Consider the following 72,089-nt stretch of genomic DNA (forward strand, 5'->3'; position numbering starts at 1 on the left):
ATATTTTAGTTGCTATTGATTACGTTACTAAGTGGGTAGAAGCTATTCCAACTAGTAGTGCTGATCATAACACTTCTATTAAGATGCTTAAAGAAGTTATTTTTCCAAGGTTTGGAGTCCCTAGATATTTAATGGATGATGGTGGTTCACATTTTATTCATGGTGCTTTCCATAAAATGCTTGCTAAATATGTTGTTAACCATAGAATTGCATCTCCATATCATCCTCAGTCTAGTGGTCAAGTAGAATTGAGCAATAGAGAGATTAAATGAATTTTGCAAAAGACTATTAATAGATCTAGAAAGAATTGGTCTAAGAAACTTGATGATGCATTATGGGCTTATATAACTGCTTATAAGAATCCTATGGGCGTGTCTCCGTATAAAATGGTTTATGGAAAAGCATGTCACTTACCTCTTGAACTAGAACAGAAGGCATATTGGGCTCTCAAAGAGCTCAACTATGATGTCAAACTTGCCGGTGAGAAGAGGTTATTTAACATTAGCTCACTTGATGAATGGAGAACCCAGGCCTATGAAAATGCCAAGTTGTTTAAAGAAAAAGTTAAAAGATGGCATGACAAAAGGATACAAAAGCGTGAGTTTAATGTAGATGATCATTCTTTGCTATACAACTCTCGTTTAAGATTTTTTGCAAGAAAACTTCTCTCTAAATGGGAAGGCCCTTACATTATCGAGGAGGACTATCGTTCTGGTGCCATAAAAATCAACAACGCTGAAGGCACAAATCCGAAGGTGGTAAACGGTCAAAGAATCAAACATTATATCTTAGGTACTCCCATTAATGTTGAGACCAATATAATTAATACTGTCGCACTGGAGGAGTACATAAGGGACACTTTCTAGAATGTTTCAGACTCCAAAAAGGAATAGGTATGTGGTACGATAAGTAAACCGACTCCAAAACGTTTCCAATGGCAATTTTTCTCCATTCTGGAATATTTCAAAAAATAGGAAAATTAAAAGTAGTCGAAAAGAGACACGAGGCCACCACAAGGGTGGAGGGCGTATCCCCCGTCCTTGTGGCCACCTCGTGTGCCCTCTGAACTCTGTTTTCTTGCACAATACTTATTTTGGTCGGTAAAAATTCATTATATAATCTCCTGAAGGTTTTGACCACCGTACCATGACAAAATCCTCTATTTTCGTTTTGAGTTGTTTCTGCAGCAGATTTGGAGCAAGATGTCGTCCCAAGATTCAGAGGGAGAGAGCTACATGGTTGATTATATCACAAACCCAAAAGCATACGGGGATGTGGTACATTATGGTTGGACCACGGAGGAAGAAAAAGAGTATGATCAAAAGGGGAAGGAGGAGACAAGCTTCGATGAAGAGGATGATCCACTACCCCAACCTGGCGATATGCATGTGGAGTTCAAGAAGTCAAGCCTCCCTAAGGTCCAATCTATCCCACCATGTTTTTCGCAGGATAGCAAGTCAGCATTATGCAAAAAGATAATGAAACTCGAGCTCGAGAATGAGGATCTGAGGGAGGAAAATTTTAGCCTTAGACACAAGCTAGAGAATAAGAATGCAACAACTCCATCATCACCACCTCCGAAGAAAGAGACATAAATACATGGGTATGGGCACTCCCCTTGGCAACTGCCAAGCTTGGGGGAGGTGCCCCGGTATCATATCACCATCACACCTCTAACTTTACCGTTTTTCTTAGCTCGATCCTTTTGGTTATATCTTGATCTAGTAGAATAAAGTTTTAGTGTGATCTAGTCTTGAGTTTTGTTTCAGTGTCTATCTATGTAATCGAGTTCGCGAGTTATATATAAGAAAGAGTAGTTTTGAGTTGAGGGCTTTGCTTTCTTGCTATGATCTTGAGGGAATAAAATAAAGAAAGAATAAAAAGAAATAAAAAGAATAAAATAAAGAGTATGATGAATAAAAATTGTTGAGAGTTGACAAACATAGTTTTGGTCATTGTTGCAATTAATAAGAAGTAATAAAGAAAGAGAGGTGCTACCTCTTGAGCACTTGCGTTAGTTTTCCCTTGAAGAGGAAAGGGTGGTGCAGCAAAGTAGCGTAAGTATTTCCCTCAGTTTTTGAGAACCAAGGTATCAATCAAGTAGGAGGCTATGCGCGAGTCCCTCACACCTACACAAAACAAATAAATCCTCGCAACCAACGCGATAAGGGGTTGTTAATCCCTCTATGGTCACTTACGAGAGTAAGATCTGATAGATATGATAAGATAATATTTTTGGTATTTTATGATAAAGATGCAAAGTAAAATAAAAGCAAAGGAAATAACTAAGTATTGGAAGATTAATATGATGAAGATAGACCCGGGGGCCATAGGTTTCACTAGTGGCTTCTCTCAAGAGCATAAGTATTTTACGGTGGGTGAACAAATTAATGTTGAGCAATTGACAGAATTGAGCATAGTTATGAGAATATCTAGGTATGATCACGTATATAGGCATCACGTCCGAGACAAGTAGACCGACTCCTGCCTGCATCTACTAATATTACTCCACACATCGACCGGTATCCAGCATGCATCTAGAGTACTAAGTTCACAAGAACAGAGTAACGCCTTAAGCAAGATGACATGATGTAGAGGGATAAACTCATGCAATATGATGAAAACCCCATCTTGTTATCCCCGATGGCAACAATACAATACGTGCCTTGCTGCCCCTACTGTCACTGGGAAAGGACACCGCAAGATTGAACCCAAAGCTAAGCACTTCTCCCATTGCAAGAAAGATCAATCTAGTAGACCAAACCAAACTGATAATTCAAAGAGACTTGCAAAGATAACCAATCATACATAAAAGAATTCAGAGAAGATTCAAATATTGTTCATAGATAAACTTGATCATAAACCCACAATTCATTGGCCTCAACAAACACACCGCAAAAGAAGATTACATCGAATATATCTCCACAAGAGAGGGGGAGAACTTTGTATTGAGATCCAAAAAGAGAGAAGAATCCATCTAGCTAATAACTATGGACCCGAAGGTCTGAGGTAAACTACTCACAGTTCATCGGAGAGGCTATGGTGTTGATGTAGAAGCCCTCCGTGATCGATGCTCCCTCTGGCGGAGCTCCGGGACAGGCCCCAAGATGGGATCTCATGGATACAGAAAGTTACGGCGGCGGAATTAGGGTTTTGGCTTCGTCTCTCATCGTTTGGGGGTACGTAGGTATATATAGGAGGAAGAAGTACATCGGTGGAGCAAAAGGGGGCCCACGATGGTGGAGGGCTCGCCTGGGGGGGGTGGTAGGCGCACCCCCCTACCTCACGGCCTCCCTGTTGGTTGCTTGACGTAGGGTCCAAGTTTCCTGGATCTTGTTCGGTCCAAAAATCACGTTCCCAAAGGTTTCATTCCGTTTGGACTCCGTTTGATATTCCTTTTCTTCGAAACCCTAAAATAGGCAAAAAACAACAATTCTGGGCTGGGCCTCCGGTTAATAGGTTAGTCCCAAAAATAATATAAAAGTGGATAATAAAGCCCAATAATGTCCAAAACAGAAGATAATATATCATGGAGCAATCAAAAATTATAGATACGTTGGAGACGCATCAAGCATCCCCAAGCTTAATTCCTGCTCGTCCACGACTAGGTAAATGATAAAAATAGAATTTTTGATGTGGAATGCTACTTGGCATATTTCAATGTAATTCTTCTTAATTGTGGTATGAATATTCAGATCCAAAAGATTCAAGACAAAAGTTCAATATTGACATAAAAACAATAATATTTCAAGCATACTAACTAAGCAATTATGTCTTGTCAAAATAACATGGCCAAAGAAAATTATGCCTACAAAATCATATAGTCTCGCTATGCTCTACCTTCATAACACAAAGTATTTAAATCATGCACAACCCCGATGACAAGCCAAGCAATTGTTTCATACGTTTGACATTCTCAAACTTTTTCAATCTTCACGCAATACATGAGCGTGAGCCATGGACATAGCACTTTAGGTGGAATAGAATGGTGGTTGTGGAGAAGATAGTCTCACATCAACTAGGCATATCAATGGGCTATGGAGATGCCCATCAATAGATATCAATGTGAGTGAGTAGGGATTGCCATGCAACAGATGCACTAGAGTTATAAGTATATGAAAGCTCAAAAAGAAACTAAGTGGGTGTGCATCCAACTTGCTTGCTCACGAAGACCTAGGGCATTTTGAGGAAGCCCATCATTGGAATATGCAAGCCAAGTTCTATAATGAAAAATTCCCACTAGTATATGAAAGTGATAACAAAGGAGACTCTCTATCATGAAGATCATGGTGCTACTTTGAAGCACACGTGTGGTAAAAGGATAGTAGCATTGTCCCTTCTCTCTTTTTCTCTCATATATTTTTTAATTTGGGCCTTTTCTATTTTTTTATGGCCTCTTCTTTTTTTGTCCAGAGTCTCAACCCAACTTGTGGGGGAATCATAGTCTCCATCATCCTTTCCTCACCGGGACAATGCTCTAATAATGATGATCATCACACTTTTATTTTCTTACAACTCAAGAATTACAACTCGATACTTAGAACCAGATATGACTCTATATGAGTGCCTCCGGCGGTGTATCGAGATATGCAATGACTCTGAGTGACATGTATGAAAGAATTATGAACGGTGGCTTTGCCACAAATACAATGTCAACTACATGATCATGCAAATCAATATGACAATGATGGAGCGTGTCATAGTAAATGGAACGGTGGAAAGTTGTGTGGCAATATATCTCGGAATGGCTATGAAAATGCCATGATAGGTAGGTATGGTGGCTGTTTTGAGTAAGGTATATGGTGGGTGTATGATACCGGTGAAAGGTGCACGGTATTAGAGAGGCTAGCAATGGTGGAAGGGTGAGAGTGCGTATAATCCATGAACTCAACATTAGTCATAAAGAACTCATATACTTATTCCAAAAATCTACAAGTTATCAAAGCAAAGTATTATGCACATGCTCCTAGGGGGATAGATTGTTAGGAAAAGACCATCGCTCGTCTCCGACTGCCACTCATAAGGAAGACAATCAATAAATAAATCATGCTCCGACTTCATCACATAACGGTTCACCATACGTGCATGCTACGGGAATCACAAAATTTAACACAAGTGTTTCTCAAATTCACAACCACTCAACTAGCATGACTCTAATATCACCATCTCCATATCTCAAAACAATTATCAAGTATCAAACTTCTCATAGTATTCAACACACTCATAAGAAAATTTTATTGTTAATCTTGTATACCTAGCATATTAGAATTATTTAAGAAAATTACCATGCTATTTAAGACTCTCAAAATAATCTAAGTGAATCATGAGAGATCAAAAGTTTCTATAAAAAAATCCACCACCGTGCTCTAAAAGATATAAGTGAAGCATTAGAGCAAAACTATATAACTCAAAAGATATAAGTGAAGCACATAGAGTATTCTAATAATTTCTGAATCATGTGTGTCTCTCTCAAAAAGGTGTGTACAGAAAGGATGATTGTGGTAAACTAAAAAGCAAAGACTCAAATCATACAAGACGCTCCAAGCAAAACACATATCATGTGGTAAATAAAAATATAGCTCCAAGTAAAGTTACCGATAGAAGTGGACGAAAGAGGGGATGCCTTCCGGGGCATCCCCAAGCTTTGGATTTTAGGTGTCCTTAGATTATCTTGGGGTTTCCATCGGCATCCCCAAGCTTAGGCTCTTTCCACTCCTTGTTCCATAATCCATCAAATCTTTACCCAAAACTTGAAAACTTCACAACACAAAACTTAAAGTAGAAAATCTCGTGAGCTCCGTTAGCGAAAGAAAACAAAGACCACTTCAAGGTACTGTAATGAACTTATTCTTTATTTATATTTGTGTTAAACCTACTGTATTCCAACTTCTCTATGGTTTATAAACTATTTTACTAGCCATGGATTCATCAAAATAAGCAAACAACATACGAAAAACAGAATATGTCAAAAACAGAACAGTCTGTAGTAATCTGTATCTAGCGCAAGATCTGGAACCCCAAAAATACTAAAATAAATTTATGGACGTGAGGAATTTATCTATTAATCATCTGCAAAAAGAATTAACTAAATTTCACTTTCCAAATAGAAATGGCAGCATTTCTCGTGAGCGCTAAAGTTTCTATTTTTTACAGCAGGATTAACAAGACTTTCCCCAAGTCTTCCCAACGGTTCTACTTGGCACAAACACTAATTAAACACAAAAAACACAACCAAAGCAGAGGCTATATAAATTATTTATTACTAAACAGGATCAAAAAAGCAATGAATAAAAATAAAATTGGGTTGCCTCCCAACAAGCGCTATCGTTTAACGCCCCTAGCTAGGCATAAAAAGCAAGGATAGATCTAGGTGTTGCCATCTTTGGTAGTCAATCCATAAGTGGCTCTCATAATAGATTCATAAGGTAATTTAATTTTCCTTCTAGGAAAGTGTTCCATGCCTTTCCTTAATGGAAATTGGAATCTAATATTTCTTTCCTTCATATCAATAATTGCACCAATCGTTCTAAGGAAAGGTCTACCAAGAATAATAGGACATGAAGGATTGCAATCTATGTCAAGAACAATAAAATCTATGAGCGCATAATTCCTATTTGCAACAATAAGAACATCATTAATTCTTCCCATAGGTTTCTAAATAGTGGAATCCGCAAGGCGCAAGTTTAAAGAGCAATCATCAAAATCACGGAAACCTAACAAATCACACAAAGTTTTTGGAATCATGGAAACACTAGCACCCAAATCACACAAAGCATAGCATTCATGATCTTTAATTTTAATTTTAATAGTAGGTTCCCACTCATAATAAAGTTTTCCTAGGATAGAAACTTCCAACTCGAGTTTTTCTTCAAAAGATTGCATCAAAGCATCAATGATATGTTTGGTAAAAGCTTTATTTTGACTATAAGCATGAGGAGAATTTAGCACGGATTGCAACAAGGAAATACAATCTATCAAAGATCAATTATCATAATTAAATTCCTTGAAATCCAAAATAGTAGGTTCATTAACATCAAGAGTTTTGATCTCTTCAATCCCACTTTTATCAAATTTAGCATCAAGATCTAAAAACTCTGAATTTTTGGAATGCCTTCTAGGTAAAGTTGGATCATATTAAGTCCCATCATTATCAAGATTAATATTGCAAAACAAAGATTTAATAGGGGACACATCAATAACTTTTAGATCTTCATCTTTATTATCATGGAAACTAGAAGAACACGCTCTTATAAAGGAATCTTTCTTTGCACGCATCCTAGCGGTTCTTTCTTTGCACTCATCAATGGAAATTATCATGGATTTGAGAGACTCATTGATATCATGCTTAGGAGGAATAGATCTAAGTTTCAAAGCATCAACATCAAGAGAAATTCTATCAACGTTCCTAGCCAACTCATCAATCTTAAGCAATTTTTCTTCAATCAAAGCATTGAAATTCTTTTGCAAAGTAATAAATTATTTAATATTAGATTCAAAATCAGAGGGCATCTTATTATAATTTCCATAAGAATTGTTGTAGGAATTACCATAATTATTAGAGAAATTGCTAGGATAAGGCCTAGGATTAAAGTTTCCTCTATACGCGTTGTGACCAAAATTGTTCCTACCAACAAAATTCACATCCATAGATTCATTATTATTCTCAATCAAAGTAGACAAAGGCATATCATAAGGATCATAAGAAACACTTTTATTAGCAAATAATTTTATAAGTTCATCCATCTTTCCACTCAAAACATTAATTTCTTCTATCACATGCACTTTCTTATTAGTAGATCTTTCAGTGTGCCATTGAGAATAATTAACTATAATATTATCTAGGAGTTTAGTAGCTTCTCCTAAAGTGATTTCCATAAAAGTGCCTCCCGCGGCCGAATCTAAAAGATTTCTAGAAGCAAAATTCAATCCGGCATAAAAATTTTGTATAACCATCCACAAATTTAAACCATGTGTTGGGCAATTACGTATCATTAATTTCATCCTCTCCCAGGCTTGTGCAACATGTTCATGATCAAGTTGCTTAAAATTCATAATATCGTTTCTAAGAGAGATGATCTTAGCGGGAGGAAAATACTTAGAGATAAAAGCATCTTTGCACTTATTCCAAGAGTCAATACTATTTTTAGGCAAAGACAAAAACCACGCTTTGGCACGATCCCTAAGAGTAAAAGGAAATAGCTTCAATTTAACAATATCATTGTCCACATCTTTCTTCTTTTGCATATCACACAAATCAACGAAGCTATTTAGATGGGTAGCAGTATCTTCACTAGGTTGGCCAGATAACGGATCTTTCATGACAAGATTCAGCAAGGCAGCATTAATTTCACAAGATTCAGCATCGGTAAGAGGAGCAATCGGAGTGCTAATAAGTCATTGTTGTTTGTATTGGTAAATTCACACAATTTAGTTTTATCTAGAGCCATCGTGACAAGCAAGCAATCCAACACTCAAGCAAAGGAGGAACGGGCAAATAGAGGGAAATAGAGAAAGAGAGGGAGGATAGAGAGAGAGAGAGAGAGGGCGAATAAAACGGCAAGGGTGAAGTGGGGGAGACGAAAACGATAGGCAAATGGAAAATAATGTAATGCGGGAGATAAGGGTTTGTGATGGGTACTTGGTATGTTGACTTTTGTGTAGACCTCCTCGGCAACGGTGCCAGAAATATTTCTTGCTACCTCTTGAGCACTTGCGTTGGTTTTCCCTTGAAGAGGAAAGGGTGGTACAGCAAAGTAGCGTAAGTATTTCCCTCAGTTTTTGAGAACCAAGGTATCAATCCAGTAGGAGGCTACGTGCGAGTCCCTCGCACCTACACAAAACAAATAAATCCTCACAACCAACGTGATAAGGGGTTGTCAATCCCTACACGGTCACTTACGAGAGTGAGATCTGATAGATATGATAAGATAAGATTTTTGGTACTTTTATGATAAAGATGCAAAGTAAAATAAAAGCAAAGTAAAAAAGCAAAGGAAATAACTAAGTATTGGAAGATTAATATGATGAAGACAGAACCGGGGGCCATAGGTTTAACTAGTGGCTTCTCTCAAGAGCATAAGTATTTTACGGTGGGTGAACAAATTACTGTTGAGAAATTGACAGAATTGAGCATAGTTATGAGAATATCTAGGTATGATCATGTATATAGGCATCACGTCCGAGACAAGTAGACCGACTCCTGCCTGCATCTACTAATATTACTCCACACATCGACCACTATCCAGCATGCATCTAGAGTATTAAGTTCACAAGAACAGAGTAACGCCTTAAGCAAGATGACATGATGTAGAGGGATAAACTCATGCAATATGATGAAAACCCCATCTTATTATCCTCGATGGCAACAATACAATACGTGCCTTGCTGCCCCTACTGTCACTGGGAAAGGACACCGCAAGATTGAACCCAAAGCTAAGCACTTCTCCCATTGCAAGAAAGATCAATCTAGTAGGCCAAACCAAACTGATAATTCGAAGAGACTTGCAAAGATAACCAATCATACATAAAAGAATTCAGAGAAGATTCAAGTATTGTTCATAGATAAACTTGATCATAAACCCACAATTCATCGGTCTCAACAAACACACTGCAAAAGAAGATTACATCGAATAGATATCCACAAGAGAGGGGGAGAACATTGTATTGAGATCCAAAAAGAGAGAAGAAGCCATCTAGCTAATAACTATGGACCCGAAGGTCTGAGGTAAACTACTCACACTTCATCGAAGAGGCTATGGTGTTGATGCAGAAGCCCTCCGTGATCGATGCCCCCTCCGACGGAGCTCCGGAACAGGCCCCAAGATGGGATCTCATGGATACAGAAAGTTACGGCGGTGGAATTAGGGTTTTGGCTCCGTCTCTGATCGTTTGGGGGTACGTAGGTATATATAGGAGGAAGAAGTACATCAGTGGAGCAATAGGGGGCCCACAAGGGTGGAGGGTGCGCTTGGGGGGGTAGGCACGTCCCCCTACCTCGTGGCCTCCCTGTTGGTTACTCGACGTAGGGTCCAAGTCTCCTGGATCTTGTTCATTCCAAAAATCATGTTCCCGAAGGTTTCATTCCGTCTGGACTCCGTTTGATATTCCTTTTCTTCAAAACCCTAAAATAGGCAAAAAAATAGCAATTCTGGGCTGGGCCTCCGGTTAATAGGTTAGTCCCAAAAATAATATAAAAGTGGATAATAAAGCCCAATTATGTCCAAAACAGAAGATAATATAGCATGGAGCAATCAAAAATTATAGATACGTTGGAGACGTATCAAGATGCTTCATATATAAATATACTGTCTTCGACATCTTTTGTAATTGTGACCACTCATTAAAATATGACATGCTAAAAAGTTGATGTTGGACAAGGAAGAAAACATAATGGGTTATGTTTTCTTATATCCGAATATAAGTTATATTGTCATGGATCATCCAACATGTTGAGATTGCCTTTCCCTCTCATGCTAGCCAAATTCTTTGCACCAAGTAGAGATACTACTTGTGCTTCCAAACATCCCTTAAACCAGTTTTGCCATGAGAGTCCACAATACCTACCTATGGATTGAGTAAGATCCTTCAAGTAAGTTTTCATCAGTGCAAGCAATAAAAATTGCTCTCTAAATAAGTATGATCTATTAGTGTGAAGAAAAGAAACTTTATACAAACTTGTGATATGGAAGAAATAAAAGTGACGGACTGCATAATAAAGGTCTTTATCACAGGCGGCAATATAAAGTGACGTTCTTTTGCATTAAGATTTTGTGCATCTAACCATAAAAGCGCATGACAACCTCTGCTTCCCTTTGTGAAGGGCCTATCTTGTACTTTTATCTTCTACCCTTATACACGAGTCATGGTGATCACCACCTTTCCTTTTTACACTTTTTCCTTTGGCAAGCACTATGTGTTGGGGAGATCTGGATATATATATATATCCACTCGGATGTAGGTTATCATAAAGTATTATTGTTGACATTACCCTTGAGGTAAAAGGTTGGGATGCAAAACTATAAGCCCCTATCTTTCTCTGTGTGTGATTGAAACTTTGTACCCATAAGTATCGCGTGAGTGTTAGAAATTGTGAAAGATTAAATGATGGTTGAGTATGTGGACTTGCAGAAAAGCTCTTATATTGACTCTTTCCGATGTTATGATAAATTGAAATTGCCTCAATGACTGAGATCACAGTTTGTTAGTTTTCAATAAAGTTTCCGATTCATACTTTATCTTGTGAACGAATTGTTACTTTAGCGTAAGAAATTATATGGCATTATATGTTGTTGTTCTAAAGATGACCGTGATGCCCTCATGTCCGTATTTTATTTTTATCGACACCTTTATCTCTAAACATGTGGACATATTTTTCGATATCGGCTTTCGCTTGAGGACAAGCAAGGTCGAAGCTTGGGGGAGTTGATACGCCCATTTTGCATCATGCTTTTATATAAATATTTGTTGCATTATGGGCTATTAGTACACATTATATCACAATACTTATGCCTTCTCTCTCTTATTTTATAAGGTTTACATGAAGAGGGAGAATGCCAGCAGTTGGGATTCTGGACTAGAAAAGGAGCAAATATTAGATACCTATTATGCACAACTCCAAAAGTCCTAAAACTTCATGGACAATATTTTTGGAATATATAAAAAATATTGGGCGAAGAAAGTACCAAAGGCGTCCACCAGCCAGCCACAAGGGTGGAGGGCGCACCCCCCATCCTTGTGGGCCCCCGGCAGGCCTCCGACGCCCATTTTCTGCTATATGGTCTGTTTTGACCTGGAAAAAATTAAAAGGAAGCTTTGGGGACGAAGCGCCGCCGTCTCGAGGTGGAACTTGGGCAAAACCAATCAACGGATCCGATGGAGCTGTTCTGCCGGGGAAACATCCCTCCCGGAGGGGGAAATCATCTTCATCGTCATCACCAACGATCCTCTCATCGAGAGGGGGTCAGTCTCCATCAACATCTTCACCAGCACCATCTCCTCTCAAAACCCTAGTTCATCTCTTGTATCCGATCTCTGTCTCAAAACCTCTGAGTGGTACCTATGGGGTGCTAGTAGTGTTGATTACTCCTTGTAGTTGATGCTAGTTGGTTTATCTGGTGGAAGATTGTATTTCCAGATCCTTAATGATAATTAATACTCCTCTGATCTTGATTATGAATATGCTTTGTGAGTAGTTACATTTGTTCCTGAGGACATGGGAGAAGTCTTGTTATAAGTAATCATGTGAATTTGGTATTCGTTCGATATTTTGATGAGATGTATGTTGTCTCTCCTCTAGTGGTGTTATGTGAACGTCGACTACATGACACTTCACCATTATTTGGGCCTAGGGGAAGGTATTGGGAAATAAAAAGTAGATGATGGGTTGCTACAGTGATAGAAGCTTAAACCCTACTTTATACGTTGCTTCATAAGGGGCTGATTTGGATCCATATGTTTCATGCTATGGTTAGGTTTGCCTTAATTATTCTTCTGTAGTTGCGGATGCTTGCGAGAGGGGTTAATCATAAGTGGGAGGCTTTTCCAAGGAAGGGCAACACCCAAGCACCGGTCCACCCACATATCAAATTATCAAAGTAACGAACGCGGATCATATGAGCATGATGAAAACTAACTTCACAACAATTCCCATGTGTCCTTGGGAGCGCTTTGCTTTATATAAGAGTTTGTCCAAGCTTGTCCTTTGCTACAAAAAGGATTGGGCCACCTTGCTGCACCTTGTTTACTTCCATTACTTGTTACCCGTTATGAATTATCTCAACATACAACTATCTATTACCGACAATTTCAGTGCTTGTAGAGAATACCTTGCTGAAAACCGCTTGTCATTTCCTTCTGATCCTCGTTGGGTGCGACACTCTTACTTATCGAAAGGACTATGATAGATCCCCTATACTTGTGGGTCATTAGGCTCCCGATGAATAGGACACATTCTGTTGCCTCCGATGAACACGACGCAGTTTCTCTGTTCCGACCTAGCCGGTTGGCTGCTGATGAATAGGACGCCATTGCTGCCCTCCACTGCCTCTCCATGTACACGAGCCCAGGCCGTACTTATGCGTGAGTAGGCGTTCGAGACCCCGCCCATATGTACGTACGTGACCGTATTTACTTTCTTGCACCCTGATTGTACGTGCGTGTACACGATATAGACGGGACTGCGTGACATGCTATGTCCGCGCCTCTACTACGACACGTGCCCTTTGCTTACTCGGCCATGGTTCATCGCTGCATCCCGCAGATAGACCAATCGACCAGTATATACATACATGTTCGCGACCAGACAAACAACCCTACGTACGGTTCGACCGGGTGGGTCCTAGTTGTCAGGGAGGTAAGGAGGTACTTCCTTGCGTGCGAAGATATAGCTGGTGGGTCCCAGCTGTCATGGGGAGAATCATATTTTTTCCCATAATATGGACGCACTTCCTTGCGAAGATGTAACCGATGGGTCCCAATAGTCAGGGGGGAAACATTTTTTCACAAAATACGGTGGCCCGTCCGGTGGGTCCCTGCTGTCAGGTGGAGGAATCATTATTTTGCGTGTAATAAGGAGGCACTTCCTTGTTGCGGCCGTGGACCCAGCTTTCAGCCTCTCCACATATAGTCCTCTTCCGATGGAAGTTGCTCCTTGACCAGATTGACCATGCTGCCCCGAGAGCACCAAGGCGATGGATGACAGCAAGGCCTAGGAAGGGGACGACGCAGAGCCGGGGAAGATGCGACAGTGGATGCCCATGCGGAGAGGAGTACGAGGGTTGACTGGTTTGGCTGCGGTGTGAGGCTGCCGTTGCCGCAGAATAACAGGGGTTGTGGGTGAGTATAGGGATGGACTGGCCAGAGGTTGGAGTAGGGTGGGGGGTGAGGCTTGCGCGGCAACAGAGCCAGCCACGGGAGGCAGGAGCAGGCGACACAACCGGTGCTGGTTTGGGCAGCTGGAGCAAGAAGACTAGAGGTTGAAGAAGCACTACGGCCATTGGATGGACATCGTACGGTCACTGGAGCTAGAATCATTCGTATTGACTAAGTTGACAAAGCCCTCCATCCGCGTCAACTTAGTAGGCCCACAAGTCAGCCTCCCACTATGGTGGGTCCCAGCTAGCTGGGGGAGTATTCATTTTTTTGTGCGTAACAAGGAGGCACTTCCTTGCGTGCGAATATATAGCTGGTGGGTCTGAGCTGTCAGTGGGAGGAATGTTTTTTTTCACGAAATAGAGAGGCCATTCCGGTGGGTCCCAGCTGTCAGGTGGAGGAATCATTATTTTGCGCTTAATAAGGAGGCACTTCCTTGCGTGGGGCCGTGGACCCAGCTGTCTGCCTCTCCGATGGTTGTCGTTCGTTGACCATGTTGACGGCGTCGCCGAGAGCACCAGGGCGGTGGACGACAACGAGGCCTGGGAAGGGAACGACACAGAGCCAGGGAAGACTCGGTAGTTGTTTCCCTCGCGGAGGGGATTACGAGGGTTTACTGCTTCAGCTACAGTGTGAGGCTGCCATCGCCGGAGAATAACAGGAGGTCTGAGTGAGTAGAGGGATGGCTAGGCCAGCGATGGGAGCATGGTTGTGCGGTGAGGCCTGAGTGGCAGCACAGCCGGCTGCGGGAGGAGGGAGCAGGCAGTCCCACCAGCGCTTGTTTGAGCGGCTGGAGTAGGAAGAACAGAAATTGAAGAAGCACGATAGCCGTTGGATGGACATCCAATAGTCACTACTCTCATGTGTTGACTAAGTTGACACGACGTTGCATGTGCATCAACCTTTTTTTAGGAAAGCGTAGGTGTCAACCTATAGTAGGCGCACAAGTCAGCCTCAAATGTGTGGAAAACAGCATACAACCCATCTGCCATTATTTCTAATAATTTACAGCCCATTTGCTAATTCTTAAGGATTTTTTGGAGCCCATATTCTTTTTGTTAGCATTACATCCCATATTGTGGCCACGGTTAAAAATTATGCGGAATTTTGCATATTTCGATGCGGTGCCAACTGTTTTTAATCCTGAAATTTCGAGTCACACTCAAACTAATTTGAAAAATAAATTTATCAATATAAAATTCAAATAATTTTCCATGCATAAAATTCAATGGAATTTAAAATCTTGAAATGGAAGAAAGGAAATTTGAAACTAATTCCCGGGTTGATGTGTTTTAAAAATGTACAACCCATTTCTCATTACTGATAGCCCATTTTCTGGGAGAGCCGAATGAAACTCTCCTCGTCTTGAAAGATTTGCAGCCCAGCAGGGCTAACAAAGCAAGTAGGCCTCAGTTGGGTATTTCTTTAAAAAAAAGTAGAACTGGGCTAGCCATTTTCACCAAGAAAAAAACACAACTAGGCTCATGGTGTGGTAAACATAAATAAAACCCTACCTAGATGGGCCACAACCCCCGCATAGCCCCGTTGTTACCCTGATCACTCTCTAAAGCTAGTATAAATAACAATTGCTTGTTCCTCAAAAAAAGCAAATAACAACTGCGCGACCTGCTGGGTCCCTGGTGTCAGCTGTTCGTTGTGTAATTCTCTCGTTTATTGACTATGTTGACAATGGCGTGGGCCCCAGATGTCCAACCATTAGGAGGAACCATTTTTCGGGCTTGTAATAATGAGACACTTGCTTGCGTACTGCCATGACCCTGGTGGGTCCCTACTATCATCCTCTCCACATACAGTCATCTCCTTGTTCCTCTCGGTTGTTGACGACATTGACAACGCTAGAGGGTGGCGCACCACGCATGACGAGTGAACCAATGTGGAGGATGACGGTGAGGCCTCGAACGGAGCAACGAGGAGCGATGGAAGATGGGCCAGTCTATTCGCAGGCGGAGGGGAGTACGAGGATTGACTGGTTCGGTTGTGGGTGCGTGTTGGGGCTGACATCGCCGGAGAATAACAAGACGTGTGGGAGAATAGAGGGAGGGACAAGAAACGTTTGAGGGTACGGTAGGTCGGCGGAGGCGCAACCAGCCATGGGAGGCGAGAGCAAGCAGAACCGATGGGGTGGTCTGGTTTGGGCAGCTGGAGGAAGAATACAAGAGATAGAAGATACGCGACAGATGTTGGATGTCAATCCAACGGCTGGTAGGCAGAATCGTTTGCTGACTAGCTAGTAAGTCAACACCACCTTGGATAGGCTTTTTCCTCGTGGGTCCCAAATGTCAGAATCCAAATCTGTCATGGTCATGCAGCCTTTCTTATGAAAATTACAGCCCATTTGGTGTGCTAGTTCAAAATAAGTTTGTGGGTGCTAGTGGGGGCTAATCACTTGGGTTTTGTAATGCACAGTGAGCTCAAGCAGCCGATGAGAGTGATATTATTTCCCTTGGTTGGGATTTTTTTACAATATCTCACTCTTAATTAAACAAATGGCAAGCCATTTGCCTTGTTCCAAAGAAAATATGACAGTCACTACCGAGTTGAAAAGGGCAACAACGTCTAACTCCAGCTTACAAATTGTACAAAAGCACGAGGGTTAATTGTTCACTAGGTTTAGACAAAACCCGAATTGAAAAGGGCAACAACATCTAACTCCAACACTGTTTTCGGCAGTCACAGTCAAATGGATCGGTCAGGTCGATAGAATGAACATCATGGGTCGTAAAATTTACTGGATTATGACCACAAGATGTTGTAAATAGAAGCATGACATGTTCAGAAGCTCTTTTGTCCACCTAAAACTCTTTTTTTGGGTCTTAAACATACCCATCCATCAAAACCATGCTGCTGATAAACTTAAGCCTGATGGACATTAGTAACCTCGCATTCAGCAGGAAGAATGTGACAAATCTAGTGTTTGCATGGTTGGCTACATATCGTTCCAACGTTATTGTCTTCAATTGAATGTCATGAGAAGTGATAAAATCCCGGTGCTTATGAATCCACCGATTGGTTATAACTTTCTCACCCCGTCCTGTTGCCTAAATATACATGAAGATTGAAAACAGTGTCGAAAGAGCAACAGCTGAACGGTTAATTCTAGTACACTATATGCGGGATTCCAATGTGAGTGAAATTATCACCTTCATGTACAACTTCTCCAGACATGGAAAGCATTGCAGCAAGCCCATAATCTTGTTTAGATCAAAACTATTCATTTGGATATATAAGATCTTGATAGAATCCAACACCATTGATAGGCTATCCATGGAGAAACTCTTCATTGAGCGTAGAACATAATATTAGTACAAAATGTGTACTCCAAGATGATATATAACTTATGCACAGAAATTCAAAATGCAGCTTATGATTACAAGTGTAGATGATAATATACAGTACCTGAAGAACTATGGAGCCAAACACCATCTTGAAATGAGCACAAAGATCATGTATTACGCTCAAGGTCTCCAGTTTAGGTGCAGAGACGACGGTTATTTGCGACGGTGAATAACTAGAATCAACGATCAACCTTTGAAGTGAAGGGGCATCTTGGATGATGAGCTGCCTTCCGTCAAAATAAATTCCAATTCTTACAAGGTTAGGCGACTTTATTTGGAGACAACCGATTGTAACTGTGAAAACAAGCACCACACGCTCCAGGGCAGGGCAACTAGAGTGGATGATGATGTGCAATGAGGCCTCCGATATACGAACCCACACAAGTGAATTTTTTTGAGAAATGGGAGTCGAAGGTTTAGTACCAGATTGTCTGGTAGGTAGCACAATGCAAAGGTGGCGGTGTGGAGAGAGGAGGAAAACCGCGAGATGGACATCGGTGCTGAGGGCACAAGTACATGGCGTTCGGTATCTTGTAGGTGATTTGCTGGGGAATAGTAGAACTCAAGCAGCTGTAGTTCTGTAAATTTAGGGGATTTCAGGCAGGCATCCACCATGCAGGGCATGGTATGCTTGCTTAGGTAGCATGACAGGATGCAGAGGGTTTGAACGGAGCCCTGGTGGGAGGAGATGATGGCTCTGGGAGTTCAAAATCATTAAAGAGAGATAGCTAACAACAGTCGAGATTAAGGGGCGCGGCGCGCCATAGAGTGCGCCACCGAATTGAGAGGACTTGGTGATGTCTACTACACAACGTTCTTCTTGTAGACGTTGTTGGGCCTCCAAGTGCAGAGAATTGTAGGACAGCAGCAAATTTCCCTCAAGTAGATGACCTAAGGTTTATCAATCCATGGGAGGCGTAGGATGAAGATGGTCTCTCTCAAACAACCCTGCAACCAAATAACAAAGAATCTCTTGTGTCCCCAACACACCTGATACAATGGTAAATTGTATAGGTGCACTAGTTCGGCGAAGAGATGGTGATACAAGTGCAATATGGATGGTAGATATAGGTTTTTGTAATCTGAAAATATAAAAACAGCAAGTTAACAAGTTGTAAAAGTGAGTGTAAAAGGTATTGCAATGCTAGGAAACAAGGCCTAGGGTTCTTACTTTCACTACTGCAAGTTCTCTCAACAATAATAACATAATTGGATCATATAACTATCCCTCAACATGCAACAAAGAGTCACTCCAAAGTCACTAATAGCAGAGAACAAACGAAGAGATTATTGTAGGGTACGAAACCACCTCAAAGTTATTATTTCCGATCAATCCGTTGGGCCATTCCTATAAGTGTCACAAACAACCCTAGGGTTCATAGTAAAATAACACCTTAAGACACAAATCAACCAAAACCCTATGTCACCTAGATACTCCAATGTCACCTCAAATATCCGTGGGGTATGATTATACGATATGCATCACACAATCTCAGATTCATCTATTCAACCAACACAAAGAACTTCAAAGAGTTCCCCAAAGTTTCTACCGGAGAGTCAAGACGAAAACGTGTGCCAACCCCTATGCATAAGTTCAGAGGTCACGAAACTCGCAAGTTGATCACCAAGACATACATCAAGTGGATCACGTGATATCCCATTGTCACCACAGATAAGCACATGTAAGACATACATCAAGTGTTCTCAAATCCTTAAAGACTCAATACAATAAGATAACTTCAAAGGGAAAACTCAGTTCATCACAAGAGAGTAGAGGGGGAGAAACATCATAAGATCCAAATATAATAGCAAAGCTCACGATACATCAATATCGCGCCGACTCAAGAACACGAGAGAGATCACACACATAGCTACTGGTACATACCCTCAGCCCCGAGGGAGAACTACTCCTTCCTCATCATGGAGAGCGTCGGGATGATGAAGATAGCCACCAGAGAGGGATTCCCCCCTCCGGCAGGGTGCCGGAACGGGTCTAGATTGGTTTTCGCTGGCTAAGGAGGCTTTTGGTGTCGGAACTCCCGATCTAGGTTTCTTCGTGGAAGTTTCTGTATATATAAGAGGTTTTGGCATTGAGAATAAGTCAGGGGGGGTCTCCGGGCTATCCACGAGGTAGGTAGGCGGGCCCAGGGGATGGGCACGCCCCCCACCCTTGTGGGCAGCCCGGGACTCTTCTTGCCCAACTCTTTTACTCCATGTCCTTCTGGTCCAAAAATAAGTTCCATGAAGTTTCAGGTCAATTGGACTCCGTTTGGTTTCCTTTTCTGTAAAACTCAAAAAATAAGGAAAAAACATAAACTGGCACTGGGCTCTAGGTTAATAGGCTAGTCCCAAAAATCATGTAAAATAGCATATAAATGCAAATAAAACATCCAAGGTTGATAATATAATAGCATGGAACAATCAAAAGTTATAGATACGTTGGAGACGTATCAAGCATCCCCAAGCTTAATTCGCGCTCGTCCTCGAGTAGGTAAATGATAAAAACAAAAAAATTTGATGTGGAATCCTACCTAACATATTCATCAATGTAATCTTCTTTATTGTGGCAAGAATATTCAGATCCATAAGATTCAATACAAAAGTTTAATATTGACATAAAAATAATAATACTTCAAGCATACTAACTAAGCAATTATGTCTTCTCAAAATAACATGGCCAAAGAAAGCTATCCCTACAAAATCATATAGTCTGGCTATGCTCTATGTTCATCACACAAAATATTTAAATCATGCACAACCCCGATGACAAGCCACGCAATTATTTCATACTTTTGGTGTTCTCAAACTTTTTCAATCTTCATGCAATACATGAGCATGAGCCATGGACATAGCACTATAGGTGGAATAGAATGGTGGTTGTGGATAAGACAAAGAGGAGAAGATAGTCTCACATCAACTAGGCATATCAACGGGTTATGGAGATGCCCATCAATAGATATCAATGTGAGTGAGTAGGGATTGCCATGCAACAGATGCACTAGAGCTACAAGTGTATGAAAGCTCAACAGAAGAAACTAACTGGGTGTGCATCCAACTCGCTTGCTCATGAAGACCTAGGGCATTTTTAGCAAGCCCATCATTGGAATATACAAGCCAAGTTCTATAATGAAAGATTCCCACTAGTATATGAAAGTGACAACATAGGAGACTCTCTATCATGAAGATCACGATGCTACTTTGAAGCACAAGTGTGGTAAAAGGATAGTAGCATTGCCCCTTCTCTCTTTTTCTCTCATTTTTTTGTTTTCTCGGGCCTTCTTTTTTTTTCATCCGGAGTCTCATCCTGACTTGTGGGGGAATCATAGTCTCCATCATCCTTTCCTCACTAGGACAATGCTCTAATAATGATGATCATCACACTTTTATTTACTTACAACTCAAGAATTACAACTCGATACTTAGAAAAAATATGACTCTATATGAATGCCTCTAGTGGTGTACCGGGATGTGCAATGACTCATGAGTGACATGTATGAAAGAATTATGAACGGTGGCTTTGCCACAAATACGATGTCAACTACATGATCATGCAAAGCAATATGACAATGATGAAATGTGTCATAATAAACGAAACGGTGGAAAGTTGCATGGCAATATATCTCAGAATGGCTATGGAAATGCCATAATAGGTAGGTATGGTGGCTGTTTTGAGGAAGGTATATGGTGGGTGTATGATACTGGCGAAAGGTGCGCGGTATTAGATAGGCTAGCAATGGTGGAAGGGCGAGAGTGCATATAATCCATGGACTCAACATTAGGCATAAAGAAGTCACATACTTATTGCAAAAATCTATTAGTTATCAAAACGAAGTACTACACGCATGCTCCTAGGTGGATAGATTGGTAGGAAAAGACCATCGCTCATCCCCGATCGCCACTCATAAGGAAGACAATCAATAAATAAATCATGCTCCAACTTTATCACATAACGGTTCACCATACATGCATGCTACGGGAATCACAAACTTTAACACAAGTATTTCTCAAATTCACAACTACTCACTAGCATGACTCTACTATCGCCATCTTCATATCTCAAAACAATCAGCAAGTATCAAACTTCTCATAGTATTCAATGCACTTTATATGAAAGTTTTTTTATACCCATCTTGGATGCCCATCATAGTAGGACTAATTTTATAACCCAAGCAAATTACCATGCTGTTCTAAAGACTCTCAAAATAATATAAGTGAAGCATGAGAGTTCATCTATTCCTTCAAAATAAAACAACCGCCGTGCTCTAAAAAGATATAAGTGAATCACTAGAGCAAAATTATCTAGCTCAAAAGATATAAGTGAAGCACATAGAGTAGTTGAATAATTATGCAACTATGTGAAGACTCTCTAACATTTAATAATTTAAGATCTTGGTATTTTATTCAAACAGCAAGCTAAACAAAAGAAAATAAAATGATGCTCCAAGAAAAACACATATCATGTGGTGAATAAAAATATAGCTCCATGTAAAGTTACCGATGAACGAAGACGAAAGAGGGGATGCCTTCCGGGGCATCCCCAAGCTTAGGCTCTTTGTTGTCCTTGAATATTACCTTGGGGTTCCTTGGGCATCCCCAAGCTTAGGCTCTTGCCACTCCTTATTCCATAGTCCATCGAATCTTTACCCAAAACTTGAAACCTTCACAACACAAAACTTAACAGAAAACTCGTAAGCTCCATTAGTATAAGAAAATAAATCACCACTTATGTACTATTGTGAACTCATTCTAAATTAATATTGGTGTAATATCTACTATTTTCCAACTTCTCTATGGTTCATACCCTCCGATACTACTCATAGATTCATCAAAATAAAAAAAATACACATAGAAAACAGAATAGTCTGTAGTAATCTGAATCAAAGGTATACTTATGGAACCCCAAAAATTCTGAAATAAATTGCTGGACATGAGGAATGTATCTATTAATCATCTTAAAAAAGAATCAACTAAATAGCACTCTCCAGTAAAAAATGGCAGCAAATCTCGTGAGCGCTAATGAGGGAGTCCTGGATTAGGGGGTCTCCGGACAGCCGGACTATATCCTTTTGCCGGACTGTTGGACTATGAAGATACAAGATTGAAGACTTCGTCTCGTGTCCGGATGGGACTCTACTTGGCGTGGAAGGCAAGCTAGGCAATATGGATATGTATATATCCTCCTTTGTAACCGACCTTGTGTAACCCTAGCCCCCTCTGGTGTCTATATAAACCAGAGGGTTTTAGTCCGTAGGACAAAATACAATCATACCATAGGCTAGCTTCTAGGGTTTAGACTCTTTGATCTCGTGGTAGATCAACTCTTGTAATACTCATATCATCAAGAACAATCAAGCAGGACGTAGGGTATTACCTCCATCAAGAGGGCCCGAACCTGGGTAAACATCGTGTCCCCTGCCTCCTATTACCATCCGCCTTAGACGCACAGTTCGGGACCCCCTACCCGAGATCCGCCGGTTTTGACACCGACATTGGTGCTTTCATTGAGAGTTCCACTGTGTCTTCATCGTAAGGAGGATGGCCCGCCTTGTTGTCAAGGAAAACATCACCTCTGGGGGAGCCCTGGCTGCAGGCCAAACTCTCCGACTAGGCGGCTTCGTCATGACCGCCCGCTCGGCCGCTGCGCCGACGATGACTTCTCGGGTCATCGAAAATAGCCTCCACATCAGTTTGAAATTTGCCGAGCAGATGGATCCAATGGATCTCTCCTCTTTGAACGAGCTCTTGGATCGCATCGCCGCTCTGGGAGTCACTATGGACTACGATCGGATCGGGCGTAAACCCGACCAAAGGGATATGAACTCTCACCGGTCACCCATCAGATAGCGGTGGTGGAGGAGCAACGCGGCGATTCTCCCTCTATCCTGAGGATGAACTATGTCTGGATTACCGAGCTCCCCGAGCCGGATACTCATTCACGGGAGGACACCGCCCTAGCCCTGAATCCAGAATCAGGCCGCATACCGAACCCACAGGGCAACATCCCGGAGCCCGAACTTCCAAGATCGGAAACACCCCTGCCCCGGGATCACAGATTGGGTCAAGGTCCGGACTTAAATCCACCCACCCACCCAGATACAAACGATCTTTCCCACATTAGACAAGCGCCCCAAGAGACAGTACATCACTATTGGGCCAGATTCCTCCTTGTAATGAACAAGGTCACGGACTGTCGCGAGGAAGACACAATTTCGCTCTTTTGCAACAATTGCACGGACAAGGGAGTCCTTAACGCCATAAGTCGCCGTGACATAGCACACTTCGCTGACTTGGTGGCCATAGTACGGAAATACTGTGCGATGGAAAGTGCCTGGAAAACCCAAACACAATTTTGGGATAATCCGGCTCTGACAAAACCCCCAGTCCGGACTAAAAGGGTGCACTCTCATAAGTCACCCGACTCAATTACAAAGAAGCAAAAGCCCACTACAGGGCGTGGAACCATATTGGAGGGATGGCTTAACGGGCCCTGCAAAATCCATAGTACAGCGGACACCATATCAACACACAGCCTGAGAGCATGTTGGGTACTCCGGCAGGTGGCCAAAAGTAGTGAGGATCTCCTCACCCATAATACCTTAGAGCACCTTCCCACGGATAACAATACAGTATTAATGGTATTCGAGACCTTCGCCTCAAATAATAGGCGTAAGCGAGCACTCCGCAGCCTCGCCGAAGTCTGCCACGTGGCAACAATAAATCCATGGAGCGACACGGCTATCATCTTCAATGCCAGTGACGAACCTAAATTCCGAACAGCCCAAACACCAGCCGCTTTGTTCCTTAGTTGAATTGTGGACGGCTTTTGGCTCAATAAGGTCCTCATGGACGGTGGCAGCGGATTAAACCTCATTTATGAGGAAACTCTCCAAAAAATGGAAATAGATAGCAACCGCATTGAGCACAGCAGTACGACCTTCCGAGGAATCATCTCTAGTCGGGAGGCACGTTGCGCTGGGAAAATCACACTTGATGTGGTATTCGGCACTCCAGAGAATTACAGGTCCGAAGAAATTACATTCCAAGTGGCCCCGTACAGTAACGGATACCAAACCCTTCTAGGGCGGGAGGCATTCACGATTTTTCAAGCCATACCCCATTATGGGTACATGAAGCTCAAAATGCCCAGACCCAACGTAATCATCACTCTAGTTAGTGACCCAGACATAGCACTCCGCGCCGAAGACATAACAGCCGCACTAGCCCTCGAGGCATTATCCGAAGCCCTTGTGGTGGAGGAGTTAACCGCACTGTGCTCCACGGTGGACAGGGACGACGTGATACTAGACAAAAGATCCAAGTCCACCTCCTTTAAACCAGCGGACGAAATAGTGAAATTCCAAGTCTATCCAACGGACCCCACAAAAACAGCATCCATCGGGGCACAGTTAGACCCCGCTGTGGACGCCACACTACGGGAGTTTCTGCGTGAGAATTGGGACATATTCGCCTGGCATCCTTCAGACATGCCAGGAATCCCACGCAGATTGGCCGAGCATAGCCTTAATATTCTAAAAGGATTCAAGCCGGTCAAGCAGACTCTTCGGCGTTTCTCTGAACCTAAGCGACAAGCCATGGGAGAGGAGCTAGCCAAGCTACTGGAGGCTGGATTTATCAAAGAAATAAAACATCCGGACTGGCTAGCAAACCCGGTGATGGTACCAAAGAAGGACAAATCCTGGCGCCTATGTGTCGACTTCAAAAACCTCAATAAGGCTTGCCCAAAGGATCCCTTCCCACTCCCTCACATCGATCAAATCATCGACACTACCGCAGGACACGAATCATTGTGCTTCCTCGACGCATACTCTGGTTACCACCAGATTAAGATGGCAGAGTCTAATCAAGCCGCAACGGCATTTATCATGCCATACGGCCCCTTTTGTTTTAACACAATGCCCTTCGGGCTCAAAAACGCCAGCGCAACATATCAGCGCATGATCCAGACATGTCTGGAAAAGCAGATCGGTAAGACTGTGGAGGCATATGTAGACGATGTGGTCATTAAAACCAGACAGGTCGACTCTTTAATAGACGACTTGAGGCTCACGTTCACCAATCTCCGAACATACGACATTAAGCTCAACCCAGAAAAATGCGTTTTCGGCGTTCCCGCCGGAAAGCTCCTGGGCTTCATCGTCTCCAGTAGAGGAATTGAAGAAAATCCGGCTAAAATCCGAGCTGTGTCACAGTTGGCTATCCCAACTGACCTCAAGCAAATCCACAAATTAACTGGATGTGTGGCGGCTTTAAGCCGCTTTATCTCCCGATTAGGAGAAAAGGCACTTCCCCTTTATCGCCTTCTTTGGCGCACCGCAGCCACGGCCGGACTGGAAGAAATAAAAGCAATCTTGGCCACCAACCCAATCTTGGCCGCGCCAACTGTTGGCAAACCAATGCTATTATATATAGCGGCAACTCACCATGTTGTAAGCGCAGTGCTCGTCGTCGAACGAGAGATGGACAGACATAAATTCCCACTTCAAAAGCTGGTATATTATGTATCCACCGTCCTCACTCCATGCAAATCACGGTACCCACATTGCCAAAAGATAGCATACGCGGTATTTATGGCATCCCAGAAATTACGACACTACTTTCAAGAGTGTTCGATTACGGTGGCCTCCGAAGTACCACTCAATGACATAATAAAAAACTGCGATGCCACGGGCCGGATTGCCAAATGGGCCATCGAGCTCCTCCCGTTCGACATAACATATAAGCCACGACGAGCCATTAAGTCGCAAGTACTGGCCGATTTCGTAGCCGAATGGACTGAAGCCGAACTCCCCGAAGAGTACGGCGCATACTCCAATTTGATCATGCACTTCGACGGCTCTAAAATGCTAGCTGGTCTGGGGTCTGGCGTCGTCCTGACGTCCCCCACTGGAGATACAGTGCAATACGTACTCCAAATACTATAAATGGACTCCAATAACGCGGCCGAATACGAGGCCCTATTACACGGTCTTCGGATGGCAATCTCCATGGGCACCCAATGCCTAGAGGTGCGTGGGGACTCCAACCTTGCAATATCCCAAATAAATGGAGACTTCGATGCTAAGGATCCGAAAATGGCGGCATATCGCAACGCCGTTCTCAAAATGTCAGCTCGATTCGAGGGGCTTGAATTCCACCATGTGGCTCGGGAAAACAACCAGGCGGCGGACATCCTCGCCCGTATCGGCGCTAAACGTGACCCTGTCCCACCGAACATCTTCCTAGAAAGATTGTTTAAACCATCCGTGGTATGGGAAGGGGACACCGGCAAAAATAGTCCGGACCCGGCCACAACCCCAGATACCGAACACTCTGACACAATCGGAGGCTCTGCCACCGAAATAACACCTTCAGCCCACGTGATAATGGTCATCATCGCCCCGTGGATAGAACCATTCCTAACCTACCTAACTAGACAGGGACTACCCAAGGACAAAAATGAGGCACGTTGCATAGTGCGGCTATCTAAAGCCTACAAGGTCCACGAGGGAGAGCTTTATAAGAAAAGCACAACCGGAGTCCTTCAAAGGTGCATCTTGGAAGAGGAAGGGCGGAAGCTTTTGGTAGAAATCCATGCCGAACTCGGCGGCCACCACGCCGCAGCCCGGGCCCTTGTAAGCAAGGCCCTCCGTACATGTTTTTATTGGCCAGCGACCCGGGCAGATGCACAACATCTGGTACAACATTGTGTCGGTTGCCAGCCTTTTGCAAACCAAAGCCACATGCCACCTACCACCCTCCAAACAATCCCCATTACTTGGCCCTTTGCGGTCTGGGGGCTTGATATGGTCGGACCCCTTAAAGGGGGAACCCATAAGAAAAAATACTTACTGGTCATGGTGGATAAATTCACCAAATAGATAGAAGGCAAACCTGTCAAAACGGCTGAATCCGGACCGGTGATAAACTTCATATCCGGGGTTGTACACCGTTATGGCGTCCCCCACAGCATCATCACTGACAATGGCACAAACTTTACAGCCGACGAGGTGAAACTTTGGTGCAGCAACATGAGCATCAAGCTCGATTATGCTTCTGTCTATCATCCGCAAACTAACGGTTAAGTCGAATGAGCGAATGGTCTTATCATGAGCGGCATTAAAACCAGATTAGTCCGATCCTTAAAGGAATCAGACACTCATTGGGTAGAGGAGCTCGACTCCGTACTATGGGGGCTGCAGACCACACCGAATCGCACAACTGGATACACATCGTTTTTTATGGTGTACGGCGCTGAGGCGGTGCTGCCTTACGACATAATTCATGACTCACCTCGAGTGCGCATGTACGAAGAAAGACAGGCCGAGCTCGATCGACAGGACAGTTTGGATGCCCTGGAGGAGGGGTGCAACATGGCAAAAGCTCGTTCAGCATTCTATCAGCAACATGCTCGAAGGTATCAAAGTAGAGAAGTGCGGGCCAAAACCTATAACGTTGGCGAACTAGTTCTACGCCTGCCGGAGAAGAAAAAGAACAAGCTCAAGCCCAAATGGGAAGGTCCCTTCATTATCGACCAGGTTCTGACCGGTGGAGCGTACCATCTGCGGGATGCATCGGATAATCGACTCGAGCCAAACCCATGGAACGCAGCGAGACTCCGAAGATTCTATGCCTAGCGCCGGACTCTATGTTTGTCTCCTTACCTCCATCAATTTTTTGCACATCTGTTTTTTCTCTCTTTATTTCTCTCTTTTCCCTTCAAGGCCCTAAAGGGCTACACTTGTGTCTTGGTTACACAATTTTGACGCGCTAACCGCGCTCAGTATACCTGGGGGCTTCTTATACAGAAGCTTAATCTAATTATCTTTCCGGGCTTTATGCCCCACACATGTGTTATTCTTCCGCATGTACCTTTTTCGCCATTATATGCATCGATATGACTTAAGTTTTGGCCAAGCTGGGTTGCCTGGCTCTTGTATTTATGCCCTACGTTCCCATTAATTTGACTAGGGCATAAGGGGAGCACCTCTGCGATTGTTACTGCCGGGTCAGCCGGATGTGTACCTCAGACTGGGTGAAGCCGAAAGCTAGCGTTCTTAAGGGAATATTTGGTCGATGAATAAAAGATGACTTTCATTTAAATAACTACACGCCCCCAGATGTTTTTAGCCTGCGTCTCGCAGTTCGTACATGCACATTAGGGCATGCGTACCCAGGGAAACGAACCCTTAACGGAACTATTCTCCCTGGAAGATGTTTCTTACTATCCATGTAATATAACATAGCTAGTTGGGTACTTGTCTGTTCAAGCACTTGTGACCCCTACACCTGGTTTCCATGCATACCCCGGTTTTTACATAACCAAGTGGGTATTTGGATACACTCTGGACTATCGGGTCCAGAGGTCAAAGCGAAAAGGTCTGCCATGACAAATGATTTACAATCTGGCTAGGGACATCACATATGTCACTTGAAGTACACAGTCACTAAGACTGATTAAATTCTTTTTCTATACCATCCAACAGGCTGTCTAGCCTACAATCCTGTTGGGAACACTTTGCGGCTAATTCTACTTGATCATACACTAAACTGACGGGGATCTCTTTCCCATTGGGCCCCACAGGTCTGACCTCGGCCATGTGGTTTGGGTCAGCCTTGGTATATCGTGTCTTCACCATAGCCCAGGCTTCCCTTGCACCTTGTCGGCAGGCTGATATCTTCCATAATCGGAAGCACCGCCGCTCTCCCTTGAGCTTCTCTATAAGCTCCCCCATGCCTCCTGGCGGGGACGCGGATGGCCACAAGGCTTGGGCTATACTCTGCATCACCTGCCGAACTTGTTCGTGCAGTTGTGAGAGCTCTGGTAGAAGATCACCCGTAGACCTGGGCATCTCCTCTGCGGGACGACCCGTCAGCATACCTGCAGACATAACGCTGTTAGCAGGCTTCTTCGCCGAACTCCTTTAAAAAGTTCGTTCATGCACTTACTAAAAATGCTGCGCCGAAGCCATTTATTCTCCTTCACGGAATCCACAAGCTAGGCTCGGGCATCCTTCAGTTCCACACCCAGCCGGATATTGGCGTCTTGGATATCAATTTTCTCCTGCCTGACTCACGTCAGCACGCACTCGCCAGCATTTCACTGTCGATCATCACGTGTCGTATCCACCTCCACGGCCTCTGGATTCACTCCAGGGCCACCTGCAACATCTACTGTTAGGTGTGCATACATGCCGCGTACTACCTGGTACCAATATTCTTTGCAATAGACAAAAGAGTTACCAGGGGGGCCCTTTTTGGAGTCCTTCAATGCGGCAACAGCGGCTTCCAGTCGGGCCTTGCACTCGTCCAGCTCTTGAGACAATTTGGAATTCTTCTCTGTAAGAACCTGCACAAATAATGATCCTTAAATCAGTTGCGTCAACTATTTTAAGTCTCAGGGGCTACTGATACATATAATCGTCAGATTTGCTTACCCGTATATCCCTTACATACTGGTCCGTGGCTCTGGCTAGACCATTTTGAGCAGCACGAATGTACGTGTCTCCGGAATTAAAGGCATCAAATGCCTCTGGCGAGAAACAAGCGTCACAGAGTACGGCCCGGCGACGCCTATGATTCATGGCGCTCTCCACTTCTGAATTTGTAGCGGATAGTCTATCCGCATCCTCTGTAGGAGGAGTATCTGGTGTTTGCCCCATGTTGGCTTCCGCCTCTATGTCCGGCCCTGGAGCCCATCTAGTGGAGGCATGATCGGCAGCCTCTCTGGATATAGTCCGGCGAGCATTTTTTCTATTAAAGAAGCATGGACGTCATTGCATTTTGAGAAAGACGACAACCACAAAGCGAGGTTTTGTGTCATACCACTGCGCCGGTGTCTCCGTCCTGACCGCCTTCCTTTTTGGCCTACCTAGCTTCGGTGCCTCTTGTTGGCGAGTTGCTGCGGGTTCGGCACGGCGTCCCGAATGCCTTCCCTATAAAACGCCATATGTGTATGGTAGGTGAAGTGTCTAAAAGGGGATCCTATTTTTGGAGTTGGGATTTTGGTTTTTCTTACGTGCGACGAAGGGAGCAGTCCGGGATAGTCGGCCGTTATGGCCACCATGGCGTCATCGCAGCTCAATTGTAGCGACCAGACCTCAAACAGTCTGATCTCTGTGCTCCGGTGTCATCCCTGGATCAGTAATGCTGACACCACACAGTACTCGGAGGATTTATAACAGAGTAGCAATCACACACTTATTACATCGAGTGTCTCAAAAGAGAACTTATTACAATAAATATGGCTTAAGGCCATCTAATAACGATAACAGCGGAAGGCTTGGAAGATAAGTGAGTCCATCAACTCCAACGGCATCACTGAGTATAGGACCACGACCTAAAACTCCTTAATCGTCGTGTGAAAAGTCTGCAACATTAATGTTGCAGTCCGAAAACGGGTCAGCACATGGAATATGCTGGCAATGTAACATATAGAGAGTAATGGAATGAAATGACTATACTATATGCATATTTGGCTGGTGGAAAGCTCTATGGTTACTGTTTTTGCATAAAGCCAATTTTTCCCTACTTCAAAGGAATAGATTTATTTAACTATCATGATGGTTGTTAAACATTGAGAATGGTTGACAGCATTCTCAATCCCAATTAAATATCATCATTAAACATAACCCAACAAAATTAATTTAGAGTAACATGTTGAGATTCACATGAAAATCCAAGTACTAGATACTCAAGATGTCCATAACCAGGGACACAACTAACCATGATTAGTTTATTAGACTCTGCAGAGGTTTGCGCACTTTTCCCCACAAGACTCGATCGCCTCCGTTTGGTTTCTCGCACTACAAGGTGTTTGAGAAGACGGATGACCGAGACATAGTCTCTCAACCCATACCTGGTGGTAAAAGTTGTCTTCGGAATATCCTGTTCTCGAATCTTCAACTGGTGGTATCCTGATCGCAAATCGATCTTGGAAAATACCTTAGCTCCTTGCAATTGATCAAACAGATCGTTGATCATTGGTAGCGGGTACTTGTTCTTGATCGTTACTTCATTCAATCCTCGATAATCAACAACCATCCTTAACGATCCATCCTTCTTCTCCACTAGAAGTACTGGCGATCCCCAAGGCGAAGAACTTGGGCGAATATATCCCTTATCCAGTAACTCTTTAATCTGCTTCTTAATTTCCACCAAATCCTTTGCTGGCATCCTATATGGCCTCTTTGATATTGGCCCTGTGCCTGGCAATAGCTCAATCAAAAACTCAATATATCTATCCGGTGGCATGCCTGGCAACTCTTCTGGAAATACATCAGGGAAATCCCTTACCACTCGTACTTCCTCCTGCACAACTCCTGTTAGGCAATTTACTTGAGTCCTCTTTGGCACATGCCGGGATACATACTTGATCCTTCTCCCTTCTATGGTGGTAAGCAAAATTGAATTACTAGCACATTCAATATTCCCTTCATACTTTGATAACAAATCCATACCTAATATCACATCCAATCCTTGAGATTCCAATACTATTAGGTCTGAGGGAAAAACATAGTTACCAATCCTTAATGGTAACCGATCACACCATAGACTAGCCACATACTCTGCTCCGGGCGAGGTTACTAACATGAGTGACCTAAGGGCTTGGGTTGGTAGGTTATACTTATCCACAAATCCCCTTGAGATGTATGAATGTGATGCACCAGTATCAAAAAGAACGAGTGCAGTAAATGACTTAACCAAAAACTTACCTATTACTGCATCGGGCTAAGCTTCAACCTACTCCACGCTAACGTGGTTCACCTGTCCCCTGTTAAAAGGGTTCGGCTTCTTCCCTGAACTTCCATTGCTATTTCCATTTTGTAATTCAGGACATTCATTGGCATAATGTCCTGTCTTCGAACACTTAAAGCAAGTGACTTGGCTTAGGTCCTTCTTAGCTGGGGTTGAGGGGTTGGTGCGGTTCTGGCCATTGCTTCCTCTGTTGCCATTACCATTCTTGGTGCCATTGTGATTGTGTGAGCTACCTCCTCCATGAGTATGCTGAAAATGTCCTCCCGGTCTAGGGGTAAAACGTGGCTTCTACTGAGCTCCTGAATTATACTTTCCTTGTCCATACTTCCTCTTGCGATTCTCAATTTTCTGCTGCTTCCCTTCAATCATAAGAGCACGATCTACCAACTCCTGGTAGTTGTTGAAGGTTGCTACCATCAACTGCATGCTCAGCTCATCATTCAGTCCTTCCAGAAACTTCTCCTGCTTAGCTGCATCCGTAGAGACGTCATCTGGGGCATAACGTGCTAACTTACTAAATTCCTCCACATACTGGCCAACTGTCCTTCCTCCTTGGCGCAAGTTGCGAAACTCACGCTTCTTCATGGCCATAGCTCCTGCTGAAACGTGTGCAGTACGAAAAGCCTGCTGAAACTGGTCCCATGTGACAGTGTCAACTGGGAAAGTGGCTGTGAAATTCTCCCACCATGATGCTGTGGGTCCTTCTAACTGATGTGCGGCAAACTTCACCTTCTCCGCATCTGTGCATCCTGCTGTGGTCAACTCCCTAGCTGTCTTGCGGAGCCAATCATCTGCTACTATCGGCTCGGTGCTACTAGAAAACACCGGCGGATTCAGCCTAAGAAAACGGGCTAAGTGGTCAACAGGTGGTGGTGGTGGTGGTGGGTTGTTGTTGTTGTTCCCCTGATTCTGATTCTGGACTAACAACTGCATCAATGTGTTCTGCTGCTGGATCAACTGGGTGAGCTCCGGTGGAAAGGCAAATCCGGGGTCACGTCTCGGAGGCATCTGAGGGTTTAGATAAGATGAGATATAAGAATAGAGGGGGTCTAAAGAGAAAACACTACCCATATGCACATGAGGCAAAACAAACAATTCACTTCAATCAATCAAACAAGGGCATACAATCGATCTATCTATCGCAAAAGTGCTCGGACTACTATATTTACATGGTGGACTACTACTACTGATGAGGTGGTCTACTAGAAATATTCTACGGTCATTGACTCCATGATATCTGCTCCAGCTTCATCAACATAGTCATCATCGCTACTATCTGCTTCCAAGTCAATGTCATCGATGATGATGTAGTCTTCCGGGCTAATTTCCTGAGGTTCTTCGTCTTCATATACTAGCGTAGGGTCTCCCATAAATATTCCAATCTTCTTGATCAGGTCATCATTCTTCTCCACCAATACTTCAATTTCCTCTTCATAATCTTCACGTGTAGCCTTGAGTTCTTCCTCCAGTTCCTTGATTCTAGTCTTAGCCTTCTTCAGATCTATCATGTCGGCGCACATCTGGTTCTCCTGTCGTCGAATGTGCTGGTTTAGCTCCTGGATAAAAGCTGCAATTGATCTATCCTTCCTGGTGCTGATCATCTCCTAGTGTTCATCTCGGCGCCCACAAATCTGGTAGATAGTATCCTTGAGATCCTTGCGGTAGACTTCTCCAATGCGTCCCATGGCGATGTGAGCTGCCATGCTCTTTCCTAGACTCCAAGTTGGTGCATCAAAAGAAAATTCTATGGGCTCAGTGACTGGCATGAACGTCCTTCCTGGAACTTGAACTTGAATCATCCAGCGCTCTTCTTCAGGTAAAGTGGCATTGTAGGTTCCCGTGAAGCTTGGTACTCCTATGTTCCGGTATCTAGTGACTTCCTTCAAGTTACATCCAAAGGGTGTATCTTCATCCGGTTGTGTGAACTTGTTCCTTGCATCCGCCATCCTAAAGAGTAGAAAAGATGAGAGGTCAGAAGAGAAGAGAGTGAATAGTGATCTAGGTCTTTAGCTTAGTGGTCGTGTCCTACAGTCAGCGTGTGCTCTGATACCATCTCTGTAGTGAACAGACCTCAAATAGTCTAATCTCTGTGCTCCGGTGTCATCCCTGGATCAGTAATGCCGACACCACACAGTACTCGGAGGATTTATAACAGAGTAGCAATCACACACTTATTACATCGAGTGTCTCAAAAGAGAACTTATTACAATAAATATGACTTAAGGCCATCTAATAACGATAACAGCGGAAGGCTTGGAAGATAAGTGAGTCCATCAACTCCAACGGCATCACTGAGTATAGGACCACGACCTAAAACTCCTTAATCGTCGTTTGAAAAGTCTGCAACATTAATGTTGCAGCCCGAAAATGGGTCAGCACATGGAATATGCTGGCAATGTAACACATAGAGAGTAATGGAATGAAACGACTATACTATATGCATATTTGGCTGGTGGAAAGCTCTATGGTTACTGTTTTTGCGTAAAGCCTATTTTTCCCTACTTCAAAGGAATAGATTTATTTAACTATCATGGTGGTTGTTAAACATTGAGAATGGTTGACAGCATTCTCAATCCCAATTAAATATCATCATTAAACATAACCAACAAAATTAATTTAGAGTAACATGTTGAGATTCCCATGAAAATCCAAGTACTAGATACTCAAGATGTCCATAACCGGGGACACGGCTAACCATGATTAGTTTATTACACTCTGCAGAGGTTTGCGCACTTTTCCCCACAAGACTCTATCACCTCCGTTTGGTTTCTCGCACTACAAGGTGTTTGAGAAGACGGATGACCGAGACATAGTCTTTCAGAAGCTAGTCTACCACTGTAAGAGTTCGCACGACTTAGTCAACTATGCTAGAGCCCATAAAAGCTTGTGGCTGCACACAGAAGTTTCTAGTATGAATAGTCTCATGATCCCTTTGAGCCTGGGTGGCGGTCCAAAAGAAAACAGGCAAGTCCTGGAATACCCAGGTGCCTCAATCCACCCAGATGTGTGTTTAAGTTGCCACCTTAGATAAACCATTAATTAACAATCTCACATCGGTCATGGATATCACTCACCCAATCCACGTCTACTAGCATAGCATGGCATAATAAGCAAACGTAGAAGTAACTCCCAATGGTTTGATAATAAACAGGTAATAGGTACTACCTCATCTACTTCGCATCCCACAATTTAATTTGATCCTAATCATGCAATGTGTGAGGATTGATCTAATGCAATAAAACTGGGTAGTAGAAAAGTATGATCAAAGTGTTACTTGCCTTGCTGATGATCCGGGAAACCTAATGATTCGAAGTAACATGCGGGGCACTCCGGGTACTCTATCGCAGACAAACAAACAAGCATACAATAAGTACTCATCTAATGCACAGGTAAAACTCAAATAAGAGATCTAACCAGAAGGTTCAACTTAAGAACTCCGGTTGGCAAAAAAAATCAAATCGAACGAAGCAACAAAAGACGAACGGCGAAAGAAAAAAACTTCGTTCTAGTAATCTGGATCTAGGGCAAATTTTACAGTAACAAAAACTTGTTTAAGTTGGTTAAACGGATAGAGGGTTTCCAAACGAATCCCTAGGCGCTTGAATCGCCTGATTCCGATAAATGAGTGAAAAGTTAAACTAAAATGAAAATCAGATCAGGAATCGCGATCAGAAAAATCACGGATTTAATCCGAGAAAAAGAAAAACGACGAACGCCGAATTTTTTTTCTCTTTTTTTCCGGCATGGAAAACGAGGCGCGATGAACCTCGGGCGGCGGGATCATCGGCGGCGGCGGCGGCTCCAGCGGCGCACGCGGATCGAGGCGGGGCTGATGGGCTGGGGCGGCTCGGGGCGGTGCTATTTAAAGGCTGCCCCGGGCGGTGTCCCGCTCGGGTACGGCCCGAAGTAGGTTCATTTTTTTTATTTATTCCGCTCGGAAGAAAAATAAAAAGAAATACTAAACGGACTCCAAAAATTCCGAAATAAATTTTCACGGGCTTCTAAAATCAAGCCGCACAAGGTGAACATTTATTTGGGCCCTAAATGCAATTTTGAAAAACACACATTTTTCCTAAATTCAAAAAAACACCGAAAAACTCCGAATAAAAATCTTATTTGATTTTTTATTAAATCCTCAATATTTCTTTATTTTGGGAAAGTCATTTTATTCCCTCTCTCATATTTTTGTAATAGAAATAATTGACGATAAAATAATTATAATCAAATGATCCTATTCTCAAAATTTGAGAAAACTCAAATATGAAAATAACGAAATCCCCAACTCTCTCCGTGGGTCATTGAGTTGCGTAGAATTTTTAGGATCAACCAAATTTGCAAAATAAAATATGATATGCATGATGATCTAATGTATAACATTCCAAATTGAAAATTTGGGATGTTACATCAATTGATAGAATTGCCTTTCTATCAGCTCCATGAATATGTCCGGATCCTCTTCGAGTCCGAGACCGAGGACCCTGCCAGGGTCCTCTTGTTGTGGAGATGGGCTGTTGACCTCCCTTACAGCTTTTCACAGTTCCTGCCGTAGAATCGCAAGGTGAGTACCTACGACGAAGAATGCGGGAAGAATGAGAGTAAAGAGGTATAACTCACCCAGCTTGGAGGGTTGTTCATGGAGAATCCATCCCGTAGCTTGATACGGATGAACTCCTCTTCCTCTCCCTTGAACAACTCGGACAGAATTTTTGCTAAAGCAGCAGCGGAGTCCGGTCCCTTACGCCCGCAACGGGTGGCATCATCTTCCCCGTTAAAACACCACAGGGGGTGCCATCGATATTGAAGTGGCTACACTCCCCGCATTATGCATATTGACATAACATTTATTATTGTCAATCCTGATTGAGCCAGCGCTTTAATCCGGTTCATCAGGTAGAGGACTTCTCTGTTGTCTTCCTCCTGGGGGCTCCGTGGGCGCCAGCTTCGGTGTTTCTTCAAAGGAGCATTGTTTAACTCAGGAAGACCCCGCCGAATAGGGTCTGGAAGGGGGACGTCCTCCATATAAAACCACTCCGAAGGCCAATCTTCGGACGTCTTCTTTGGAGTACCGGACAGGTATCCGGTTTCGGCGATGCGCCATATTTCGGCTCCGCCCACCTGATAAAGTGACCCCTTCTGTGTGTGGGGCACAAGGCAAAATAACCTCTTCCACAGCTCGAAATGATCCTCGCGGCCTAGAAATAGCTCGCAAAGGGCAACGTATCCGGCGATGTGTAATATGGAAGCAGGGGTGAAATTGGGCAGTTGGAGGCCGTAGAACTCCAGGAGCCCGCGGAGGAACGGATGAATTGGAAATCCGAGTCCCCTTAGTAAGTAAGGGACAAGGCACACCCGCTCCCCCTTGGAGGGCCTGGGGAAGCTCTCCGCTTGCTCCCTGCCATTATAGGTGGCGAGCCCGGCTCCAACGGGACCAAATACGCTGGAGGGAGAAATCCCTGGATCTGCAGCTCTACCAAATGACTGTGCGGGACGGAACACCTCTCCCAATAACCGGGCTTAGGGCTACGGGGGCGAGAGGAGGAGCTACGGTGGTCGGCCATGATGGAATGGATTTTTTCTGAGCGCGCTCCGATGGATTCTCGCTGGGGGAGGAGGGTATGGATTGGATCTAAGAACCCCCATCCCTTTAATAGACAATTTATTTACCTGGCTAGGGGGCGAATGTAAAAACGCCCTGGCTCCTCGCATTCGCTCGACGCGTGGAGGGTGGCACTTATTGGGCACAGAAGCCAGGAAGTCCAACATTTATGGCAGCCGGACACTACTTAACAGATATTCAAGATTTGGAGAAGAACCCGCCTTGCAATGCCGAAGACAATACTGCGCGCCGGACTCATCGTCATTGAAGCCTGGTTCGGGGGCTACTGAGGGAGTTCTAGATTAGGGGGTCTCCGGACAGCCAGACTATATCCTTTGGCCGGACTGTTGGACTATGAAGATACAAGATTGAAGACTTTGTCCCGTGTCCGGATGGGACTCTACTTGGCGTGGAAGGCAAGCTAGGCAATACTGATATGTATATCTCCTCCTTTGTAAGCGACCTTGTGTAACCCTAGCCCCCTCTGGTGTCTATATAAACCGGAGGGTTTTAGTCCGTAGGACAACATACAATCATACCATAGGCTAGCTTCTAGGGTTTAGCCTCTTTGTTCTCATGGTAGATCAACTCTTATAATACTCATATCATCAAGAACAATCAAGCAGGACGTAGGCTATTACCTCCATCAAGAGGGCCTGAACCTGGGTAAACATCGTGTCCCCTGCCTCCTGTTACCATCTGCCTTAGACACACAGTTCGGGACCCCCTACCCGAGATCCGCCGGTTTTGACACCGACAGCTAAAGTTTTTGTTTTTTACAGCAAGATTGCAAAGACTTTCCCCAAGTCTTCCCAAAGGTTCTACTTGGCACGAAAACTAATTAAAACATAAAACCACATATAAACAGAGGCTAGATGAAATATTTATTACTAAACAGGAACAAAAAGCAAAGAACAAAAATAAAATTGGGTTGCCTCCCAACAAGCGCTATCGTTTAACGCCCCTAGCTAGGCATGATGATTTCAATGATGCTCACATAAAAGATAAGAATTGAAACATAAAGAGAGCGTCATGAAGAATATGACTAGCACATTTAAGTCTAACCCACTTCCTATGCATAGGGCTTTTGTGAGCAAACAACTTATGGGAACAAGAATCAACTTGCATAGGAAGGTAAAACAAGCAAATCTTCAAGATTTTCAACACATAGAGAGGAAACTTGACATTATTGCAATTCCTACAAGCATATGTTCCTCCCTCATAATAATTTTCAGTAGCATCATGAATGAATTCAACAATAAAACCATCACATAAAGCATTCTTTTCATGATCTACAAGCATAGAAAATTTACTACTGTCCACATAAGCGAAATTCTTCTCATTCGGAATAGTGGGAGTATCATAAGAGACTCGAATACTATAAATTGTTTCCACATTAAAAGTGTAATGTTCAGAAAAAGGGTAATCATAATCATGACAAGTTTTATAAATATAATCATCACTACTTTTTATAGCATAAGTGTCGTCACAATAATCATTATAAATAGGAGGCATGCTATTATCATAATAAATTTGCATATCAAAACTTAGGAGGTTAAATATATCATCTTCATGAAACATAGCATCCCTGTCAGTGTACTAGAATAGGGGTACCCTAGTACCCCGAACTTGTGCACGGGCAGTTGCAGCACCCCGCGGCAAGGCTTGCCGGGCGAACGCCAAGATCCTCCATGGTTCCCTTGGGGCCATTCAAGAACAAAGTATTTAAGCTCAGGAGACAAGGCCCCGGCAAGAGGAGCTTGCCGGGAAGGCCAGCCAAGGCACTCCAAGGAACTTGCCGCGACGCGCCACGCGCTCCGGCAAGGCAACAAGGCCCTGGCAAGAGGAGCTTGCCGGGAAGACCAACCAAGGTACCTCGAGGCCCGGTGAGCGACAAGCTTCCAGACCCGACAAGATAACAGCAGCGGCAAGGCGCTTGCCGCGGCAGGTGGCCACTCTGTGCCCACGCTCCAGCGCATCCAGCAACGTGTCGCCCTGGGGGCCTCTCCAGGCGCGCGTGGCGGGAGGCTGTGCAGCCAGCGGTGCGCAGTGGCATGCGAAGCTGACAAGATCGCCATCGTGGCGAACGGTGGCGCCCCTAACGGTCCTTTTCTGCACTGTTTGGGCGACTCAGACGGGCACTTAATGCCCTTGTCCCCTGCCGTCAGAGTTAGGTAGGGTGCACTGTGCAAGTAGCTGTACCAACCACCTCATTTTTTCCATTTGTACCCTTCTCTGCGTTGCCACCTGTCGGTGACCCCTTTAGCGTATAAAAGGAGGCCCATGCGCAACGTAGAGGGGGTTCGGTTCGATCCATTCGTACGCCAGAGAACACTATGCTCTTTCTCTAGAGCAAGAACACAACATAATACAACCAGACAAGCAGCAGTAGGAGTGTTATCTCTCCGGAGAGCTCCGAAGCTGGGTAAACTGCTCGTGTGCCTCGCCTCGATCTGCTCTTCGTGCGATCTCCGCCCCCCGCCGAACCGAAAGGGGCCCGGTCCACCGGCCCCATAGGTGTTCGTGGATCAGTTTCCCTGACATCTTTGGCGCGCCAGGTAGGGGGCGTCGAGATTGTGTGAACCTGATCCGGCGTTCACACGAGCTAGATCTTCATTCCCTTCATCAACATGCCACCGAAGAAGAAGACTTCGGCGGCAGCCGCTCCGTCCACGTCACTTCCGCCACCGTTGGAGCAAACGGGTGGTGGAATGGACGCCGGCGGAAGAATGGACGTCGACGAGGAAGCTCATGATGCTGCCAGGTCCAAGAACAAGGCTGCACAAACCTCGGCGACTGTACATGTTCCACGCCACTCTCAGGAGGTGCAAGACCAACAGCGTCATGGCACTTGCAGTGCCATACGCATGATAGGCCAAGACCAAGCTGGTGGATCTCGGGGCGCTCAAGACCAGCCTGCACGCCAGCGTGCTGGCGCGAGCGGGGCACGGTCACCTGGACGGGATACTGCTCCTTCTAACATAGTTAGAAGTCCGAGCACGTCCCGCTCCTCGCGCCGTCCGCCACTGCCACCCACCACTCCAGCAGAAGCTTTGGCACGAGCCCAACTTCTCCTAGATTACCCTCCGACGTCGGACAAGATCGACGAATGGAGGGCCACCATTCAGAGTCTCATCGGCTACGCCAACGGCGACACTCCATGGCGGCCGAGCGCGTCGCCGTCGCGGCAGGGTTGTCAGGCGCGAGCCGGTGGCGACGAAACGGGTGGAGGTGCAACTACCATGCAATCACCGCCCCGAAGGACAAGATCGCCGACTCGCCGGATCCACCTTGACAGTGACTCCACCGCATTGTTGGATCCACGAGCTCGTCGCGATCAGCGCCAAGTTCTTCATGATCGACAACAAGAAGACGCTCGAACTCGCATCGAGCGCCAAAGAGAAGCGCGACGTCAATCCGACAAGCGCGCTGGGCCCTCTGTTGACATGCATGCGCCAGGGGAACCATGCAATCTGCCGTACGCGGTAGGTTGCCCTGCGTTCACTCGTGAGCTGCGGCAAGTCCAGTGGCCCAGCACGAAGAACTTCAAGCCAGACGTACCGGAGAAGTACGACGGCAAGACGCATCCGTCGGAGTTCCTCAGCGTTTACACCATTGCGGTGCAGGCTCCTGGGGGACGGGATGACAAGATCCTTGCCAACTACTTCCCGCGGGTACTCAAGCCCAACGTCAGGTCCTGGCTCATGCACTTGCGGGACAACTCCATATCCTCTTGGGCTGATCTGTGCCATCAGTTTGTCGGCGCCTTCACAGGCGGACACAAACCTCATGGCCAGGAGAGTGATCTTCATCTGCTCGCCCAGAAGGAAGGAGAGCCCCTGCGCAAGTACATTCAGAGATTCAACAGTGTGCAGCACAACATCCCAGACGTCCACCCTGCCGCGGTGATCAGCGTGTTCCATCAGAACGTGCGAAACCACAGGATGCGGGAGGAAATGGCGTTGTGCAAGATCAGGGACGTCAGTGAATTATATGCACTGGCCGGCAAGTGTGCACGTGTTGAGGAAGGGAGGAGACTCCCCGGGTAGAATGTAGGAGCGGGAGGATCTGACAGTGAAGATGCTGCCCCGGCAAGGAAAAACCGGCGGCGGAACAACAGAAGGAGGAAAGGCAAAGAGGTGCTAGTTGTTGAGCAGTCCGGCAACGGTGGTGGCGCCAAGGAAGCCAAAGCTGGTGACTCCGGCAAGGAGGTTGCCGCGGAGGTGGCGGTCGCCGACAAGCAGGACGGCACCAACAAGCAGTATTGCAAGATCCACCGCACCAAGGGCCATGATCTCCAGAACTGTAAGAAAGTCGAGCAGCTTGTTGAGCAACAGAAAGCTGAATACGAGCGGCGCGACAAGGAGAAGGCCCAGGAAGGTGCTGGGGGATCCGGCAAGAAACGTCCCGGCTGAGGAGGACGCCGCGGCAAGGCCAAGCAGCGGCAAGGAGACAGACCTCCTCGCGGCCGTGACAAGGATGAAGATGACGACGACGATGAAGACATGGATGATGAGGAGACTGATGAGCAGGAGTTCCAGAAAGCCACAGAGGTCCTGTGCGTTGACGGTGGTGCTTCTCTGCATACCTCGCACCGCCAGCTCAAGCAGTGGGTGCGGGAAGTTAATGCAGCAGAACCACCCGTCGAGTCACGCAAGCCTCTGAAATGGTCCAGCACGCCTATCATCTTTGATATTGAGGACCACCCTGATCGCATAACTGCGGTCGGGTGCTTGCCGATGTTGGTTTCACCAACAATCCGCAATCTCAAGGTCACTAAGATGCTAGTTGACGGCGGGGCCGGCTTGAATCTGATCTCCTCTGTGGTGCTCCAGAAACTCCAGATCCCTGACAGCGAGCTCAAAGAGACCGGTACATTTCAAGGAATCAACCCGCTAAGAAGCAAGCCGAAGGGAAAGATCACGTTGCCGGTAACATTTGGCAGCGAGCTGAACTTCAGGACTGAGAGGGTCACATTTGATGTTGCTGACTTTCCATTACCTTACAATGGAATCCTTGGCCGTCTGGCACTCGCCAAGTTCATGGCAGCCTCTCACTATGCGTACAACGTACTAAAAATGCCAGGCCCGATAAGTGTCATCTCTGTCCCTGGCGACAAGAAGGATGCTCTTATCTGTGCCGACAAGATCTACCGGGAAGCAGCAGCCGCAGCAGAACGCAAGACACTTGCCGCTGAAGCTCCCGGGGGAAGAAGAAGACCAAGTCCGACAAGAGCTCTGATGCCCACTCCGGCAAGCGCACCTCTTCGGAGTGCTGCACTACCATCAAGGACGCACCATCGAGCTCCACCGGCAAGTGTAAGAAGGCAATGGCAGCTCCACCTGAGACCAAGAAGGTGTCTGCCAAGGAGGACGGCACTGGTGGTACCTTCACCATCAGCGCCACGCTTGACCCCAAATAGGAAAGCGCGCTTGTTGCTTTCCTGCGGGCGAATGTCGACGTGTTTGCGTGGCAACCGTCTGATATCCCCGGTGTTCCCAGGAAAGTAATTGAGCACCACCTTGCCATCTGTCCTCATGCGCGGCCCGTCAAGCAGAAAGTCAGGAAACAGGCAGTGGAGCGCCAAGAATTCATCGCAGAAGAAATCAAGAAGTTAGAAGCAGCAGGCCTTGTCAGAGGAGTGCTCCATCCCACGTGGTTGGCCAATCCTGTTGTCGTGCGCAAGGCTAACGGGAAATGGAGACTTTGTATTGACTTTACTGATGTTAATAAAGCTTGTCCCAAAGACCCATTCCCCTTGCCACGCATTGACCAGATTGTTGACTCCACAGCCGGATGTGATTTGCTTTCATTTCTTGATGCATACTCAGGATACCATCAGATCTTCATGGCAGAAGAAGATGAAGAGAAAACCGCATTTATCACCCCGTGTGGCACGTACTGCTTCGTACGGATGCCTTTCGGTTTGAAGAATGCTGGTTCAACATTCGCAAGGGCAGTCCACCGCGCTTTTGAACCGCAGATGCACAGAAATGTGGAAGCCTACATGGATGACATAGTGGTCAAAAGCAAGAACAGGGCGACCCTGATTCAAGATTTAGACGAGACATTTGCAAATCTGCGCAGGATCAACCTTAAGCTTAACCCCGAGAAGTGCGTGTTTGGAGTCCCATCCGGCAAGCTTCTCGGGTTCTTCGTGTCTCAGCGAGGAATTGAAGCCAATCCCGACAAGATCAAGGCCATTGAGCAGATCGAAGCACCAAAGCGCGTCAAGGATGTACGAAGGCTTGCCGGTTGCGTGGCTGCTCTCAGCAGGTTTATCTCTAGATCTGCCGAGCGCGCCCTGCCATTTTTCAAAATTTTGAAAAAGGCAGGTCCAATGAAATGGACTCCGGAGGCGGAGGCTGCGCTGCAGGACTTGAAGAGATACCTGTCCTCCACTCCAATACTTGTCGCACCTAAGCCGCAAGAGAAGTTGCTGCTGTATATAGCGGCAACCAATCAAGTGGTTAGTGTTGTGTTAGTGGCGGAGAGGGAGGCAGATGATGAGCCAGCAACCACGGCAGATGCATCCAGCGACAAGCAGGGGGATTCGCCGACAAGCTCTGGTCCCGACAAAGATGGATCTGCGCAGGAGCATGATAAGATGCAGAAGAGAATGGTGCAGCATCCAGTTTACTTTGTCAGTTCCCTTCTACAGGGGGCTAGATCAAGGTACTCTGGTGTGCAGAAGTTGCTTTTCGGCCTCCTCATGGCCTCGAGAAAGCTGCGCCATTACTTCCAAGCGCATGAGATCACAGTCGTCACTCGCTTTCCGCTGAAGAGGATACTGCAAAGTCCAGAAGCAACAGGCAGGATTGTCGAGTGGGCGCTGGAACTGTCAAGCTTTGGCCTCAAGTTTGAGAGCACTTCAACTATCCAAAGCAGAGCATTGGCAGAGTTCATAGCAGAATGGACGCCAACCCCAGATGAAGAAATTCCAGAGACGAGCATCCCCGTCAAAGAGGCAAGCAAAGAGTGGCTGATGTACTTTGATGGTGCCTTCTCGCTGCAAGGCGCCGGTGCGGGCGTGCTGCTTGTCGCGCCCACCGGAGAGCACCTCAAGTACGTAGTCCAGATGCACTTCCCCAAGGAGCAAGCAACCAACAATACTGCAGAATATGAAGGATTGCTTGCCGGTCTCAGAATTGCAGCAGACCTTGGGATCAAGAAGCTCATTGTCAGGGGTGACTCACAGCCTGTCGTCCGCCAAGTGAACAAGAACTACCAGAGTCCATTGATGGAAGCATATGTTGATGAAGTGAGGAAGCTAGAAGAACACTTTGACGGCCTACAGATGGAGCATATCCCAAGAGCTCAGAATGACATTGCCGATGGCCTGTCAAAGTGCGCCACACTAAAGTTACTTGTGGAACCAGGGATCTTTGTGCTCAAGTTGACTCAACCATCCGTAACACCATCAACTGGACAAAGCAAGAAGAGGAAGTTGGTTTCTGGTGACTACTTTCCGGCAGAGCTCCCCGAAGCCGCCGCCAAGAAAGTCCCCAAGATCAACACCAAGGATGCTGAGGGGCAGTCTACTCCGGCAAGCCTTATGGTCTGTTTCGTTGAAGCAGACGCTCCCGACAAGTTTTGCTCCGGCAAGCTTGCCGGGGAACATCAAGCTCCGGCAGGGCCGCAAGTCCTTGCCGTAGAAGCGGATGTTCCCGCATCAGCAGATGTGCCTTTAGTCCTTGTTGTCGAGCCACAAGCTCCAGCATGGGCACAGCAGATTGTCCATTTCCTGCAGACAGGAGAACTTCCCGAAGAGCAAGAAGAAGCGGAAAGAGTAGCCTGGCAGTCAAGTATGTACCAGTTTGTCGATAGCATACTGTACAGAAGAAGACTCAACGGTGTGAAATTGAAGTGTATTTGCCGGGAAGATGGACAAAAGCTGTTGGCAGAGATACATGGAGGCATATGTGGCCACCACATTAGCGCAAGAGCACTTGCCGGCAAAGCTTCCCGGCAAGGTTTCTTTTGGCCGACAGCCCTCCAGGATGCAACTGCACAAGTAACCAAGTGTGAAGTGTGCCAGTTCCACTCCAAACAGATACACCAGCCAACTCAAGCTCTCCAGACGATCCCTTTATCCTGGCCATTTTTGGTCTGGGGGCTCGATATCCTCGGCCCTTTCCCCCGAGCTGTCGGGGGCTTAGAGTACTTGTACGTCGCAATCGACAAGTTCACAAAGTGGTCGGAAGTGCGGCCAGTGAGGAAGGTGACAGCACAGTCAGCAGTCAAGTTCTTCAGGTTAATTGTTTGCCGTTTCGGGATCCCTAACAGGATCATCACCGACAACGGCACGCAATTCACGAGCCGCACCTTCATGCAGTACGTCCAAGACCTTGGCGCCAAGGTCTGCTTCGCTTCTGTTGCTCATCCGAGAAGCAACGGTCAAGCAGAGAGGGCAAATGCTGAAGTGCTGCGCGGGCTCAAGACCAGAACTTTCGACAGGTTGCGCAAGTGCGGAAGAAACTGGATCGAGGAGCTGCCGGTGGTTCTTTGGTCGATCAGAACGACACCAAATCGAGCCACTGGCCAGACACCTTTCGCTCTAGTCTATGGAGCGGAGGCAGTTCTCCCCATGGAACTCGTATACGGATCGCCTCGAGTGGTCGCTTATGATGAGCTTGAGCAAGAACAGCTGCGACAACACGACGCGCTGCTCCTTGAGGAAGATCGTCTTCAGGCTGATGTACGAGCTGCTCGATACCAGCAAGCTTTGTGCCGCTACCATAGCCGCAAAGCTAAAGCCAGAAGCTTCGAGGAAGGCGACCTTGTTCTTCGGCGCGTTCAGTCCGCCAAGAATTCCAACAAGTTGACGCCGAAGTGGGAAGGCCCTTATCGGGTGAAACGAGTCACAAGGCCCGGCGCTGTCCGCCTTGAGACCGAAGATGGCATTCCGGTGAGAAACTCCTAGAACATAGAACATCTTCGTAAGTTTTTCCCGTAGGGCGCGGTTGCCGGAACCCCGTTTCGGCAACCACCTTTTGTACAAGTCTTGTCGCTGTTGCATGCAATCCTTTGTACAAAGCCGGGCGCAGATCCCGTGCATAAATAGAACCCCATGTGCTCCGCACAACTTGTCCATTTCATGCATTAGTTTCTTTATTGCATGTGTTATCTGACACTTTGTGCAGCACCTACATCCGGTAAGCAATAACGAGACGAAGGGCTCCATATCATTATTTTCTCTTCTTTCTTCTTTTCAACAAAGGAAAAGAAGGTTCCCTCGCACACAAGTTTGCCGGGGGGAAGGAGAAGATTGTGGTATGGACCAGGCGTCGTTCAAGCAAAGTTTTGCCTTGCCGGGAAGCAAACAACAGAAAAGCTAAGTTGCCAAAGTTTGAGCAATCAATTTTTAAATTTTTTTGGGTTATCTTCCTCGAACGACCCTGCTTTGTATGGAAAACCTGTGCGTGGAGGAACCAACTCGTGGCTAGTTGCGCCCTTACTTTGTTTCGAGTCCGCTCAACAACTTAAGTGTGCTGCATCTAGTCGCGACAAGGTTTCTTGTCGGAAGCAGCACCACCAGCAGGCTGCTGAAGTTCCGCACTCAGCGCTCGCGGCTCGGGCGCCTGCGCCGACAAGTTCCCTAGAAGCATAGGGTAAAAACATACAAAGGAAGGAATCTAGTAGAGGAAATAACATAGCAATTGATAACAGAAATAAAGTTATATTACAAGATAACTTGTCGCAGCTCTAACAGAATGTTTTCATAACATGATTAGCAGCGACAAGGGAAAAGAAGAAATTGGCGGCCTAGTCTACGCGTCCGCCCTCGACCCTCTTGATCTCGCTCACTTTGTCCACAATGGGTGTGACAAGGGCCTTGAGTGCGTCCCGATCGGCGTCTGGCGGCAAGGACTTGAGGACGTTGGTGAAGCTGAGGCCTGGATTGCGGAAGGCCACCTTCATTAGCACCTTCTGGAGAACCCCGGCGCAGATTTTGCGTGACTCGTCGGCCAGCTGCTTTGGGATCCTCTCTCGGAGCCGCTGGAGTGCCGTCGCCACGCCCTTGAAGAACGAGCTGAGCTTGGCGCTGGGTTGGAGATTCTCATCAGAGGGATACCCAAAGTCCTCCATCCCCAGCTGCGCCAGCTCCTCGTTGATGACTGCGGCAATATTCACCAGACCCTCGGTCCAGTGCTCCACAGTGTCTCTGAACAAGTTCTGGGTAACTGCGATGCTCTCCAGCAGCGCCTTGTCAGCCTTGACCTTCTCCGACAAGGTCTTCTCCCGCTCCTTGGCGGCCTCCAGCGTCTGCATCAGCGTGGCCAGCTTCAGCTCCAGGTCTGCATTGGAATCCTTGGTGGCATTGAGCTCCTTGCCCCTCTCAGCGAGAAGACCTTGCAGCTCACCGTGGGCGGCAGCATCCTTCTCACGCTCACGCTTGAGCGCGGCAAGCTCCTCGCCGCTCTTCCCAATGTTGGCCTCTAGCTGCGCCACCTTCTCCTCCAGCTCTTTCTTGGCGGCCTCTGCGATCGCGGCAGCGTCCTTTGCTTCCTTGAGTGCCCCGCCAAGTGCTTGCTCGCGCTCGGCAAACTCCTCCTCGTAGCTGTCGAGGTTGGCCTTCCGCTGCACCAATTCACCTTCTCGCGCAGATTGCTTCTCGGCGGCCAGCCTTTGTTCCTCCTCAGCTTCGGCCTTCTCGAGAAGGAAGGCCGTGCGCTCCTCGTCGAGTCGCTCCTGCTCCTTTGCCAGGGACCGGAGTGCTTCTTGATTGTGGCCCCGGACCTCCTCCGCGCGCTTCTCCATGTCAACTCCTGCCTTCGCGACAAGCGCTTCCCGAGAAGCCAGCTTGGCTTGCCGGGCACGGTAGAGTGACAGCAGCTTCCGTAGTAGCTCCTCCTGCTCAGGCTCGCCACTGCTGCTGCCAGGCGCGTCGACCAACGATAGTCCGGCGGAGGCGAGCACCTCCCCATCAAAAGTTTCCCCCTCGACCGGCGCCCTGGAGCTCGACGCCCAGGGTAGCTTGATGAAGATATCGTCGCCGGCCTTCAAGTAGGCGCCGGGCTGGGGCTCCTCGGAGCCCGGCTCCGCAGCAGCAGCAGAGGGATCGGCGGTCGGCGCAGCGCCTGGCGCTCCTGCGGCCTCAGGGTCGTCAGTGCGATCGCCCGACCCCTCGCCGCCCTCTGCGGTGGCAGCCTTGGCGGCCTCCTCGCTGGCGGTCTCATCAGCACCAGCCCCTTCCTCGCCGGCGCCCTCTGTCTCCATTGGCTCAGCCGCAGATGGGTCTGAAGAACGAAGAAGGGAGAAAAATCAATCAAAAATCCAAGAGAAGAAAATCAGAAGAAGAAGAACCCAAGGGAAAGTTTTTGGACAAGTGGATTACCTGTGCCAAGATCTGCAGTTGCGGTCTCGGCCGCCGCAGGATCGACGGTGCTGCCCCTTGCCGGAGAGTTCTCCCTTGCCGGAGAGCGCTCCCTTACCGGGAACCCCTCCCTTGGCGGTGTAGTCGAAGCAGATGGCACTTCGGGACCAGCTTCCGAGCGCTCCTGATATGGCTGCTCTGCTCCTACACAAGTCAACAAGCAAGATATCAACAAAGGAAAAAGCACTCATGCGCGCCCGACAGCAGAAAGCTAACTATGAACTTACGCTGGGGGCTGCGCTGGGGGCTGCTTTGAGGAGTGATTGCCGGGTCCGTCAAGGTGGTCTCAGACCCACCCCCTGCTGACACGGTGGGGTCATCTTCGATGACAATCACCGCGGCCTTGGCCCTCTTCGCCGCTCTCTGGGCCAGCGTCCTGCAAAGAAAGGAGTCCAGATTGAAGCAAGTCAGATACAAGATATAAACAGCAAGATTGAAGAACTACAAGAGCACCAAAGAAGCTTACTCTTCTTCCTCCTCGTCGGAGCTGAGCGCGGAAAGATCGAAGTCCGGCCCTCCTCCGGTGCGGCGAGGCGGAGGAGTAGGATCCCTTGCCCTCTTGCCGGGGGCGGTGGCGGTGGCACGGGAAGATCCCGCTCCAGTTGCCGCTGCTGCGTGAGGCGCTCCCGCAGTAACATTGCTTTCCGCGGTAGAGCGCGTCGCATGGCTCGGCGGCTGTTGACCCGACTGCCGCCCCGCTGCGTCCCCGGCCCTGCGAAGGCGCCTTCTTGGCGGGGCCGGGGGCTCCGCCTGCGGCAAGCTTTCTGAAGGCTCGGGCTCTTCGTCGCCGGCCTCGCTTGGCTCAGCTTCAGAGCTGGCAGGCTCTTCTTCGCCAATGAACTCCGCGCGCTCGGCAAGGTTTGCCGCCTCTGCAGCCTCCGCCTCCTCCACAGTGAACCCGAACGCGCCCGCGGCAGCTGCGGCCGCAACCTCTTCCGCCCTAGTGGCGATGCGCTGCAGCTCCTCGTCGGTGGTGTCACGGGTGAGGCTCTTCTGCTCGTCAACGTGGACCGGCACTTCTTCCAAGTTGTCGAAGAACGCTTGCACAACGTCATCCGCAGGCTCTTGCCAAGTTGGAACGATTCCGTGTGAATCGCACAACGGCATCATGGCGCGGATCCGGTCAAGCGAAGAATTATTGCACAATGGAACGACGCCCCTCGGCAGCGTGAATGGGTGCTGGGGGTCACGTTCTCCTCGACGATCCAGCATCACTCCGCTCTCTACTCATCCCACTTGCTGCGGAGCTCACCCTCCAAGTACGCCTCCTTCTTGCCGACTCACGAGATCCAGGCAATCCCTCCGGCAAGCGGCTCTCCTCTCTCTACCCGAGGTATGAAGAAGTGGCGGAAAAGGGCAACACTGGGGTGGACTCCGACAAATTTTTCGCACAAATGTGCGAAAACTACCATGGTCAGAATGGCGTTGGGGGTGAAGTCAAGGAGGCGGAAGCCATAGGTGTTCATGATATCGCAAAAGAACTCCGAGAAGGGCGGGCAGAGCCCGCAATAGAAGAACAGCGCGAAGAATGGGTACCCGTTTGGAGCTAGTTCCGAAGCAGCGGCCGGGAGTACCCTCGTGCGCGGATGCGACCGCGTCTCCGTCTCCCAAAAGAGGTAGAAGTACTCCCTCAGCTCCTGCACGCCGAGCTGGGGGGAGAAGATCGCCCGCTCCTTCCGCAGCGCCGCGAGCCGCTGTGCCTCGGCCGACTTCACGCCCTTTCCCTTGTCGGCTTTCGGAGCCATGGCGGAGGTGGTGGGGGAGGTCGACGGCGTGGTGATGCTGGTGGCAATGGGGGGCGGAGCGCTGCTCTCTCGGCTTCGGGAAGAAGGGGGGAGCGGCGGAGGTTCGTGAAGATGGAGTAGTAGCAACCAGCTAGGGGGAACGAACTGCCCCTGTTTCCTCTGCTTATAAAGAGGGACGGGGCGGACGTTTTGCCCTTCCGAATAAAGAACCACCCACGATCTCTCCCACGATGCCGCATTCAACGCGTGCCATTAGGGGAGAGCGCGGTGGATACGGAGCGAGATTCGGCGTGGCCCAGTCCGCGTGTGCCCGTGCCCTGTCTTGGGCCTGGCCCAACAGCGCTCGGCACCGTGTCTGGCCCAGGCCCGGGGGCTCCTGCCGGTGTACTAGAATAGGGGTACCCTAGTACCCCGAACTTGTGCACGGGCAGTTGCAGCACCCCGCGGCAAGGCTTGCCGGGCGAACGCCAAGATCCTCCATGGTTCCCTTGGGGCCATTCAAGAACAAAGTATTTAAGCTCAGGAGACAAGGCCCCGGCAAGAGGAGCTTGCCGGGAAGGCCAGCCAAGGCACTCCAAGGAACTTGCCGTGACGCGCCACGCGCTCCGGCAAGGCAACAAGGCCCCAGCAAGAGGAGCTTGCCGGGAAGACCAACCAAGGTACCTCGAGGCCCGGTGAGCGACAAGCTTCCGGACCCAACAAGATAACAGCAGCGGTAAGGCGCTTGCCGCGGCAGGCGGCCACTCTGTGCCCATGCTCCAGCGCATCCACCAACGTGTCGCCCTGGGGGCCTCTCTAGGCGCGCGTGGCGGGAGGCTGTGCAGCCAGCGGTGCGCAGTGGCATGCGAAGCTGACAAGATTGCCATCGTGGCAAACGGTGGCGCCCCTAACGGTCCTTTTCTGCACTGTTTGGGCGACTCAGACGGGCACTTAATGCCCTTGTTCCCTGCCGTCAGAGTTAGGTAGGGTGCACTGTGCAAGTAGCTGTACCAACCACCTCATTTTTTACATTTGTACCCTTCTCTGCGTTGCCACCTGTCGGGGACCCCTTTAGCGTATAAAAGGAGGCCCATGCGCAACGTAGAGGGGGTTCGGTTCGATCCATTCGTACGCCAGAGAACACTACGCTCTTTCTCTAGAGCAAGAACACAACATAATACAACCAGACAAGCAGCAGTAGGAGTGTTATCTCTCCGGAGAGCTCTGAAGCTGGGTAAACTGCTCGTGTGCCTCGCCTCGATCTGCTCTTCGTGCGATCTCCGCCCCCCGCCGAACCGAAAGGGGCCCGGTCCGCCGGCCCCATAGGTGTTCGTGGATCAGTTTCCCCGACAATCCCCAAGCTTGGGACAAACATTAATTGCAGCAAATAAATTCTCAAACATGTCATCAAACATAGCATCCCCAAGCCTGGGCCTTTTCATATCATAAGCATAATCACTCTCATCATTAATAGAATGGATAGCACGAATAGCATAGCAATTATCATCATCACAATGAGTAATAGGAGCAACATCATTTGGGAGGGATACCTTTTTTACCTTTGCTTCTACGTCTTTTATTTTTCTTCTTCGCATCATGTGTCGGTTTAACCCTCTTTTTGGAGCTCCTTACTAATGAGATTGGTTGGATAGAAGGCTTCTTCTCGTTACCTGATTCATCATAAGAAATAATAGGAGGATATTGGGAAGTCTCTTCCCATTCATTAGTATTCTCTTCATCTTCTATTTGTTTTCTTGACTTTATGTAATTGGCAATATAAGGATTTTCAATGCAATTCACCGCACACTACATATAAATTTCCTCTAGATCAAAATCAAGAAATCTATCAAGATTAAATTTTGGAATACCCTCAGTTACACGTTTCATTTCTTCATACCCCAAAAAAAGACAAAGCTCTTTATGATGCTCAAGGGTAATCAAGTTATCACAATTTTTGGACACGATTTGATCATGAAACAAATAGCATTGGAGCTTTAAATGACCTTGTTCATTGCAAAGTTCACAAGGATGGCGATAAATATTGAATATTTCAGCACAATCATCTAGCCTTTCTTGCAACCATTTAGTTTCCAAATACTTATGCCTCTTGCAAAATCTATCTTCCCTATTTGGTGTGTGATTGCAAGCTCTATGTATTACACAAAATTTGACATGCTTGTATGAGACATTTTCATCATGGCTAGTGCAATCATCATTAGTACTATGGATATTCAAAGAGTTCATACTAATAACTTTGCAATCATGCTCATCACTCAAAGATTTAGTGCCAAACATTCTAATGCATTCTTCTTCTAACACTTTGGCAAAATTATCGGAATCCTTATTTTCATGAAAGATATTAAAAAGATGAAGCATATGAGGTACCCTCAATTCCATTTTTTTGTAGTTTTCTTTTATAAACGAAACTAGTGATAAAACAAGAAACTAAAAGATTCGATTGCAAGATCTAAATATATACCTTCAAGCTCTAACCTCCCCGGCAACGGCACCAGAAAAGAGCTTGATGTCTACTACACAACCTTCTTCTTGTAGACGTTGTTGGGCCTCCAAGTGCAGAGGTTTGTAGGACAACAACAAATTTCCCTCAAGTGGATGACCTATGGTTTATCAATCCTTGGGAGGTGTAGGATGAAGATGGTCTCTCTTAAACAACCCGGCAACCAAATAACAAAGAGTCTCTTGTGTCCCCAACACACCCAATACAATGGTAAATTGTATAGGTGCACTAGTTCGGCGAAGAGATGGTGATACAAGTGTAATATGGATGGTAGATATAGGTTTTTGTAGTCTGAAAATATAAAAACAGCAAGGTAACAAGTGGTAAAAGTGAGTGTAAACGGTATTGCAATGCTAGGAAACAAGGCCTAGGGTTCTTACTTTCACTAGTGCAAGTTCTCTCAACAATAATAACATAATTGGATCATATAACTATCCCTCAACATGCAAAAAAGAGTCACTCCAAAGTCACTAATAGCAGAGAACAAACGAAGAGATTATTGTAGGGTACGAAACCACCTCAAAGTTATTCTTTCCGATCAATCCGTTGGGCCATTCCTATAAGTGTCACAAAAAACCCTAGAATTCATAGTAAAATAATACCTTAAGACACAAATAAACCAAAACCCTATGTCACCTAGATACTCCAGTGTCACCTCAAATATCCGTGGGTATGAATATACGATATGCATGACACAATCTTAGATTCATCTATTCAACCAACACAAAGAACTTCAAAGAGTGCCTCAAAGTTTCTACCGGAGGTCAAGACGAAAATGTGTGCCAACCCCTATGCATAAGTTCACGAGGTCATGAAACTCGCAAGTTGAACACCAAAACATACATCAAGTGGATCACATGATATCCCATTGTCACCACAGATAAGCACATGCAAAACATACATCAAGTGTTCTCAAATCCTTAAAGACTCAATACAATAAGATAACTTCAAAGGGAAAACTCAATTCATCACAAGAGAGTAGAGGGGGAGAAACATCATAAGATCCAGATATAATAGCAAAGCTCGCAATGCATCAAGATCGTGCCGACTCAAGAACACGAGAGAGAGATCAAACACATTGCTACTGGTACATACCCTCAGCCCCGAGGGAGAACTACTCCCTCCTCGTCATGGAGAGCACCGGGATGACGAAGATGGCCACCAGAGAGGGATTCCCCTCCGGCACGGTGCCAGAACGGGTCTAGATTGGTTTTCGGTGGCTTCGGAGGCTTCTGGCGGCGGAACTCCCAATCTAGGTTTCTTTTTGGAAGTTGCTCTATATATAAGAGGTTTTGGCATCGAGAACAAGTCAGGGGGGTCTCCGGGCTGTCCACGTGGTAGGGAGGCGCGCCCAGGGGGTGGGCATGCCCCCACCCTCGTGGGCAGCTCGGGACTCTTCTAGCCCAACTCTTTTACTCCATATCCTTCTTTTGGTCCAAAAATAAGTTCCGTGAAGTTTCAGGTCAATTGGATTCCGTTTGGTTTTCCTTTTCTGTAAAACTAAAAAACATGGAAAAAAATAGAAATTGTCACTGGGCTCTAGGTTAATAGGTTAGTCCCAAAAATCATATAAAATAGCGTATAAATGCATATAAAACATCCAAGGTTGATAATATAATAGCATGGAAGAATCAAAAATTATAGATACGTTGGAGACGTATCACTTGGGTGTGGCAACAATCCTTGGTGGGGATAAGCAAGATTATCTCCCCAAGGATGGCGTCCGAGAGATCGCTGCTGTGGTCTACCCGAGATTCTACGGGTTCCTGGGATCCGGTGGGTGAAGGTCGCCGCTTCTCCCCGCGCTGCCAGGTGCGGGATCTATAACAGGCGTCGCCGCTGGCGGGAGCCTCATCTTCTTGTCGTTGGGGTCAGCTGACTCCATTTTCCTCGAGGGTGTCGCGTCGAGCTCATAGATTTGAGCAGAGTAAAAGGGGAACTAGGGTTTTCTGTAGGAGTGAGGTGAGGAATTTGGGGTACGAGTGGAGCGAGCTGATGTGAGGTGGGTGGGAGTGAGGAGGAAGAAGAGCACCCATGTTTTTTTGGGACGCAGAGTGCTGGGTTCAGCCTCTCATTAAGTAAATATATGGGCTTTTGAATCGATATTTTTATTTACTAGGGTGGATAGGCTATTTTGTTCTGGGCCCAGAGAAACAATTACTACTAGTACCATGGAGAAACTCTACAGCTACCCAGAAAAGCAATTACAACTTGTACAGTGGATACACTACTGCTTCTGGCTCCTCTGAGGTCATCGAAATGTTTCCCCCAATTGAATGTCGTTTTACTTTGGTTCACCGACATGCGGGCCATGCAGCGTGCAGGCCCAAATGCCATCCACCAAATTAGAAGGCAGTATGCAGGCGGAGAGTCACCCTGGTCGTAGCGCGACAATAACGAGCCGTCATATCAGAAAACTCCACCTCCCCACAGTCTAAGTTTGACGGACGAAGCAACCATCATTTCACTCTTCACGGAATCCCCTTCTCCTCACCGTCTTCAAGAAAGCCAACAAACGCATCTGCCATTGTTCTTCTCTCCCAACGAAGGGAAGGTAAGCGGATCCGTGATGTTGGTATATTTTCATTCAGAAAAAAGGACTTCTGCAAAGCAGTAACCGATCCTCACTCTCTTTTTTGTTTCATTGTCATTGCGATTGTGTTTTCCTTTTAGTTGTCTCCTAGTATTCGTAAGTTTCATGATGGACCAAGGAGAACCAGGCAAAGATCTGCTGATGTTGGAGCAGACACGGGAGGTGGATCCCCACGAGACAGAGAGCTCCAAGAAGATGGAGGCAGCCATCGAGCTGACCGCAGATATGCTCACGACCACTACTGAATGGTCAACGCCCTATTTGAGGTTACAACCCCTGTGGCCCTGCAGGAGCAGTTTTCCCCTTTCGAGGATGTGTCCCCCCGGCTGAGCTACCCAAGGTGATTTTCTTCTTTTTCAATCTCGATTGTGGTTTTTCATCTAAGTATGTGGTGATAAATAATGCAAAATTTATTAGCTTTGATGCCATGCTACCTTCCGTATCATGCATACTTTTAACTCTACATAGTGGTTTAAATAACTTGTGTTTCTTATATTGTAAAGTAATTCAGAATTTGTTTTTGTTTCAGTTAGAGCCCTGATGCAGACAAGGATTGTGTGGTTGTACATGTCACTCGCTATGAGGCGGATGACCTGAATATACACACTGGGAAAACAGAGTTCTTAGGCTGTTGGATCCGGGGAGCCATTTGCACTTATACCATTGTCGAGATCTATTCCAGCCTCACTGTTGTCAGGTATGTTGCCCAGGGTGTACTGAAGCACAAGAAGTTCAAAGCTACTCCTTTGTTTGTGAGGCATGCTGTTCTTGTCAAGCTTACGCAGGAAGATGACATGGCATGCCTCCACAAACAAGTTTATGAGTGGCAAGGCCACAAGGTTATCTTCAGGAAGGTTCACAACATTGAGCTACTGCCAGACGTCCTGGATGATGTTCATGGCAAGGTCCATCTTGTGTCCATCCCAAATTAGATCAAGGCATGAAATAGTTGCCCTAGCTAGTGTTTAATGGTAGTTTTGATTGTGTCTAATTATCCAAACCTTCCCTATTATCGAGCCCTCTCAGGCTGGTACTCTATTTGAATCCGTCTATGGGAACTGCTGCTAATTTTGTGTGCCCGTGAATCATGTGAGAACCATCCTAATTGTTGCCGAAACAGATGTGTCCTCACTAGTTTTTTCATGTAATATGGCATGGTAAGACATAAGTTGTCATGGTTCATCATACGAGCAGTGTCTGTTTGATGAAATAGAGTACTCATTTGAGAACTGAGCGCCAACGTATACATAGGGTATGTAAGGCTGATTAAGTGCTTGTAAACACTGTTGGTGCTACCCCACTTGTAAGCAGTTGTGCAAAATATGGCACATTGGCTCATCTCGCTTCAACACTAGAAAAGTCGGCTATCAACCAACTAACAATCAATAATATGTTGTCTGACATATAAGCAACTACGTATCTTGTTACAGTGGTTCATGCAGTTAACTGAGGCCACAATGTAAATTCCAAACGTTCACACGCTAGTCCAGTGTTCATGTGCAACATTCACATTAACTCGTCTACATAAAATAGTTGAAAAGCATAAGTTAGTTAATTTTATACATCTCAATGATTCATAGAACATAACAAACATATACTAGTTCACAACAAAAGACAAAGTTGTGAGAAGGTGCACAAATTTGGAAATATCAAGCAAGGCTTCTCTGAGCAAAGGGCCTCCCTAGGCAGGCTTTAATTTCCTGGAGTTCACTCTGGTGTTTCTTGTTGCCACCATCCAGGGTTAGGTTCTCTCATTCCAAAATAACCAATTATAATTGTGTTCTTAGTTAGAATGCTGAACTGAACTATGTAGTGTACCGACCATCTGAACTTCTTGTGTAGTTCCACTAAATTTAAGCACCACTATTTGCAGAAATAAGCAGACCACAATGCCTCTTGTATGCGCATCTGTCCCAAAAACCTCTGTGCAACCATGTCAGCTTGTCCTTGGTCCATTGATGAACTGGGAGAAAGTGCATTGCCGACTAGGATGCAGTTGTTTTTGCTCGTCCCTGCACTGCAATCAGGAAGTAAAACGTATGAATCAGCCTCTTTTAGATTGCGTTGGTCATTCTACCTAGTTACTACCAATGTAGGAATACCTGGAAGACGGGTGGTTAGACGAGGACAACTAGGAATTGCCATCTCATTTTGTGCAGTTCTACTAAAAATGAGGTGTGTACTTTTGATTGCGCAAATAGAAATGATAGGGAGACAGACATCCCTGTTTGTGCAAATATGAAAAATGGTTATTTAAACAATGATAGTTATTTGCAGTGGCAGATGATTAATAGCAGCATCTATTGTGTTATAATTGGCACTACGTTGAGAGTATGAAAGTGCCCTTAAGTAAGAAGTAGCATCACATCACTTCAACAGTGCCACTAGATTAACATGCAGAACAATAGCATTAGTATTACTGTCATGAGAGTAGCACATGGTCAATAAATGTGCAATCAAATTTGTGCAGTTCCACTGGGATGAAGCAATGTTAGCAGTGTGCGATTTAAGTGTAACTGCAAAAACACAATTCATGGGAAATAAAGCAAGATGAAAGCACTTCATAAAATGGTGGTGGCATTGCTTCAATTTATCCATGACACTAGACCATTACTTAATAGTGACATTAGGTGGCATTGCTTAATGCTTCATGTGATTTTACATTAACGGTAGCGATATGGGCATAGGGACAGTAGGGGAATAAAGTGGTGAGATAGATGTGGTTGCCGAGAGCGGCAAACACTAAGGCAACATGTCTGCATTTGTCCCATTTTTATCTCCTCGGTGACATTTTCCTATGTGAGCATAGGAAATCTAGACCCGCTCGTTCTCATTTGTGTTGTCCCCCAACACCCCTCAATTTCTTTCGTTTTTCGACCAAGAGACAGGTCCACTTCCCCCCACCCTTCGCCATCCACCATGTTTTCTTCGCCTTTTCAACCAAGAGACCGGTTGGGTAGCCAGTATCTACTACTTTCCCCCGTTTCCTCTTAGAACCAAATCCTAGATTCATGCTACAGCTTTCCTACTTTCTTCCTTGTTGGAACCAACTCTTAAATTTGACTGTATGAACTAGCTTTACCTTTAATAATAGTAAAACTCTAGGTGGCTTTGGAATAGCCAATAGAAGTAGAAAAAGATCTACACGCAGCCACGTGGGGAGCTGGGACAGTAGAGCAAGGCAGGTTTCTAAGGAATATATACCTAAGGGTCGCCGACATGTGGCAAAGACGATGTTGGGAGGCCGCATCTTGGCCACAATACAGCAGGGAGGAAGAAGGGGTCAGAGGCCCTCCCGATCAGGCGTTGTCCCGAAAAGAACGACACGGATGCCGATCGAGACGCGCGGGCAGTTGTTGGTCTCCTCCCTCACCACCGACGACCGCATGAATGATGCACCTACACCCGTGCCCCGATCAAGGTGGTCTGGCCGGACCTGTGACCAGCCCTGAGCAGAGAGAGAGAGTGTGGCCACCTATGTCTTGCTTAGATCTGGAGAGCATGAGAGAGTGAAAGAGAGGAACCCTAGTAAAGCAAGCGACGAGGCTCTGATGTCTGCTAGAAATACGTTGGTATTTTCCCAAAGAGGAAGGGATGATGCAGCATAGCGATGGTAGGTATTTCCCTCAGTGATGAGACCAATGTTATCGAACCAGTAGGAGAACCAAGCAACACTACGTAAACACCACCTGCACACAAATAACAAATACTCTCAACCCCACGTGTAAAAGGGGTTGTCAATCCCTTTCGGGTAATGGCGCTAGAAATTGGCAAATAGACGTGAGAGAGTTGTAAATATTGGTAAGCCGAATGCCAAATAAAATAAAGTGCAACAAGGTATTTTTGGTTTAATAGATCTAAAAATAGAAGGCAAATGAAATAGATCGCAAAAGCAAATAATATGAGAAAGAGACCCCGGGGCTGTAGGTTTCACTAGTGGCTTCTCTCGAGAAAAATAGCAAATGGTGGGTAGACAAATTACTGTTGGGCAAATGATAGAACTTCAAATAATCATGATGATAGCCAGGCAATGGTCATTATACATGCATCACGTCCAAGATTAGTAGACTAACTACTGCCTGCATCTACTACTATTACTCCACACATAGATCGCTATCCAGCATGCATCTAGTGTATTAAGTTCATGGAGAAACGGATTAATGCAATAAGAATGATGACATGACGTAGACAAGATCTATTTATGCAGAAATATACCCCATCATTTTATCCTTAGTAGCAACGATACATACGTGTCGGTTCCCCTTCTGTCACTGGGATCAAGCACCGTAAGATTGAACCCACTACAAAGCACCTCTTCCCATTGCAAGATAAATAGATCAAGTTGGCCAAAAAAACCAAATATCAGAGAGGAAATACGAGGCTATAAGCAATCATGCATATAAGAGATCAAAGAAACTCAAATAACTTTCATGGATGAAAAGAGATAGATCTGATCATAGACTCAAAGTTCATCGGATCCCAACAAACACATTGCAAAAGAATTACATCATATGGATCTCCAAGAGACCATTGTATTGAGAATCAAACGAGAGAGAGAGAGAGAGATAGGAAGCCATCTAGCTACTAACTACTGACCTGAAGGTCTACAAAGAACAAGTCACGCATCATCGGAGAGGCACCAATGGAAGTGGTGAACCCCTCAGTGATGGTGTCTAGATTGGATCTGGTGGTTCTGGACTCTACGGCAGCTAGAATTGATTTTCGTCGACTCTCCTAGGGTTTCTGGAATATTGGGGTATTTATAGAGCAAAGAGGTGGTCCGGGGGCACCCGAGGTGGGCACAACTCACCAGGGCGCGCCTGGGCCTCCAGGCGTGCCCTGGTGGGTTGTGCTCCCCTCGGAGCACCCCCAGGCGCTTCTTTGGCCCATTGGATGTCTTCTGGTCCAAAAAAATCCAAAAAAGTTTCGCTACGTTTGGACTCCGTTTGGTATTGATTACTTGCGATGTAAAAAACATGCAAAAAACAACAACTTGCACTTGGCACTATGTCAATGGGTTAGTACCAAAAAATGATATAAAATGACTATAAAATGATTATAAAACATCCAAGAATGATAATATAATAGGATGGAACAATAAAAAATTATAGATACATTGGAGACGTATCGGGCTCCTGCTTATATATATAGTGGAGTGATTTCGTTGTACCGGCCGTTATCAAATTGAATACGCGCGACCCACTATTTTCATTTAAATCAAGTAAAAATAAAACTCGATCAATAACGTACCACCGCGTCCAGGACGCACAATACTATATCATTCACGAGCGGTCCCCGGCCCTCCATCAAGTTGAAAACCAGACTCATCAAAAGTCAATCGGGATGCCTCTTTGTAAACAAATGCGCTCCTAGCTTCAAAAAAATGTGCTCCTACGTGTCCCCACGAGTGGGTGTGAGAGAAGTAGTGCGTGCGTGCACCGCTTCTCTTCGTGAGAGTACAATATACTACACCCAAAGAACGTTCGTCACAAGAGTAATAGTATAAGTGTGTGACGTGTGAGTTAAAATAAAAGGTGCGCGGCGTCTTTTATTTTTTAGAACTTCTGAGGGTAGGGTGTGAAGAGCATATTGTTGGGAAATGTTGCATGGAATACAAAAAAAATTCTATGCGCACGCAATGATATATCCATGGAGATGCATAGGAACAAGGGGGAGAGTATGTCTATGTACCCTCATAGACCGAAAGCGGAAGTGTTCTACAACACGATTGATGTAGTTGAACTTCTTCTAGCTCCGACCGATCAAGTACCGAACGTACGACACCTCTGAGTTCTACACACATTTAGGTCAATAATGTCCCTTGCCTTCTTGATCCAGCAAGTTGTCGAGGTAGTAGATGAGTTCCTTCGGCAGAACGGTGTGGTGACGGTGATGGTGAAGTGATCCGCGCAGGGCTTCGCCTAAGCACTACGAAGATATTACCGGGAGAGTAAACGGTGGAGTGGGGCACCGCACAATTGTATGGGGTGTGATACCCCCCCCACACACACATACACATACACACAGATATATATATATATAGGTGGGAGGGAGAGGGGAGGCAGCCAGGGTGTGCACCAAGTAGGATCTGAATCCTACTTGGGGTTTCCCCAAGTAGCGCCCCCCTTGCCTTATTTCACCGGAGAAGAAAGGGAAGGGGGAAGAGAGAAAGGAAAGGGGGCCGAACCCCCCTTTCCTTCTCCCAATTCGGCCTCCTGCTATAGGGGGGGACACATCACCCCTTGTGGGCTAGTGTGCTCCCCTCTCATGGCCCATATGGCCCATATATTCCCCCCGGGGGTTCCCGTAACCCCTCCGGTACTCTGATAAATACCCGGTACACTCCGGAACACTTCCAGTGTCTGAATACTGTCGTCCTATATATCAATCTTTACCTCTCGACCATTTCGAGACTCCTCGTCATGTCAGTGATCTCATCTAGGACTCCGAACAACATCCGGTCACCAAATCACATAACTCATATAATACAATATCGTCATCGAACATTAAGTGTGCAGACCCTACGGGTTCGAGAATTATGTAGACATGACCAAGACACCTCTCCAGCCAATAACCAACAGCGGAACCTGGATGCTTATATTGGCTCCTACATATTCTATGAAGATCTTTATTTGTCGAACCGTTATGACAACACACGTAATTCCCTTTGTCCATCGGTATGTTACTTGCCCGAGATTCGATCGTCGGTATCTTCATACCTAGTTAAATCTTGTTATCGGCAATTCTCTTTACTCGTTCCGTAATACATCACCTCGTGACCAACTCCTTAGTCATTTGCTTGCAAGCTTATGATGTGTATTATCGAGAGGGCCCGGAGATACCTCTTCGATACTCGGAGTGACAAATCCTAATCTTGATCTATGACAACTCAGCAAACACCTTCGGAAATAACTGTGATAACCCACAAGTATAGGGGATCACAACAGTTTTCAAGGGTAGAGTATTGAACCCAAATTTATCGATTCGACACAAGGGGAGCAAAAGAATATTCTCGAGTATTAGCAGTTGAGTTGTCAATTCAATCACACCTGAAAGACTTAATATCTGCAGCAAAGTATTTCGTAGAAAAGTAGTATAGAAGTAGTGGTAACGGTGGCAAAAGTAACAGTAGTAGTTTCGTAGCAATTGTAACAATAGCAGCGGAAAAGTAACAAAACAAAGATCAATATGTGAAAAGCTTGTAGGAAATGGATCAATGATGGATAATTATGTCGGATGGCATTCATCATGCAACAGTTATAACATAGGGTGACACAGAACTAGCTCCAGTTCATCAATATAATGTAGGCATGTATTTCGAATATAGTCATACGTGCTTATGGAAAAGAACTTGCATGACATATTTTGTCCTACTCTCCCGTGGCAGCGGGGTCCTATTGGAAACTAGGGGATATTAAGGCCTCCTTTTAATAGAGTACCAGACCAAATCATTAGCACTTAGTGAATACATGAACTCCTCAAACTACGACCATCACCAGGAGTGGTCCCGACTATTGTCACCCCAGGGTTGCCAGATCATAACATGTAGTAGGTGACTATAACTTGCAATATCAGATCAAGAACACAAATATATTCATGAAAACATAATAGGTTCAGATCTGAAATCATGGCACTCGGGCCCTAGTCACAAGCATTAAGCATCGCAAAGTTATAGCAACATCAATCTTAGAACATAGTGGATACTAGGGATCAAACCCTATAAAAACTAACACGATTACATGGTAAATCTCATCCAACCCATCATGGTCCAGCAAGCCTACGATGGAATTACTCTCGCACGGTGGTGAGCATCATGAAATTAGTGATGGAGGATGGTTGATGATGACGATGGCGACGAATTCCCCTCTCCGGAGCCCTGAACGGACTCCAGATCTTCCCTCCCGGGGAAGAACAGGGCTTGGCGATTGCTCCGTATCGTAAAACGCGATGAATCCTTCTCTTTGATTTTTTCCCCGAAAGTGAATATATGGAGTTGGAGTTGAGGTCGGTGGAGGTCCAGGGGGCTCACAAGGTTGGAGGGCGCGCCCCAGGGGGTGGGCGCGCCCCCACCCTTGTGGCTAGGGTGTGGGCCCCCTGCTACTGATTCTTTCGTCAATCTTTTTTATTAATTCCAAAACTTGGCTCCGTGAAGTTTCAGGTCATTCCAAGAACTTTTTATTTTGCACAAAAATAACACCATGGCAATTCTGTTGAAAACAGCGTCAGTCCGGGTTAGTTCCATTCAAATCATGCAAGTTAGAGTCCATAACAAGCGCAAAAGAGTTTGGAAAAGTAGATACGTTGGAGACGTATCAACCTGTCAGTACAAAAAAGACACATCCGTGACGTTTTGGGCCGAATGATTTTTTTCTGTCATGCTTATGACACTTCTATGACGATAATTGTGACAAAACCCGGTATCATCATAGATGTGGTGGGCTCCTACTTCTATGACAAAAAATCATGACAGAAAATGGGCTTTTCATCCTAGGCGGGCCGGAGACGCAACTGCATGGCATTCTTTGGGCCGTCCATGACGGAAAAAACATGGTAGAAGCGAGGGCGAGGGAAATATCGGGGAGTTCCCGATTACGGTAGGTGGTCAGGGCTGAGCGATGCACGAAGGTTTGTGCATTTCTCTTGTACACGTACGCGTGTGTGTGTGTGTGAGGCGTTGCGCTCTAACTAAACCCGGGTGAGGCGTTGGGCTCTAACTAAACCCGAGCAATTGCACTAGCTACGTTACTGAACCCCGATCTATCCCTTGTTGTTAACTAAACCTGAGTGATTCCTTCGCTACTGCTGCTTAATGAAGATGGTCGATGCTGCCTCTTGATGAACAGTGAGTGTTGTTGGGGGGGTGGGGTTGGATGAACAGTTCTCGGTGGGGGGGTGGATGAATAGGACCCCGTGGTAGTAGAGGCCATTGCCGCTAGATGAACAGGACCCCGATCAAGCCGGTTGGGGATAGATGGACAGGACCTCGTGGAGGGCTGGATGAATAGGACCCCGTGGAGGGCTAGTTGAACAATAATCGGTGGAGGGCTAGATGAACAGTAGCCCGTGGAGGGGTGGTTGAACAAAACCCCATGGAGAGGGCTGGTTGAACAGTAGCCGGTGGTGGAGCGGTGGGGGTTGGATGAACACGAGCCCATCGATGAACAGTCTCAGGTGGAGGCTAGAGGAGGTCGACGGTGGATGAACGCCCGTGGAGGCTGGAGGAGGTCAATGATGGAGATGAACAGTAGCCTATGGAGTCCCATTTTGCGGTACACCACACCCCTCCCGATGAATAGGACCCCCGTTTCGACTGTAGCGCTCCAACATAAGTCCGATTCCTCCATTTTGCGTTACGCCACACCTTCCCGATCAACAGGACCCCATTTCGACTGTAGGAGGTCCAAGAGAAGTTCCTTTCCTCCATTTTGCAGAATGCCAGACCCCTCCTGATGAACATGATCCTGTTTCGATCATGGCCGGTCGAACACAAGGCCGTTTCCTCCATTCTGTGGTACGCCAGGCCTCGTTTTGATCGATTGTTTCGTCCAAGCCAGTTGGCTCCCGATGAACACGATGACGATGCAGTTTCTCCGTTCTGACCCAGCCATGTACACGAGCCTTGGCCGTACATATGCGCGAGTAGGCGTTTGAGAATCCGCCCATATGTACGTACGTGGTCGTATTTACTTTCTTGCACCTTGGCTATACATACGTGTACACAATATTAACGGGCCCGCGTGACATGTTACATGAGCGCTGTCGGTGTCAAAACCGGCCGATCTCGGGTAGGGGTCCCGAACTGTGTGTCTGAGGATCGAAGGTAATAGGAGACAAGGGGGACATGATGTTTACCCAGATTCGGGTCCTCTTAATGGAGGTAAAACCCTACGTCCTGCTTAATTGTATTTGATGAGTATAGGGGTTACAAGAGTTGATCTACCTCGAGATCGTAATGGCTAAACCCTAGATGTCTAGCCTTTATGTGTAGCGACCCGATCCCAATGGATCGAAGTCTCTGTGCTTGAGTGGCATCCCTGGATCGGTACGCTGACAACACAGTACTCGAGGCTTTATAACAGAGTTCAATCACACACTTATTACATCGAGGTCCTCATAAAGAGTATTTATTACATAAATAGGGCTGAAGGCCAACTAAATAAAATAACTGCGGAAGCTTCGAAGACAAATGAGTCCATCGAACTCCATGGAAAAACCGAGTGCACGACAATGACCTATCGCACCTTAATCCTAGTCTGAAAATTCTGCAACATGAGATATTGCAGCCGTGTAGGTCAGCACATGGAATATGCTGGCAAGATCACACTATAGAGCAATAATGAACAATATCTATCACTACATGCATATTTGGCTGGTGGAGGCTCTAAGTTTAATTTTTGCATAAAGCTAATTTTTCGCTACAACAAAGTAATAAATTTTATTTACTACCAAGTTGATGCCATTATTGAGAAGGTTGCTCCAACTCAGTCCCAAAGTTACCAAGTAACAATAATAATACCCAATACTTTAATTAAATAGAGTGATGATATCAACCAATAATTCACTTCTAGATACTCAAGTTGTCCATAACCGGGGACACGACTAATCATGATTAGTTTGTACACTCTACAGAGGTTTGCGCACTTTTCCCCACAAGACTCGACCACCTCCATGATTGAAAGATAGAGACACAGTCTTTTTGAAGCATTTACTCTTTACTGTGGGTAGACAGTCTACCACTGAAAGAGGTCACACAACTTACTCAACTATGCCAGAGCCCATAATGGCTTGTGGCTGCACACGGAAGTTTCTAGTCATGAGTAATTATATGATCCCTTTGAGCCTGGGTGGCGGGCCTAGGGTAATCACACGGGTAGTCCGGGATTCCCTCGGGCAAGCACTTGTTTCTCTAGGTGCCCCAAACAATCCACCCAAATGTGTTTTAATGTTGCCACCGTAAGTTACCCTTAATTAATATTACTCTCACAACTTGCATGAATCTCACATACCAATTCCCGTCTACGAGCATTGCAAAGCAATATGAGCATAAGGTATATTCCCGGGGTGATCAAAGGTAATAGGTTCCTACCTCGAACTACATAACAATAACCACATGTTCCCAATCCTACTCATGCAATCTTTGAGGGTGAAACTAATGCATAATAAAACTGGATATGAAAGAGTATGATCAAACTGTAACTTGCCTTGCTGACAATTGGTAAACCCTAGAGACTCATAGTAGCAGGCTTCGCACTACGAAAAATCTATCATAGACAAACAATAGCATACATAAGTACTCAAGCATGAAGATGCAAAGAAATTCGAAGAAAAAGATTCAGAAAACTAAAAAATTAAGCGAATAAGACTTTTAAACAGAAAACGTTTTCTAACAGTACATAAACTATGAGGATTAGGTTTCAACAGAAAGTTTAGAACAAGAGCTTCGATTTGCAAAAAGAATCAACTAAATCGGAGTTGCGAAACTCAAGTTACAATCAAAAGAAGTTCAAATTCAAATATGTTTGAATTCAAATTTTAAACTTTCAAAAATATTATTAAGTCGGTTATCTGAATAGAGGGGATCATGATGAAGAATTTGGCATTGGTTTCATCGAATTTGGACAAACGAGTAAAAAGTTGTGCTAGATTGAAAAGCAGGGATTGATTTATAAGAAAACTAATTGCATCTAGGTCCCTAGCCACGTGACAGAAACTAATGGACAAACGTTCGCTAAATGGATCTAAACAAAGAACATTCACTAAATAACTAAAATAAATAATAATAATAAACAAATTGGGTTTTAAAAGAAAAACAAAAAAACCCGAAAGAAAACCAGGCGGTTCGGCGACGGTTTTCGACGGTTCGACGTCGGCGGGCTGATCTCCGGCGGCGGCGGGGCGAGGCGGCGAGGTGGTGCGAGGCAGCATGGCGGGGCGATGCGGCGAGGCAGGGCGAGGCAACTCTGGCGGCGGCGGCTCGGGCGACAGGCGGCGGGACGGGCGTCGACCGTGGGCGCGGGAGTGCGGCAGCGACGGCGGCGGCGGGAAGTGGTGCGGCGGCTACTATTGTGGCTCGAGGCGGCGGCCGTTGCGGCTGCTAGTTTGGGGAGGAGAGAGGGGTCCGGGGAGGGGTATTTAAGGAGGGAAGGGCGGCGACTTGCTTGGAGGAGGAGGCGACGGAGGCGGAGTCCGGCTGCGGGACGGCGCCTGTTGGCGATGTCGTGGCCGGGGCGGACTCCTCCAGGAGTCGGAGGCGGCAGCGCGCGGGCATCAGGCTGGGCCGCGGCCTGGCGGCTGAGCCGGGCCGGCCCAGTTCAGCGGTCCGATTTTTTTAACAAAACTTTTTTCTGTTTTTCCTATTTATAGAAACGTCAAAACCACGAGAACAAAAATAAATGAAAACCTAAAAACTCCAGAAAAATTCACATAATTCCCTCCTAAATATATGGGCTTAGGTGAACATTTTTCTAGACCTAAATGCAAAATTTTGAAAACAATTTTTAGTACTAATAAACTCCGCAATAAAATAAATAATCTTGCAAATAAAATCAAATAAAATATTCCAAAATTCAAAATTCACTTTCCAATATTTCTTTACTGTTTTTGAAGAAGTCCTTTTATCTTCTCTCTTTATATTATTCATTGGAAATAATTGGAATATTTTTAATAAAACAATTTGATCCAATTTTCCAAATTTGGAAAATTCAAAAATGGATTTTTGGGAAACCCTCAACTCTCTTAATTGGTCCTTGAGTTGGTTATGGTTTCTAGGATCAAAATTCAAATAAAACAAATGGGCAAAATGCATAAATCATGGATGCATATGAATGATCTAAATAATAACATACAAATTGAAAATTGGGATGTAACAATATGATTTGTGTTAGCCTCTACGGATTAAGCCCTCGGTTTATATAGACACCGGGAGGGTTAGTGTTGTACAAAGTCGGTTTACAAAGAAAGGAAACTACTCATCTAGGCATTTAAGCTTGCCATCCACGCAAAGGAGAGTCCACGCGGACACAGGGGAAGGTCTTCTATCTTGTATCTTCATGGCCCATCAGTCCGGCCCATGCTACACAACTCGGACACCCGAGGACCCCGTAATCCAGGACTCCCTCAGTAGCCCCCGAACTTTCCTTCAATGATGATGTAATATTCGGCCCATGTCTTTGGCTTTGTAAGGCGTGTTCTTCATCATAATCTGGACTAATGATAATCCGTCTATAACCTCAATGTCTTTTAAGATTCCCCTTGATGACGCTTCGATTTTTGCACAGGGTGAATATGAACGGTCCATGCTTTTTCGCAAATAAGCCCTCCACCACGCTCGGGTGGCACCTATATAAAGAGATATGGATCTCCTAGGGCCATCTCGCACAGCGCAGAAGAAAAAACGACCAAGTCTAGCCACAAAACAAAGCCTTCCATCATGGCCAGCACCCCGGGCTCCTCTTCGCGTCCCCATGGCCCTCAAGAGGGTGACTTGCAGAGTTGCTCCGTGCCTCACCTTCAACTAAACCGGCTCCAAACGCAGGGCTACCTCCCACTCGTAGATCTAGTTCCCATTCGAGATGGATTATATTCAATTGGCAATGACGCGATGGCTGAGAACTTCCCTAATCCCAATAAGGATGAGAGGGTGTGCTTCGTCATGTTTCTATTACGGGGCCTGGGATTTCTAATCCACCCCTTCCTTTGGGGGTTACCGGAACTTTATGGCATCCAACTGCACAACCTCACCCCAGGTTCGATTCTGCACATCTCAGGCTTTGTTGCCCTCTACGAGTTATTCCTAGGCATCGAGGCCCATTTCGGTTTATGGAGGAAATTCTTCTGCCACATTCCCCGCCACAAAGGGGGTTCCATATTTGAAGTGGTTGGTTCCAAAGTATGGCTTATTGCCGGATCCAAATACCCCGTAGGAACTCCTAATGAAGCATACCCACAGTGGTCTTCAGAGTAGTTCTATATGGACGATGTTCCGCTGCCAGATCCAGTCAGGCGCGGTCTCCCAGAATTTTCTAGCGCCCCTCTAAAGAAGCACCTCAACTGGTGTCCCCGAAGTCCTAAAGAAGAGGACAGTGCGGAGATACAGAGGTTGGTCAGCAAGGTTAGCCTCCTAGCCCATTCCGAACTCTCAATAGTTGAAGTCATGGCGATCACAATAAAGAGGTGTGTGCAGCCTCTTCAATCCAGAGTAACTCCTTTATGGTGTTACAACGGAGAAGACGACGCATTCCGTTACAGGCGTCAGGGTCCGGATACCCCAGCCGAACTAGCTTCAATTTTGGCCAATCTGTACAAGGGCGAAAAAGAAGATTTTCTTTGGTTAAACCGTCGGGAGGCCTATTCCAAGTACACCCCTATCGAATGAGTAAGATCTCGATCGTCTGTGCTTATTTCACTGCATTGCAGACACTAACCGAATGTACTCTTTGTTGTCACCAACTAGTCATGGAGGAGGATGACCAAGGACGTCTACTATCCTGCTCCCCAGCCGGAGGATCGTAATCGTGATGAAGATCGTGGCTTTTGCGAGGATCCATATATATATATATATATATATAGAGAGAGAGAGAGAGAATTCAACAATGGGGTATTCAATCAGGCGAGCCTTGAAGGTTCGGATGTGGCCATCATCGCCGACTACCCTCGCCTTTACCCATTCTGCATCCAGAGGCTTCCTAAGAAGAGCTCCTTATTTGTATCCTTTCCTGTTGTACTGATCTGGATTTTAAGAGGATCGGCGCTCCAGGGACCGTATCTCCTCAAGGGCGGCCCCCACGCAAGGTTGTCGTCCAAAATGAAAAGGGACCAGGAGTACTGCGGAGACCTCACAGTCTTCCATGAGGTATGCATACTTAATGCATGCCTAGGCATGAGTCTAGATTGTTAAGAGTCTCCCCGTTTTGTCTTTTATTTTTAGGAGGAGTACGTGGCAAACGGTGGGAAAATGCCCAAATAGCAAAATGTCTACTAATCCGGTGCAGGACTCGTCGGCTAGGACACAAGCCAATGCTGCGCTCGTTCCGCCTCCTCAAGAGGATTCGGATGACGTGTCGATCATGAATTCCAAAGTGGAGAGCGTGATGAATCATCGTCGTTTGAAGGAAGCTATGTGTGCTCCGGCCTTGTCCAAACAAGAATTCACCGCACTGAGTTCGCGAGATGCATATATCCGAGCCGCTCAAGATGGCCTTGCCAGAGTTATTCAGCTGTTCTCAAAGAAAATACAGGTAAAATTTGACACAATTTTGCATGGTCGTATGCCAGTAGCCCCCGAGACTTGAAACGGTGAAGCAAACCGATTTAAGGATCGATAATTTGTATAGGTTCTGCAAGAAAAGAACACTATGCTAGCTCAGGAGTTGAACACAAAACAGACGCAACTGAGTGCAGTTACCGCCGAACTACCGGTTTTGAAAGAGACCGCAAAGGGCGCGTGTGGGGACCCCGACTCATAAGTCGTGATCACCGAATGCACGTGTACAGTGATCCCAGAGATCAATGCTCACTGAACACACAGAAGCTGAATAACAAGAGTCTTACATCCATAGATACCGTCTTACACAAATTATGACCATTATGGTCAAGTCTTACATAGATAAAGCCACAAGGGCTGAATATCAAATAAACTTAAGCAGCAGAAATCTTCGTCAATAAGTAGAACCCATGCCATCTGCCTTAACCCTACAGGCATTCTGACTGGGAAACGTCCTAGTTCGCATGTTCGTCTCCAAAGAACTCTTCTTCGAACTCCGGTTCTTCCATGCCTGGCCAATTAAATAAGCAGTGGCAAGCCAATGAGTACTTTGAATGTACTCACAAGCAACCCCTGTTTTGGATCAAGATACAACAATGCATGACATAGGTAAATTTTTGCAGAAAGCTAATTTTTGTTGTGTTATGACATGTTCAATAATTGGTAAACCATGCATCGCATGAATTCAAGTAACCATAGGGGTTGGTTACAGATATCAACATAAAGGGAGTGGGATCCAACCCAACTCATTCATGTCAAGTCCTTTGACTTGACCCAAGAAGTACTTCCCACACACACTAGTTTGTAAACAAGTGGACGTAGCCCAAGAGCGGTTACCCAACTATCGTTGACCGTGGACATGGCTATTCGAATAGTTTCACACTTTGTAGAGGTTGCACACTTTACCCACAAGATCCGGGGAACTTCCGTGTCATCCACGACCCGCGGTACCTCAAGTACCGGGGGTAAGCACCCGATCACTATATTTCCCTAGACGACACTAACATGGAGTCCACTCGATTGGTAGTAACCCCCGTGCC

This window comes from Triticum aestivum, chromosome 3A (assembly GCF_018294505.1).
Source record: "Triticum aestivum cultivar Chinese Spring chromosome 3A, IWGSC CS RefSeq v2.1, whole genome shotgun sequence".
Taxonomy (NCBI): Eukaryota; Viridiplantae; Streptophyta; class Magnoliopsida; order Poales; family Poaceae; genus Triticum; species Triticum aestivum.